Source organism: Camelus ferus, chromosome 5, assembly GCF_009834535.1.
Source record: "Camelus ferus isolate YT-003-E chromosome 5, BCGSAC_Cfer_1.0, whole genome shotgun sequence".
Taxonomy (NCBI): domain Eukaryota; kingdom Metazoa; phylum Chordata; class Mammalia; order Artiodactyla; family Camelidae; genus Camelus; species Camelus ferus.
Genome location: NC_045700.1, coordinates 85,102,304 through 85,161,105, shown reverse-complemented (window position 1 = coordinate 85,161,105; position 58,802 = coordinate 85,102,304). Strand labels below are relative to the sequence as shown.

Below are 58,802 nucleotides of genomic sequence, written 5' to 3'. Positions count from 1 at the left end.
ATCCAATATGGAGTCAGATTTGTTCTTCTCTATTACAATGGGTTCTTCCCTATGACAGTGGGACTTTGTGGAGGTGACCCTGCTCCTTCCACCCCTTCGCCAACAAACCGGTTTCACACAGCAGGTGCTGACTGCACAGAGAGAGATGGAAGAAAGAGTGGGAGGAGGTGAAAACGCCTTCCTTTCCTCCCAGAGAAAGATGGAAAGAGAATGGGGCCACAAGTACACACCCATTTTCTCTTTGGAAACTCCTAAATTTCATCTCCACGTTACAAAACCTAGTCAGAAATTCCTAGAATAACTTAACACCAGCTGCCTTTCTCCTGTCCAGAATGTTTGGGGTTTTCTCTCCCTTTTCCTTTCTCTTCCTTCTCCCTTTTCCTCGTGTGTGTGTGTGTGTGTGTGTGTGTGTGTGTGTCTGATTTTGAACCCCTCTTCATTCTTTACTTTGTTTAAAACACATTGTCTTTGCAGCATCTCCCAAGATTCCTCAAGGGTTTGACCCGCCCCTGCAACTTGTAATGAGCCCCCTGGCTAAGCTCTGAGAGCATCAGAAAGAAGATCTGCTCCTTCTCTGAGGAAATTCTTCCTACTTTCCAATTCATCCTTGGGATTCCGCTCTGGGCCAATGAACCCCACATCACTTAGAAACAAGCTGGTCTCTCCACCCACGGCGCTCTCCTTTCACTCTGCTGCAACCTTTCTCTGAAGTTTTCGAGCATTTCGCACAATACGCAATGGAAGATATTGTCTGTAATCTGTGACAGGAAAACAAAAGGCGCTTATGGCCCTAGGGAGCAGATAATTAGGATTGATGTCATGAAGAACCCGATCCCGCTAAACTGTGTTTCAGATCTATCATTTCAAAAGTTGAGTTACTCCAGAGAATCTATCTGAGCTACTGAAGACACAACAGGGTCTCTGCTTAGCATGAGCTGTGTATTGTATTTGCAAATTCCACTTTCACTGGAGATGTTTTTGAGGTGTTTCTTTTAAGAACAATAGTTCTAAAGAGGTAAAGTAATACTAAATCCAAACTGATGATGGCTGACCGGAGAACCTCCTCTCCAGGAGGTTCACACTTTAGGATTTCCATCTTTACACCAATCCTGTGGAGGCAGGAGCGACAATGATCCCCATAATACAGAGGAGAGAACCAAGGCACAGAGAGGTCAAAAGCCTAATCTGAAATGGAGCAATGACTAAGTGGCTGGACTGGGATTCGAATTCTGGTTGTCAGGCTGGAGTCTGCACCCCTGTTGCTGGTGATTAGGTTCTTGTTGCAGAAAGAATTCAGAGAAGAGACACAGAGGCCCAGAAAGTAAGTGAGGAATTATTAAGGGACGGATAGTACATTCTCAGGGGGAGAGCGGGCAGGCTCGGGTGAGCAGCTGTGCTGAGTTTCTCTGGCAAGTTGATTACACAGGATGTAAACATGAATGGGCGGAATAGTCATGGTGGAGGGAAGGGCTTGGGGTCATTGTCCCTGATTTTCATCCCGGCTCCACCTTCCCGAAGGAAAGGGGGATGTTTGCCCTTATTTAGTCTGTTTCAGGTGTCATGATGTCAGTGCATCATGGGTACTTCTAATCTGCAAGGTTAATTTTATTGAAATGAGGGCATAATGAGCAAAAGGTTACACTCAGACACTGGAGATTCCTGCCTTTTCCCACCTTTCTTTGCCTGCCTCCAGAACACTTGTCACCCCAAAACGTGTGATGTCATATCAGTCCTGAGGTTCCTGCTTTCCTCTGTCTGGTCCAAGGACCCCTGTTGTTCAACAGATGTATGGTTTCCTGCCATTTGGCCCATGCCCCGCCTTTCTCTGCTCATATCTAGCTATCTGCCTGCTCTAACATAACTATGTTACTGTCCTGACCCTCAAAAGGGGGTGCAAGAAGAAGGGAGATCTCCACTTCCACGCAGCACCGCTAGACTCCACACTGTGTGCCCCGATCTGGCTTCCCTGCTGCTCCTCAAGCACAGCCCGGACCTGCCCTTCTGGGCTCCGTCTTGCCCTTTAGATCTCAGATTAAATCTCTTGTTAAGAGGGACCTGACCAGAGGGCGCCAGCCCCTCTGGCTGTGCCAGGACCGGAGTAGATGCAGTTACATATATTTTCAGCAAATGCACAGCAAGAGGTAGGAACACAGATCAGGCTTCTGTTCTCTAGAAGCCAGAGATAAGAGATTGTCCCAGTCACCTGGGGCTGCCATTACAAAATACCATACCTTGGGGGGCTTGAACAGTGCACATTTATTTCCCACAGCTCTGGAGTCTAGGAAACCCGAGCTCAAGCTGCCAGCTTGGCTGGGTTCTGATGTGAGCTCTCATCCAGTCTTGTAGCAGGATACTTTCCTGCTGTGTCCTCACGTGGCAGAGAGAGAGAGAGAGAGAGAGAGAGAGAGAGAGAGAGAGAGAGAGAGAAAACCTTCTCATACCTGATTTTTTAAAAAAACTGAGGTATAACGACATATAACACTGTATTAGTTTCAGGCGTGCAACATAATGATTCCCAATTCGTATGTATTGCAAAATGATCACCACAGTAAGTCTAGTTAACATTTGTCACCATACATGATGATATCATTTTTTCTTGGGACGAGGACTTTTAAGATGTGCTCTCAGCAACTTTCAAACATACAGTCGAGTATTATTAAGCATAGTCACCGCGCTGTGCAAAAACACCCCTCCACTTACACTTTCTCATCTCTTAAGAGGGCACTAACCCCATCCACAAGGACTGCGCCCTCGTGACCTAATTACCTGCTGAAGTTCCCGCCTCCAGCTACCACCACGCTGGGGTTAGGGCTTCCACATTTGAATATAGCATTTGCATCTTGGCATTTTCTCTTGCTTTGCGCCGTGGTCTAAATCACGAAATTAAGCATGGCAGTTTCAGCAGGACTTTGTAGTGGGCTGTGTAAATGCATACCTTGTTTTTCAGCCTACTGTCAATGTGTCACTAGAGGGCACTGTTGTGACACAATCGACTCACTATGGGGCCACCTCCAGGCTTTTCCCCTCTGCTTCAACCCATGAACACAAAGTAGATATTGTTCAATTCTGTCCAGGAAATTTCCCCACAGAGTCTCGGTGGAAGGCAGAGCCCACTGGAAACACCTTCCATCCCCGCGTCCCCCTGACGTGGTCACAAGGCCTAGACTTGACCAATCATATGTCCTCCCCTGGAGTTTTGATGCGGGAAAACTTCTTTAGGGTCGGGGATGCGGGCTGCCCTCCCAGGGCCAAGTGACATCAGTCTTTGGCTTCGGAGACCTCAGCCCACACGGGTGCAGGGGCCTGGTGTCGGTGGTGAGTCATCCTCCTTTTGTTCTTTGGCATTTTCTGAGCCAGTTTTCCAGCCTTCTGATAAATTCATTCTCAACTTGAATCAGCTACAATCAATTCTGTTTTTGCACCAAATAACCGAGATTGATACAGTGTGAAACACTGATAGAGGTTAGGGCCAAGTACAAAATTGGGGCACATTGTTAGGGAATTGCATTTTCAAAGGGGTAAACAAAGATGTTGAAAATCAGTCATTTGAGGGTTCAATATCTCTTTGAAGTTCTTTTGGCTTTGATTCTTTTGACTCTTTTCCTTTTCATTGCTTCTTTCTTCTCCCTCACAGTAGTCAGGAGACCTACCCCCGCCCCTTTAGTCGGCTAAGGAGGCACAGAGCGGGGGCAGGGTCCCTTCTGAGAAGCAGGTCTGCCTCTAGACTCTTGTCCAGGGAAGACAAAAGAACCCTCTGTGCTACACGTGGTCTGGTTTAGTCATCAGGACCGAATTAGTTAGAGCCCTTTCATTGATAAGCAAGAGAGACTGAGAACTAACTTACACAGAAAGAGGAAAGAAGGAAAGCTACTGAGTCATTTCAATAAAAGCCAGCTTCAGGAAACCACCGTCTCAGTATCGCATCCCACCAGTGTAGCCCCCTAGTGGAGAGAGGGAGTCTCTTCTCAGAGTTCCAGAGGAAAATTCCCAGACAGGGCTCTGATTGGCCTGGCCTGGGTCACATGACCCTTCCTGGGCCAATCACTGTGTCTGGATGGTGGGGTTCTCTGATTGGTGAGGCTGTGGCTCTGTGTCTATTTATGTGAATGAGATTTGGTGGGACACCTGGATGGAGTCAGCCACATGAACAACATGTGGGTCCACAGAGGAAAGGGGTTATTTTTATTAATCAGAAGAAGTGAGAAGAGATATTAGTAGGCGACAAAAGCAGATGTCCACTTATGGCCAAAACTGTAGCTGGTAACCAAGGAAGAACACCTCTGCATGGTCCCTGTGAGCATGCCCCTGGATCCTGATCACTTCTTCCTTGCAAAGAGCAGGTCTTTTAACACGTGAGATCTTCCAGCATGGCCACCATCTGCCCCTTTTGTTTTCTTTAAAACCTGTATTAGTTTCCTAAAGCTGTTGGAACAAATGACAGTAAACACCATGATGTAACATAACAAAGTTATTCTCTCAAGCTATTCTTTGGATGCAAAACTCGAATCTCTGCCTCCACCTTCACATCACCTTCTTCTCTACTTTTCTGTCTCTTATGGTGACACTTGATATTGGATTTAGGCTCTCCCCTGCCTCCCCAGTATTTCAGGAAGATGTCATCTCAAGATATTTAACTTGATTACATCAGCAAAGACCCTTTTTCGAAATGAGGTCACATTCACAGGTTCTGGAAGTTAGGATATGGACATGGCGGACGAACATTCAATCCATCCCAGAGCCCTTATAATTATATGGTTTGTAACTTTCTGGTTTAGTTGTTTATTTGTATTGCCTGTCACTCTCCCTTGGCCCACCCTACTCCTTCCCTCTCCCTGCCCCCATCTCTTACACACACACACACACACACACACACACACAACCTCCATCAGAGTTAGGACCTGCCTGTCATCTTTATAACTGTATTCATAAGGCCTAACACAGTGCCTGAACCACAGTAGACACTCAGTGAGTATAAGCTGATTGAAGAAAAGAATGAAAGAGTTAATTTTCTTGGATCGTGTCCCATTAGCACTTCATCAATGTATTTAGTGAGCTCCTAGCCCATTGTATCAGTGTTGGGTGCGTATGTAAATCTGTTCCCTATTTTAATATGTTCTCGCTGAGGCCTGTTTTTCATAATTCTGGGCAATCGCTTCTGCCCTTGAATTCACAGTAATGAAGTTTATGTGCCAACTAATGTGCTACGTGCCTCCCTAGGAATTAATAGTAGATAAAGGCACATAAAATACATATTGCATAGGTTTAGTTTTATTATAATTGCCTGTCCAGCTGAAAATAATTTTGGCTTCCCACTTCTCCCAATATTTGTCTCACCTCAAATTACAGATTAATTTAGCAGTCATGGACCATGTGTGCCCAGAGCCTTTAAGTTTTTTGTTTTTGTTTTTGTTTTTGGTCTAACTCTCCTTTTTCAAATCAGTCACCATCTTCAATTTTTATTTCCTTAACTTGGCCATGAGCAATTGAGGCATGAAAAGGGTGCTTCAGATGGACTCTGAACTGGTTCTAAAAGGTTGAAAAGCAGGAGGCTCAGTCTTGTTTCTGACTTACATATGATTTTTTTAGAAAATTAAAATTAACATGCTCTGCCACCTAAGTCAGCCTGAAACCCCTACTGGGCAGAAATTTTCGTGGAGTGATTTCTATTGAGATGCTTCACAGACACAAAGATGATGAAGTCGTAGTCACGGTGCCCCAAGCTCTCAGCTTGGCATGTGACCACCATGTGTACCTGGAGGGTTTCCAACCCAACAATTCTTTCTTGAGCACCCCCCACCAAGCAGCCCAGGGATAGATACTGAGGAAATATTTGCCTGGTTTGGGACCGGAGAGATTTAAGGGATTTCTTGCAGTTTTCTCCTGAGAGAGAAGTTCTCACATTTTTGAGGAAAGCAGTCAGTGTACCGCAGAGAACCGGGTTTCAGTTCCTTTGCACGTTGCCGGGTTAGGTGAGCACGCTTTGAAGGGCCTTGCAGACACCGCAAAAATGTTCCCCAAGTGGAGTAGCATAAAAGCCTAACAGTCTTGCTGTACGTGGTGCCCCACAAAACATAACACAGGCCTCCTGCGGAAAGAAAAGCAGACTGAGAGCACATCCCGGAGACTCATAATTAGTGAGCCGATCACCTCCTTACACGGCTTCGCGCTGGGTTTTACCGCACTGATGGGGGCCAGAGTTTGCTTTCAGTCACACCCATGAAAGTCTTGGCGAGGCTGAGTAATTTAGTGTGAAATTTGACTTTGGGACAATTTGCAAGTTGCCTATGAAAATGAGGTATTCCAATGAAGCAGCTGAAATTTATAGGAAACTTACCCCCCCTTCTTGTTTCCTGTTTCTTTTTGTTTCCTTTTGAATAGTTTAGGAAAGTGGCAAAGGTCTAGCTGTGCCCTGGGAATCCCTTATGAGGTCTGAAAAATGCCCGCCCCAACTCTTGAATTTAATATATTGGTCATCATTCAGGTAGACCACAGACTGGCCTGGTTCTGTGCTGTATTGTGCTGAAATGAGGAAGATCAATGTTAGGTTTCGTAAGGTCACTTTTGCAGAAAGCCTGCAGAGCTGGATGAAAACGGAAGGGAATGCAGTGAAATAAACCAATATCCTTTTGGCTGTCACTTGCGGTGGTGACCAGGGGGCTGAGGACCCTCGCTCAAGTGGGGTGAGGAGAGGGGCACTCGGGAATAAGCGATGAGGAGAGAGATTTTTAAATGTGTTAAGAAGTGCCAGAACCTCGGAAGTTTTACACAAAGGCAAAGGCTTTTTTGCTTCTTTGAGTCAACAGCTCTGTGGTTTCTGCTTAATTATATCCCTGGGTCACGTCACACAAAGATTCAGTGAGGTCAGCTTCCTCGGGAGGCGTGAGCGACCCGGGGAGCCGGTAGGGACTGTGGGTCCGGTTCTGCCCCGAGAGAGACGGAAGGAAGCAGGGAGTGTCCCTGGTGGGTGATTTTAGTATCAGACAAGAGGCAGCCAGAGAAGGAAGGAATGAACCTACTGGGCCGGAAGCCAAACACAGGAGCACGAGCGGGGGTGGGAATCAGGCCAAGATCTCACTCTCAGTTGCCCACGGCCGGGGCAGCAGGACCTTTTGTTTAATGTGACGAGAGCTGAACCAAGTTCCCCGACGCTCTGTGGATGCGTTGCCATGGGGAGAAGTGAGGGACCCTGAGCATCTTAGATGTGGTGCCTTAGCCGGTGTGGGCTTTGTGGTGCCTTAGCCGGTGTGGGCTCAGAGCCAGAGCCCACTGGCTTCGAGCCTGGAACTAAGGTGAGGCTCTGAAGGCAAGAGAAAGTGATGCTGGTGTGTGTGTGTCAGTCTGCCTGCCTGCCCGCCTGCCAAGAGGACACACAGACAGGTGTTTAGTAGGATATGTTCGAGGCCCTGTTCTAAGACATTTTTGGTGTACAAGTCCTAAGATTTTTCACATATATTAACTCACTTAATCCTCACAACTCTACGAGGGAGGTACCATTACCATCCTCATTCAACAAATGAGGAAACTGAGGCAAACAGAATGTGAGTAGCTTGCACAACTAGTAGGTGGAGCCCAGGCTGTCTGGCCCGATTCCTGACTCCTCATTATCTCAATCTATGTGGCAGAATAATGACCCCCAGAGATACGCAGCTCCCAAACCCCGGAATCTGTGAGTGTTGCATGACGCGGTGAAAGGGACTTTGCGGATGTGATTAAGGTAAGATTTACAGAGGGCACCTTATGGGCAGCCAGGACCCTTGAGAGCATCTTCACGGGCTCAGCAGGGAGAGGGTCAGTGGGTGGAAAGCCATGTCCTACCCAGGCTACTTTGACCTCAGACAGGTGGAAGCAGCAACTGGAAAAAGGCAGGAGAGACACTTGCCACTGGGGTAATCTTCATGAAGGAGTCTTAGTGGGCTGGCCCAGAAACCATATACTAAAAATCTCCAGTGAAGAGGGAGGGGCAAGATGGAGATGGAGGTTTAAGAGGTACAAACTCTCAGGTATAAAACGAGCTACAAGGATGTGCTGCGCAGCATGGGGACTACAGCCAATATATCATAAACGAAAAGTTGTGAATTACTACATTGTATACCCGTAACCTATAATATTGTACAGCATCTGTACTTCAATTTAAAAAAATATGATGTAAAATAAATACATAAATGAAGAAGCCTCTGCAGTACTTTTATGTAAGAAGTACGATGCTTAGTTAATATTCATGTTAAAGAGATCTTTATATTCGTATTATTTTTTATTCATCATAAAAATTAACCTTAGGTAAAAAAATGATGATTCACAGAGGCAGTCAAATTATATAATAGAAGGGTTAAAAAAAATCTCAAAATACTTTTTGCTTATTTTCATTGCTCAGTAAACCGTCTGCCAAGTGAACCTACTAGGTCGTCACTAGGCCAGGTTAGTTGGACACCAAATACAAGTTGTCCAGCTAGATAAGTGAGGTTTCCAAGCGCGGACAACTTCTGCCACTTCATTTCTGTGTCTGAAGTAATTGTGGGTAGTAAAGATTCATAACGTGCTTTATAGGAGCATAAACTCTAGTCAGGTGGCAATGGTCTACTTGAATTAATCAAGAGAGTACTAGTTTTTTTTTTTTTAAAGTGACTTTTAAGTCTTTAACAATCTCCACCTTGACAATGAAAAGGTAAAGGTTCACTGAGCACTTGTTTTGCCCTTGGACTTGTGCCACGTGCTTTGCACACGTGAACTCAGAACCTTCTGAGTTGGTGCTGTGTTGGCTAGGATAGGTAACTGGCCTGAGGGCATTCTGCTGGTAAATTTCTAAATTTGGATTACCAGCCGAGACAGTTTGGCCCCTGAAAATCACAAGGGGACCTAGTACTTTCTGATGGAGGTGACATGGAGCAGTTCAAAGAACACAGCAGCGGCAGAGAATGAACTTGGTGGGAAGGTGGCTGCAGAATGGACTGTTTCTTCTCAGTGGGAAGAAGAATGAAGGATTACGTTTTGAATGAATAAAAAATACCTACATGCAAATTTTCATCAAACTAAAAGAAATACATACTCTTCGTGGTACTCTAGTCTGGCATTTGTTCAAATGGACTCGAGTTCCTTGCCTTATATTAGGATGCACTTCTTAAAGAAAAATGGCATTAAGGCTTGGCTTCAGCCAGTGGGTGGGCTTCTAGTAGGCTGGCATTGCCAGTGTCCCCATCCAGTGAGTAGGCTGGGAGCAGAAAGAGCCAGCCCAGGGACAGAGCACGGCTGGTGGTAAGGGACATGGGTAGGGACTGGCAGTCCCAAACCAGGTCTCAAAGTGTCACAGAGACGTGCAAGTCTGGGAAGTCACCACTGCCGAAGGGTCAGGGTAGGGGGTGGTATGATGGTGGGAGGTCAGGTTCAAGCCAGACCCCCTGTGAGAACAGGAGAGAATAAAGCTGGCTTTGAAGAACCCCTGCTACTTGGGGTAATGTAGTGCAAAGAGCCAATTTTAGACTTCTCATCCGGAAAGCTTCCAAAACCATGCCTTACTGGAGCTCTCCAAGCCGGTATGACCCCAGCCGATGCCAAGGATGCACTCAAGTTTCCATCTTGCTCTGGAAGCCTAGACTATGTGTTGAAGTCATCCTGGAAGGTCTGTACTGAAACCAGGAATCTTTGGACTTCTCTCAGAGCAGCACTCAGTAAATAGTCATACAATTCAATTGCACTGAAAAAAAAGATCTGAACAGGGAAAAGGTGTCACACGTCTGCAGTGTACACTCTCGCCGTTTTAATGAGTATGTACAAATTCTCAGAGCAATGATGGCATCTGTATTACATGAGTAGGGCACTGTTGCCACCTTGTGATCAGAGATAGAAGTGTTTTTATTCTGGGAGTTGTTTGTGTAATACTTCATTTCAATATGAATTAACTTCCCTCATCTGCTTCTGATCAGCTCTTTCTTTCTTCTTGTTTTGTTGTTTTACATATATTTACAAGAATTTGTACTAAAAACAAAACAAAACAAAACAAAACTCTTCATTAAAATGGGGGGAAAACCCCACCCCAAGCCATTAGAAGCAAGGAAGGGGCCAATGTCACTGTGTCTCTTGCTGACCCCTGTTCTCAGTAGAGCTGAATCTGGTAGCTTTGGGACCAAATAGCAAGATACCTGTTAGATTAAATCCTAGGTACTCTAAACTGTTTTAGACATCCCTTTAGGTAAATATTAAAAAGCTCTCCGCGTTTAATTGTCAAAGATGATTGGAGCTGCCTCCAAGTTTCATTTAGCACAATTTTTGTGGGGTGGTGGTGAGAGAATTATTACAAAATCCGGCTAAACCTTATCCAGAGAGAGTATTCCTTACCACTGAAAATTAAAATAAGCAAAATATGACCGGCAGGAAAAACTTCACGTTGATTCTGAACTAATGTAAACCTTTTGTTTTTTAATTCACAAACTGGCTCCCCCACCCCTGGTATGGGAAGATCCTGGATTTTAAATGTCATCTGCCTCCTGAAAATGCAGCTTTTCACCCATTTCTTTCTCATCAGTTGCCTTTGTAATTTGCCCGCTTCTCAAAGGCCACCCGTGGTTTGGCTACGACACTATTGTCATGAGAAGTTGTCCTTACAATACTTCTTCCTGACCTTTCATTATTTCTAACTGGACCCCTCTCATCACTCCCTGACCCCTCCATCCCAGGACCCACCTTTTTTGTTGTTGTCATCTAATACTGAGCAGGAAGTTCTTTGCCGAGCATGATAGGAGTATGTGTTTGCAGGGGGCAAATGCAGGTCTTTTTTGTTTTTATTGGTTTAAAATAAGAATCTAGGCCTTACTCAGATATGTTCAGCAACAGCTCAGATAAGTAAGGAACAAATCAGGGTCCTAAAATATATAAGCTACCTGGTACTGAAAGCCAGGCATTGCCTGATCAAATAAGGATGCCTGAATTGTTAGTTCGAAACACCTCCTGAATAGCAATACGGTTCTAGTCATCCAGGAAAAACAAGAGAGGATTCAATCTGAGACAGGAAGGAAGGGGACAGGGCACAGCCATTCAAGGAATGACAAGCAATTCACACCAAAATGGCAGAAAATGCAACTCCCAACGGACCTTGAGGCCCAAGATGGACTTCCAGTAGACCTTGAGCTTCATTGCACACTCACTGTAACACATTAACATGGTAAATGGCACTCCCACAGGCACCAAGGCGGTTCCGACGCTGACCACAAAAGGTCAAAAAGTGGATGGAGCCCAGTTCCTGGGAATCCCCATCCCTTCCCCAAAGTAGTTGGAATAATTCTCCCACTTGTTAGCATATGAAGTTACTGAGCCCATAAAAATGAACAGCCCCTCACCTGGCGGCCTTTCTCTCGTCTGCTGAAACCGCCTGCGCTCTGTCTGTGAAGTATGTATCTCTCCGAATAAATCTGCTTTTACTTACCTGTGGCTCACTCTTGAGTTCTTTCCAGCTCGAAGCCAAGGACCCACACTCGGTGGGGCATGTCCCAGGGGCTCAGCTGAGACCTGGGACACGGCCATTCTCTCACCCCGACGTGCTCCTGTATCAAGTCAAGAATGACGGTCTGAGACTAAAGTTAAAACCACCTCCCTGTTTCACTGTGGCTCCTTGGCCCCTGCATGGAGCTAGGCCTGGGAAGATGGGACCCCTTAGCTGTGCTGGGGTAATACTCGGGTAACAGATGCATCAGGGTTTCCTGAGAACTTGACATCCACGGTCCTATTCATCCCGCATACCTTTCTGTCAGAGCGAGTTTGATTTCTTGGGGATAAGTACTGAGTTCTGGGCCAGTGCCAAGACATCATGTCTGAAGCCCTTCCTAAACTCACCCCCTCTTAGACCTGATAATTACAGCATTCCTTTTAGCTTCCAGCTCTGCAAAAATGCTAGCAACTGAGTGCTCAAGGGGGCAGGATTCTGGTACCATTAAAAGGCTCCATTACCACCTGGACCTGTGACCTTTCTTACTGACTATTGAACCTTCCTGGAGCTCTGGACTGAGTGCCTGCCTGGTTAGGAGGTGGTGAGCGGACAGATCTCTCCAGGACTATCCAAGGAGGCTCCAGCTGCCCTAAGACGTAGGCATCACTGCTCCCATTTCATACTCTGCACAGGTGCATGTGCTGCTTTGCAAGCTTTTCATGTAGTTCTTATTCTCCTAAAAAAGTTAGAAGCTCTTGCAGGGGCAGGGAACCTATCACCTGCCTTTAGCTGTCAAGGAAGCCCTGGAAATTTGTAGGAACTTGCAGTGTTTCCAGTTGATAGTCAGATAGATAATAAAGAATGAGGGGGAGGAAGAGCAGGAGGAGAAGCGGGCAATCGACAGATATCAACATATCCAAGGGAATCCAAAGGATGACATGAAGACCCAAGGTTCAAAAGCCTGTATTCAAGCAGGACGGTCACACCTAGTGCAGTCCCGGGGGGACGATGGCTTGGTTGGCATCTTGTTATTTTATGCTTGGAGTCTCGGGTTATCCAGCAGGAGACAACAAAGAGTGAGGCAGGTTGTTCACAGGTGAGGGGAAATGTCAAGGAAACTGGCCAGTAGAAGGGAATAGAGGCACTTCTCTCCATCTCCTGTTCTCACCCGGGTTCCCGCCCTCAGGAGCTCCTGCAGCCTGAGGTCTGCCTGCCCCAACAGAACCAGGGAGAAGACACTGTTAGGCAGAGTTGACTCTTGCTGGTGGAAAAGTTCCCAAAGTCATCTTTCTAGAAGTTGTAACTCTTTCAATTTCAAGTTGTGATCATGATGATTTTTTAGATGCATAGAACTGAGCTGATCGTACGCCTAATTACATAGCATACAAACACTATAGTTCTCTGTTTCAACCTCTCTGTTACTACTTTATTTTATTTTATTTTAATTCTATTCTATTCTATTCTCTCTTTGCTCCTGGTCCCCGGCCTTATCCCCCTCCTGCGTCTGGTGTATTTACTATATGTCTTTCCAAATGCCTTTGTAACTTTCTTTGTGTGTGTGTTCATGAGAAGCAGAGAGCATTGCTTTCTGTTTTAGAAAATGTACTTAAGCGGCATTGTGCCCTCAGTCGGTTCTGATCCTTCTTTTCTTTTTTCAATCAACATAGGGTTTGGCGATGTGCTTGTGTTGCTCTATGTACTGCTCGCTCCTTCCTTTCCACCCCCTTCCCTCTGTGCAACAATCTATGCATACATGTGGAGCACATTTTACTGATCTGTCCCCACGCTGTTGGGCAACTTCATGGTCTCTAACTCCTGGAAGCCCCAGCGCTGTACTCTACCCACTAACACTTGGTCTCTTGAGCATCTGTGAGAGAATTTTTTCAGGGAAATAAACTTAGAAATAGAGAGATGTGTCTGAGGAAACAGGTTTCCTGATGTCACAAAATCCTGCCAGATTTTTCTCCTAATGAACACACAAGCTATGGTTCCACCAGCAGTGCATAGGTTTCTTGTTTTTCCACATGATTTGATCAAAATTCTGAATTTTTGACAATCTGATGGGTAAAAATAGTTTCTCAAGGTTTTTTTTTATTTTGCATTTCTCTGATGCTAGCGAGGAGTTAGTTTTCTTTATGAATTGCTTTGCTATCCTCTGTCCACTCTCCTCTTGGGTGTCCTGTGTTTTTCCCCCCTCTCATTTATAGGACTTCATCAATACACTAAATGTGCTATAACTTACCTGATTCTTTTCTAGTCACAATAAAAGTGGACTACAAACAATTTATCTGGGTCTAAATCAACTGACACAGAAGGTTAAATATTTGTTGCCCTGACATGACCAGTCCATTTCAAAGCTGGGGGAGAAGAAAAGGTCACAAAAGGAGCTGCAAACACCAGAGTAAGGATGCTTTTATTTGCAAGCAGGAGAAGCTCAACTCAACTTAATTTAAGCATCAAGGAGGACCATAGTGGCTCAGAGAAATTTAGGAAGGTCAGCCTTCAGGCAGGGCGGGATAGAGGTTTACAGAGGTCACCTTTTCATCTCTTGCTTCCGGCTTCCAAACTGGCCTTGCTGCACAGCAGGCTTCCTCTGTAACAAGGATGGCCCCAGGCTCCCCAAGATAATGGGTGCTTGTGAGCTCCAGGTCAAAGACAGTGTTTTGGTGTCATTGAGGGAGAAGTCTGTACTCAAGATTACTCAGAGTCTAATTGGCATACACAAAATTCATATTTGACTTTAATAAGTCAAAATTTGACTTTACTGAAACTTGTATAACTTTCATAAGTTATAAAGTCCTTTCTGTTAGTCTTCAGTAAGTGACAAATTTAGAAGCCTAATTCTCCCTCAGACTTTAAAAATTAAATTACAGATCTTACAAACCTAGCAAACTTTAACAGTCACTTTTAAGGGGGCTTTTATCATCTAATAAAATTCTCTTAAATGTTGAAACTTTATTTGTAAATTTAATACATTCAGTTTTCTTTGAAGTCCTTCAAAGTCAGTTTAACAAACAAACCTTCCCAAGTACTTAGATAATCTGATAAATCAAATACATTAAAACCGTAAATACGGAGAATCATCAATTCTCTTAAATGTTCTCATGTCATTTACAACCTGAGTTAACTTCTCTTATGCCTTTCACTTTACAAACTCAGGTCTAAATCAGTTACCCAAATGTCCTTTTTCATTGGAGCAACTAGATTAAGCTAAGTACTCAAATTCTTTTAAGCATTACCAGTGCTTAAAATATCCAATGTGCACAGATTAATTTTATTTCCTTATTTAATGAGGTTGCATACAACCTGAAGTCTTGGTCGGGACATCACATGCTGGGGAGGGTGCTTTTCTCAAAGGGGGACAACAGCCCTGTTTAAGGGCCGTTGAGCCAACAGAAACTTTGAGTCCATGCCTGTCAAATGGGGTGGACTTACAGCCCTTCTCAAATGACTGCACACAGAAGTTAATTCTGAAATCAGATTTGAGACTGAAAGTCCCTGTCCAGACACTTTCAATATTGGATTGGATTCAACTATCTATTAATTCTTTGATTTTATTCTAAATTCTTTTCAGAGCCCTATTATCTAGTAGGACCAAAACGCTTATAATTTTGTAAATACACCTGACTGACTTCTGCGTGCCTCCGAAGGACTGGTCAGGCTCTGTGGTCACAAATCCAAATTCATACTAATGACACTCCACAGCAGAAAAAGACTCTTTCCAAGAATAAACCACAGTGCTCACTGAGAGGACTCATCTGGCTCTGTTCATGGTGTCTCTCATTTCTAGAATAATCTCTGTATCCTGGACTCTGGAATATTTGGAATGGCTTATCTTGAGAAAGAGACTTTCTCTTCTTCATGGTGATATTAGGAAAAAACAAATATTTAATATACACATTTATAATTAACTTAACATAACTACATATTAATGTGTGTATGTATATCTTGTAGTTATTATATAGTACATAAAATCATGAGATAAACATAACTATGTATTCCTTTTTTAAAGGAAATATGTTGTATTTTATTAAATATCTTTTGGAAATAATAAAAATGATCACATACTTTTTCTGCAATTTACTAAAGTAGTAAATTATATCATGGTAAATTATATTAATTTCCTAATGTTGAAACTTCCATCACTTCCCTAATGTTGAAATATGAATCCCACCTGGGATCATGTATTACTGCTTTAAAACTTCTGGCTAATATTTTGTTTTATTACAGTTGTATTTATCATTGAAATTTTCCTGTAATTTTCTCTTTCAATTTTTTATTAAAAAATCCTCATAGAATTGGATCCGCACAGTTCAAACCTGTGTTTTTCAAGGGCCAACTGTATTTCTCTCTCTTTCACTCTCTGTTTCCATTTTCTCCATTTCTTCTATGACCATTTGTTTAGGAGCCCTATCTTTTCAACTGTATCTTTTAGCCGATGCATATTTTCTGAGACCATCATTAATTACATTCAAATTCTCAAAAATATTTGCTTAGATTTGAGTAAAGTGCCCCATAAGTTTTCAAATGCCTTTGAGTTAGATTGTCTCCATCCTCATTCTTATTTTATTTTTATGTACTTTCTATCCTTTTTTCTTAATTAGATCAGATTAAGGTTTCTCAGCTTTGGCACTACCGACACTGTGGGCCTGACGACCCTCTGCTGTGGGGCAGTCCCGATATTATAGTGTGTTGAGCAGCGTGCCTGACCTCCCCCCACCAGATACCAGTGGCAACCCCCTTCACCCCAGATGTGACAAACAGAAATACCTCCAGACATCGCCAAATGTCCCTTAGGGGTGAAGGTGGGGCCACATCGCCTATGTGAGGACTCCGGGGTTAGAGAAGAGTTCATCTGGGGTTACACATTTTTCATTTTGTTTTTAAAGACCAAGCTCTTGTGTTGCTGGCAGTTAGGTTCTTGTCTCATCACACAAAGAATTCAGAGGTCAAGAAAGTAAAGTAGGGATTTATTAAGGGATGGATGGTACACTCTCAAGGGGAGAGCAGGCAGACTGATGTGAGCAGCTGCCCTGAGTTTTTTTGGCAGGTTGGTTACACAGGGTGTAAAATGAATGGGAGGAATAGTCATTGGGGAGGTAGGAATTTGGGATCATATTCTCTGATTTTCATCCCAGCTCCACCTTCCAGAGGGGAGGAGGGATTTTTGTCCATATTTAGCCTGGATTGGAAGTGTCATGGCGTCTGTGCGTGATGGGTACTTCTGATTTGCAAGGCTAGTTTTATTGTAATGAGAGCATAATGAGCAAAAGGTTACATTTCTACACTGATGATTCCTGCCTTTTCCTACCTTTCTTTGTCGGCCTCCAGTCCACTTGTCACCCCGAAACATTTGATTTCTTATCAGTCCTGAGGTTCCTGCTTTCCTCTGTCTGCCCAAGGACCCTGTTGTCCCTGTGATTCATGGCTTCCTGCCATTTGATCCACATTCCCCTTTCTCTGCTCATATCTAGCTGTCTGCCTGCTTTAACAGTTGGATGTATTCTCTTCATTCTATTATTTTTAACCTCCTGATTTATTGATTTTTGCTTTTATTGTTATGTCTTTGGGGCCTTCTTTAGATCCACTTTGTTTACATTTGTCTGAATACCTGGGTTGACTGCCTCATGCATTTATTACCACTCTTCCCTGTCCATGGTCACTCTGTGGCGTCAAGTGGGATCCAAGGTGGCTTCTGCCTCCCCCAGCCCAGCGCACGCTCTCAGATCTTTTCGTACCGCACTATGGGTCATCGGCTTGTCCCACGGACATTTCATCATTTTGGAGAAATTTGTGCGTTGCCAACTTTTCCCAAAGCTTCTACTTCTTTCCATGGTTTGGATTTTTAGTATTTTCTATGTGCCTCAAATAACTGAGTTGTTGTTTCTTTTTATCTTCTTTTGTGCATTCGGTTCATTTCAGAGTAGAAAAGATGGTAGAGGCTCCTTTCAACATCACATATTCAAAATCCAATAGACTTAATGTTGGGTCTTCTTTGAGCAAACTATATTGTTTGCTGGTAATTGTCAACTAGTAGGTGCAGTTTGTAGGAACAGAGACGTGCAACGTCACCTGCTTAGACCTATTCTCAGAATTGTCCTCCAAATCTTTACTTTTGACAAACAAAATTGTGCTACCACTTTGTTACTAGCAATGGCAAACAGGCAAATCCCAAATATGATGCATTGATAATTTAAAATAATGCTTTTCTCGCCACAGAAGCACTTTATGGATGATGAGTTCTGGAAACCTGGTGGCCCAGTGTCTCTAGTGATTGGAGGTGACAGCAAAACATGGATGTCAAGGACCATTTCCTGGATGAAAAACACAGAATTGGGAGCCCTCTGCTTCCTCGTGGAACACAGATTTTTATGGACAAAGCCAGTCAGCTGCATTCCCTTGTAAGTTTCTTCTACTCTCTTTCTCTAAATAAAATATATCCTTCCTGTTTTTAAGCTATAATCTCATGCTTAAAATTTAAACTTGGAATAATATATATCCTGTCATTCTCAAAATTCTCTCCTATTAGGCTGAGAGGACCTGATACGAATGAAATTTAAACTCTGAAAATCACCACTCGGAGGCAGTAGTGACCATTCTATTGAAAACAGTGTGTCATTGTTAAGTGTAATGTCAAGTTCTGGCTTACGGTGGCAAAACAGGGGCAGAGGAAGGAGACCTGGTTGTTCTTCAATATTTTATTCTTCCTACCTAGTATTGTTGTGTATTGTGTAGTGGAAAAGTGTGATTTTTAAAAATTTATAATAAATATCATGACATGAAACCCATCAAACAGAAGGAATTTTTATAAAGTTTTTTAAATATCAAAAATTGGGTACCAAGCCTTTCCTTCTCATTTTGAATTCCTTCTTACCACCCCGAGAATGTGACTCATGTCAGCAAAACGGTATCTTTATTATATGAGTCACAATTCCTGGTGCCTTTTAACTGTGAATAATTTTAGGTTTATAGAGTAGATCTCTTTTGCGCTTCAGAAAAATATGATTTTGGAATTCTAAGTCACTGATTTTTTTTTTTTTTAACGATGTGGAGACAAGCTAGTCATTTCCCGAACTCTACCTTTCTTAATCAGGAGCTGTGATTTGTGTGTGGGTGCTGTGGGAATATTGACATTTTATAAAAATTTTCAAGACTAGGTTTTCTGGATGGACCTGAAACACTTTGCAAAAATGGAAGTACTTGTATTGACCCAATTCACAGCTTGTATTAAAGAGGGCAGAACCAATCATTGACTCTTAATTTAACACATCCAAGGGATCCAATCAATTGTTTTTGGGGGTGGAGTTGCTCTTTATTTGCTGGACACAACTTATAAGCCTTCAATGTTTGCAGCTTTCCTTCCTTTCCAATTTGCTACCAAAAATCCTTTATTTGCCAGGTCTCTTCTAACTCTACCCACTAATCACCTAGGAAGAAAGCACCGTGTTAGCTGGGAAAGAGATTAGATTGAGCTACATAAACAACATTTTTGGACGTGGGTTCTGACTTTTATCCTCTTTAATGTGCTTTGAGGCGCACCTGCTAAGAATAGGCTTCTCTTTTAATTACTGTGAGTTTTAATTACTGTGAGTTGTTCAACTGTGCTTCTTTAAATATGACTTCATAGAATGAACCCTGAGCAGCAAGACACCTCCCTCATCACTTATTCATCACTCTGTCTAGAATGGGAACTGGAGGCTGACAATGATTAGGAAACCATCATTTATTTTTGACGTAATATTTTTCAAACAATTTTGAAACAAGCAAACTTTTTAGCACATGTTACTCTACCCTAGATTACTCTTTGTCATGCTGTTATGGTAAATGATTACTGTATAATACAGAGATTCTTACTATATTATTTCTTGTATAACATTTGTGAATCATGTAATATGATCCTTTGATTTTTAGTGATGTGTTAAACATTTTTTTTCCTGTTTTGGGGGGAAAGTATAGAAGATTATAAAGAGAGAAATGTTAGCTCATAATCTGGGATATTGTGATTTATAATAAGAAATATATATTTGGCCTTCACCCTCGTTTTTGGCACAGTTCCCCTAAAACCCTTGGAATCTCCTCAGTGAAGAGAGCAAGAAAGGTGTCCTTTGTTATGTTATTAAGGCGACTCCTGGATGCACCTAAGGAAGGGGGCTGGTTGCTGGGAGAACCAACCCTGTGATTAGAGGGTTGGAATTTTCAACCCCACCTTCCTGACTTCCAGGAAAGGGTGAGGGGCTGGAGAATTAATCAGTCACCAATGACTAATGATTTCATTAATATGACTATATAATGAAGCCTCCATAAAAAGCCAAAAAGACGGGTTTGGAGAGCTTCGGGATTGGTGAACACGTGGAGATTTGGGGTGAGTTGCACTCCTGGAAAGGATATGAAGCCCCCTGCCCTCACCCCAGACCCTGCCCTGTGCCTGTCTTCCATCTGGCTAGTCCTGAGTTATACTCTTTTGCAGTAAAACCGGTAATCTAGTAAGCAGCATGTTTGTCTGAGTTCTGTGAGCCCTTCTAGCAAATTAATGAAACTGGAGGAGGGGATGTGGGAATCTCTAGTTTACAGTCAATTGGTCAGAAGTACAGGTGACAACCTGGGCTTGCAACTGGCATCTGAAATAAAATCCCGTCTTGTGGATCCGAGCCCTTAACTGATGAAATCTGAAGTTATCTCTGGGCAGATAGTGTCAGAATTGAATTGAACTGTAGGACAGCCAGCTGGTGTTGAACCGTTGCTTGCTGGTGAGTGGAAAATAGCTCTGTTCCATGCACATGATGGAATTTGAGTGCTGAAGTTAACTGACTTTTGAGAGATAATAGTTGCTAAAGTCTTGATTTATATTTGTTTATTCTTTTGCTATAGCTAAATACTGTTCATATATATATATATACACACACACACAGAAACCTCAATTCCAATAGAGTTGAGAAACCAGAAGGGGGCGCTCTTATGCCTGGCGAGAGCTCAGCCAATGAAAGACAGTCACAACCCGTCCATTGAAAGACCCTAGACTCTCCGTTTACTGTTGCCTCCCCCTCTCCCAACTTCCTTTTCAATTCTGTGAAAGAATTCTCTCTGTTTTTGCTATGGACTTGCACATGGCTCACCATGGTTGCAGACCCTGAACTGTGATTCTTTGCTCATCTCAAACAAACTCATTTTTGCTGGAAAATTACTAGCAGTCTGTTTATTTTTGGTCAACAGTATATAGGTTTTTTTTTTCTTTTCCTCCAAACAGAGTCAAACTGTATTTTAGGTTTTATATAGTAATTTTCCTTCAATAGCATTGCTGGTGCTGGAAATGTAGCCTTAATTCTATGAGCTAGCTGAACTTTTTTTTCCTAAGAGAAGGGGAGAATAGATACTTGGGTCCACCCATCACTCCCTGTTACAGCCTCCTAGTCGTGAAATAACTGAGTCAAAAGCTCTTTTACCTTCTGTAAGGCCCTTGATTTAGGGGGTCAGTATGCTCCCCAGAAGCATTTTTCTACTTTACCCTCTCCAGACACTCTGTAAGAGTGTCTGCTTCATCTAGCTCTAACATTCAGTATTATCACTGAAGCAAATATTTAACAGTTTGAGAGGAGAAAAAATCATCACTGTATTTGCATTTTCACGTCCATTGTTAGGACTAAATTTTTTTCATATGTTTATTGGCTGTATTTCTTCTTTGTGAATGATCTCTCTACGTCTTTAGCCCCCCCCCCTTTTTTTTGTATCTGCATTCAGCCACTTGAGGCGTTATGCTGCTTGAATTAGCATGTCTAGCAAGGGAGGGAGGATGGATTTGTTTTCTTCTGATGATGAGGATGAAAAACAATTTTAATACACACAGCAGATTTCCTTAAGCCTGTAGAAAACCCTGTTGAGAAACAGCTCAATGATAATTGCTCTTTGGCTCCTTTATAATTTAAGAAATTCAAGCTCACATTGGCTTTATCTGGATGTCACACGCAAACCAGAAAGACTAGAAAATGCCCTCCACACAATTAGCCATGGGTTCTCTAATTTCTTGGAAAACAGCAAAGCACGGCCAGCTTATCCCTTTCAATTAAGAGCTACCCTTGGAGTCAGACTGATAAGCCAGTTGCCCTGGCGCTGTGGGCACAGCGTGGGAGGAAAGACCGTCTCAGGATGGGCAAATAGCTAGCGTTCACTTCCAGTGCCCAGGATGTGAAGGGCGTAACTCAAAATGAGACTTGAGGGATGCTAGCTCCTCCTGCTTTCTGCCGCCTGCATTTCTGTGTCACTCTTCGTCAGAATGTCCTTTTGCTCATCTTCATTAAAATGTTTACAGTGGAAAGGCGAGGGGGTGGATCTCAATATGCTCTCAACATTTGTATTTTGGCCTTCGGAGTCAAGTGGGTACTAAGTAGCATGGCTGCTCTAACTGTTGTCACAAGCACAGTGTGTTTGTGCTTTAGCTGTAGAGACGTAACAGCCCCTACTCCCTTAGCAGTGGGCACACAGACCTTGGCTGACCTTGCCAAGTTTTATCCTGGCCGAGAAAATGGGGCTCACCGACAGGACGTGGGTTGCGTTTGGTGGTTCTTACTAACAATCTCTTGTAGTGAGAAGAAACTATCTGGATCTGCTGCTGCAGCAGTGAACCAACCCAAGCAAAACTGGACTTCTATGGTGGTAAACATTTAATATAGAAAAACACTTTTTAAGGGGGCTAATCACTTGATACATTGGTCGATCACCCCCAGGGACGTCCACCTTGAGCTGTGTCCACCCCTGGCCCCACCATGTGATACAGCCCCATGAGAAATACCCGGGCCACACACAGTTGCTAGTTATTCATCAATTTCTAAAGGGAACTGATGGGATTGGCTTTAAAATGGATGATCTCAACTGCAATTTGAATAGTAAAGGAAATCATGATCTAGAATTTTCAAAGAAATGAAAGAAAAGCTCATACTTCTGATAGGTATATCTTCTGAATTTCAGAGTTGCCTTTTAATTCTTCTCTCTTCTATAACCTGCAATACTTAACTATTTTCTGGTGAATTATATATAATGATTGTCTTGGGATTTTTGGCTGTATGTGACAAAACATGTTCACATTAAACTGGAAAAGGCAAAAAACTTCTAACCTATGGGTAGGTACTTCTGAAACAAGTAATCTCAGATTGTACTTTAGGTAGAATTTGCTATAATGTTTAAATCTTTCAATGGTGAACAAGTGTTAAATAGCACAATGGTCCCAGTTTCTGTAATCTTGCTTTATGCTAATTCTTGTCTAAGTTTATAAAGCCCCCAAACTGAATCTTTATTTTTTTGCCTCTTTTAGACAGCAGAGCCATATTTCAGTTGATTGATAGATCAAGACTTGCAGAATATGACTGTCCTTCCCTGCTCTAATACTGACTTTTTGTCCTGACAAAATCATTTAATTTTTCAATTTCTAGATCTCTGTAATAAAAAGGAGGTCACAGAGAACTTAAAAGAATTACACTGTTCTGGTATTCTGGTTTTTGAATTACCAAAATTAAATCATATTAAACGACCTTGTGTAATTTTCTTCCTAGCCTAAAACATCTTGAAGTCATTCAAATTCTCTGGCTGCATATCATGGTAAATACCCCCAAAACGGTGAGACAAGTTTCCAAGGTCATGGTGGAGATGCCAAAAAACCCCGAAGACAATGATAAACTGACAAATGATTTCAAGTAAGTGAAGGTGTATGCATGGGCATGTGGAAGGGTCTTCTGACATGTCAGCCTGAAAACTTGACGTGAACCTGAATTTTCCACCATCACTAATGCTTCCTTAAGTTAAGGCCCCCTACTCTGAGACAACTTACTGAGGTTTAGCACTACCAAGTAATTCTGATGGTTCATCACCATCATGCTAGGTCCCACCCTTAACCGACACTTTTCAGTTGGGTGGGAGCAGGGCTCAGAAAGAGATGCTGGATTCCACTGCAGGAAGCTCAAGGAGGCAGTGGGAGTACATATAATCCAGGTATCTGAAGGTCCTCCAGAGAAGGGGCAGGCACCAAGGCGGGAGGGGATGACCTTGGACACCAGCCCGCACAGTATCCCTCTTCGCTATGGGGTGTTAAGACTTCAGGCGTCTGAACCTACCCATGATGGAGCTGAGCACAAATGTCTTTTAAACTTGAAATAATTTTTCCTCTTGAACATGAAAGTCTTATGTATGGTTGGTTGCTTTGAGTTTGGCTTTAAAAGGGAGGAAAAGAGGTTCTTATCAGAAAATAGGGGCATTTTTATTAAGAAAACATGGAAGAAAAAAATAAGATATAATTAAAGGATGGAAAGTAATGGCTTTCATCGTTTCCTTGAAGCGTGGTCCCAAATCTGTCCTGGAGGGTTAGCTCTTCCAGGTTACGTGTAGTTGTACACTTTCACGGGTTGTAGGATCAAGAAACAAAGGGAGGGCTTAAGAAGCTGTTTCTTATTTCAAATGCTAAAGAGAGGTCGAGGGGCACTTCAGGAGCTGTCCGAGCATCTACTTTGGAAAATGAGAATTTTGCTAGCTGTGAAGGGACCTGAGACATAGACTAGAAAGTTTATATTAAGACTTCGTCAACCACTACTCACAGTTTTGTCCCTCCTTTGGTTTTTTGATAATCAGCAATAAAATTCACCAGTGTGGTGGGAGAGGTGGGGAAAAGGAATCAGGGGAGGCCTTTTCTAAAATATTGCTCTCAGGGCAAATATCACCTGACAGTTACCAAAGGTCCCATCGAAGGTTCTGTATCTTGGCAGAAAAGTGAGTTGCTGTCTTTGGGGAGAGGCTCATGAAGTAACCTGGCTGCTGTGATCAGCTGGATCAGTGCGTCAGAGGTAGCAGGTACACATTAGCAGTGGCTTAAAGACTCACAAAAATCGAGGTAAAGGAAGTTTACAACAGGAAAAACCAAACCAAACCCAGTGCATTAGAAGATCATTGTCAAAGTACCTCACAGTTGTCCTAACCCCACTCTGACACCTAACACGACAGACTCGTGATGGGCAGCCTTTTCCATTAATCAGATGATGTTGCTTCTTATTCTGCTTTGAAATGTTGCAATATTTGTAAAACACTGTCATGACCAATGGAAACCCCCTAAGTGAAAGCAGTTTTTAACTTACATTGGAAAACCATAATTTCTAGGCACTTTTTCGGGGGGAATTCCTTGACACTTGAAATTTTGGGAACCGCGGTCCTATGAAGCCTTGTAGAGGCTCATTCTAATGAGATGCAGAGCATGAGCGATGCTCTGTTTCATGCCGTGAAAGAACTTCTAGTCCCATCACCTGGGAATGCGTTGATGTAAATCTAGCACGCCTAATGGGAAATTAGCTGAAAGCACCCAGCCGGCCCGTGGAGAGTCCGCAACAACAGAGACGCACACCGGGAGTCAGAGCTGCTGGGGATGGAGGCCTCCCGCAGAAGCCGCACCAAGCCTTTCAGGGCTGGGGGCACTTTCCCGACTTTTGCAGGTTGATCCTCAAAAGTTACAACAACCCATCGGCCACCCTGTCCCTCCTGGCCTTGCAGGTGGCTCGGGCCCCATGGAATTCTAGAAGTTGGTCCTGGCAGGGGTGAGAGAACATTTTGTCAGGAAACTGAAGCCCAGGGCTGTTTGATGATAAGGTTTCACTACAGCTAATTGGGGTGAAGAATGTATTCTGAGTCCAAGGGACAGTTGATTTCACTATGTGAACAAATCAAACACGGTATCAAAGCTATCGCTATGACAGGTTCGCCGTGACCCGCACTGTGTTTAGTACGGCAAATCCATGGTGGATTTAGAAACCCATAATAATAAAAGCAGATTTTAAAAGGCACTTCTGCTTTCTTGGAGTCAATTATATTCTGGGAAATCTGGAATCTGTAGTGTGAAGGAGATCTGAACCCTGAGTCAGATTCCAGAGCGGGTCAGGGGACACGGCAGCATCACATGGCTCAGGCTTTGATGCTTTGGTCCCAGAAGCCCAGAGAGTTCTGGTCTGTCCTGCTGTTCTCCTCTTGGAGCTGGGGTCACAGCCCGACCACTGGGCCAGGGGGATCTGCTGACCCTGCAGGGTTATGAGTCTCCGTTCCTGGGCAGGGAAGCAGACGGAGCCGTGGCAGCTGTGTCCCTAGCCTGAGCAGTCACATCGGGCGAGGCTCAATGCTGCAGCCGATGGTGACTTCCCTGCAAGTCTCGGCTCAAGCAGCCCGCATTGCCTGGACCAGCCTGGAGCAAACCGGCCAAGTCTCCCAGGAGGTCCCTACTGCGGACTGGTGAACTTGAAGATAAACAAGGATGTGAAGCAGATGGAGGCAGGTTTTGAGAAGCGTATTTATTAATGGGTTAATATCAGCACTTCTAATCCCTGACGTGCTGTGAGTTAATTCTACAGACTGAAAATGTGTCACGAATGATGTCTAAGTCTCAGATTCCTTGATCCTAGAGCCAGTGTTTCACTTGGCTTTGGGATAAAAGGAGTGGAGAGCCACAGAGGAGCGGGGAGCCTCTGTGGATGCATACGAAAAGAAACCTAATTTGAAAACCAATTCGAGACACAGGGTTATTATAAGTGTCACATCACCATGGCTTATCTGCGGAGAAGTTGGCCCCTCAAAGGCTTATCCTGAGGAGAGGGTAACCGCACCATCGCTGATCCAGAGGGAAATCACTTCTAGGAAACAGATCCATACAAGCAAAGCTGTTCAAGGAAATGTCACAGACTTAAGGATAAGATTTGATTTAAAGATCCGTGGCCTTTAGTTCTGACTTTTTTTGTTTGTTTCATTTTGGTAAAAGCTATTTTTTTCCCCAATACTCAGAGGTTTGCTAGAAATATTTCTGTCATTATTTTATTTTTCATTCAAAGCTTTAAGACTCTCAAATTCTGATGTCTGAAATCCATGTCTTGAAGGTAGCCTGACATAGGTGTTGTCTTCCAAAGAAACATTTAGAAATGATTGAAATAACTGATTTAATGTGCTTAATAAGCAGCGGAAGCAATGTTCTATTATTAAAAAATATGTTTTTCCATCAAGCTGCTGGGGAAAGAAATTGTGCCTGCAATGATTATCCAACTACCAGACTCTGGTTTTCTGGATGATTCCAGACAAATGACTTCAGTTTCTTGAAATATGTTGTATATCCACAAAGTACTTGCAATATCAATTTGGAGGTTTACTTTTGGGCAGAAGTGTTCTTCTTTTCTTCTCTGAAAATTTACTGGGCAGAACAAAGGGATTCTCAAAGAGTTGTCCTTGAGATTTAAAAATGATCTGAAAAAAATTAGAATGTTGTCGTTGGTTCAACGTCTCTGTATTACTCTCAATATTGTTACCCCTGGATACTTATCTAGTGCTTTCGACATACATGGTCTTGTTTAATCTCCTTACTTACTCTGTGAGTTATTTACTTACTTACTCCGTGAGTTATTTACTTACTTACTCCGTGAGTTATTTACTTACTTACTCCGTGAGTTATTTACTTATTTCCTCTGTGAATGGGCATTGTATTAGTTTGCTAGGGTGCTGTAACAAAATGGCACAGAATGGGCACCTTAACAAGAGGAATTTATTTTCTCACAGTTCTGGAGGGGGGCAGTCCTGGATCAAGGGGCAGGCACGGTTGCCTTCCTTGGAGGGCCACGGTGGAAAGTTCTAGTGCAGAGGGTTGGCCTTCTGTGCAGGAGTGTCCCCTGTGTCTCTTCGTCTTATAAGGACACCAGTCAGACTGGATTAGGATCCTACTCTGAGGGCCTCATTTTAACAATCACTTTAACGAGATTATCTCCAAATATGATAACAATCTGAGGTACTGGGAGCTGAGACCTCAACAACTGAATTTGGCAAAAACACAGTTCATCCCATAACAGACATTATATCTTTATTTTATAGAGGCAGTTGAGGAAACTAAGGTCCAGGGAATTCAGTTGCCTGGTTCTTTTGCTACACCACTTTTATCTAACTATCTAGGAAACAGAGAAATATTTGTGACAAATAAACATAGTGTTAGATTCAGTCTCCTTTAAATCATATAGAATCTATCTAAAGCCAGTACCAGAATTTAGCCACAACCCTAACGTTCATATTTATTTTTATAGTTTTGAAAATTATTTAGGATAGAAGAATCTGAGACTTTACATCATCAAAGATAGCTTATCTTCAAACTACAGAGTTAATTAAAGATATTTGGTATTAAATATTCACACTTGGTATTAAAAATTCTAAAATTCTAATATTAAGTTAACTTACTAATAAATACATTTTCCACAAGCCTATGTTAATTTCCAGTTGCTGCTGTAATAAACTGCCACAAGCATCATGACTTGAAACAACACAAATATATTATCTAACAGTTCTGGAGGTGAGAGGGCCAAAATCAGCCTGCCTCAAGATGTCTGCAGAGCTGCATTTTTTTTGCAGAGTTTCCAGGGGAAAATCTGTTTTCTTGCCTTTTCCAGCTTCCACAAGCTGGCCCCCTTCCATCTCCAAATCCAGCAATGTCAGGCTATGGGTACTGCTACCTCTCTGGTTCCCTGTTTTCTGCCTCCCCCTTCTACCTATAAGGACTCTTGTAATTACATTGAGCCCACCTGCATAGTCCAGGATGCCTCCTCATCTCAAAGTGAACTGATTATAAACAATTCCATCTGCAAACTTAATTCTCCTTTGCCAGGTAACCCAGCATATTACATTGCCTGGCGATTAAGACATGGGCATCTTTGGAGGCCCGTTATCCTGTTACCATGGAGCTTTTCAGTTGATTTCATCTTTCCTGTTCATATTCTTTTATGTCTGCATTTCACTTTGGTGATCTCCTTGGAGCGTTAGCCTTCAGCTGGTTTCCAATCTGGCTATGTTAATGGGCCTATGGGAATATTGCTTTTATAGAAAAGTAATATTTAATTAAATTTTTACATGGCCATGCTGCCATTTTTCTAGAAATTAAGCATATATTAGGATGGAAATGCCAAATAAAGACATGGTTTTTTTATGACATGAAAAAAGTCCATGACTTATTTTCAAATGGGAAAAAGAGATTGCAGGGCAGTTAAACACAGAACTGAGAAAAGTGAAATTATTTATTACATCTGGCTTATAAGCAGGGATCTTGCCTCATCACCTCTGTAAGATTTGTTAAATGCCTACCTCCTGCTGACCCTGAATATTAATCTTCTTTTATTATTATAAAACAGATATTCTCTTATAGTTATGTAGAAGTCAGCAGAGCAAGCTGAAATAGCTCAGTTGGGAGAGCGTTAGACTGAAGATCTAAAGGTCCCTGGTTCAATCCCGGGTTTCAGCAGTGGTTTTTGTTTACACTAAGTGTAGTTTCCTGGCATAGTTTCCTGGCAGTCTTAACCAAAATATAAGCTTTCAGGGAAATATTTGGTTCTTCTGCTTTGAGTAGATCAAGGACTTTTCAGGGAGGTGTGGTGTCAGTTGTCCTGGTGGGCCTTTTTATGTAAACCCACCAGCATCTTAGAACTTCCTGACTGTAAGAACAACAGCTAAATTATCTTGACTACTCGCTATGTGTCAAGCTATCCTCTAAGATCTCTGTGCATTAACTTATTTTAAATGACCATTAAAATTTTGGATAACTACTTGTTAAATAAATGAAGGGCTTTGTGCCAGAGGCCTGGTGTGTGGTAGGAACACAGTGATTTTTGCTTTGACTGTCATTATTATTTCTATTGGTTACGGACTTTGCAAGCTAGAGCTATGTGATGAGAGTGGTTTCTAAGCAGCTTTCACTCCTTAATGTAATAAAGCAGCGTTAAAGGTCACCATCATTTCCCTCTGCCCTCTGTATTAATAATTCCTTGTTTTACGTGGTAAATGTAAAAGGCTATTTTCCCCACCATGCTTTAAATTTCTGCAAATGTAAATTTAAATTTTAAATTTAGCTTCTATTCCAAAGATTCTTACCTGGACTTCATAGGCAGCAGGACATCTTTGAAGTCTCTGAAACGGAATGGAAATTTGAATGGTCATGTGCACGTCTCCCTGGGGAGAATGTCAAGTGGCATCATCAAATTCTAGGTTTGTGACCTAGAAAAGGCTTAGAAAAGTTAGATGTGATGGATCTCCTCGCCACAAATGTTTACTGATAGTTCGTGATCCAACCTTTGCATTTTTCCGAGATGCTGAGTGGTAAGACTTTTTTTGATGGTTGTGTCTTGCCCCATGCTCAATGCTGTATCTCCCATGAGGTGGATTTCAGGAGGGAGCCCAAGATGTCAACACACTTTCCTCCTGTCTTAGGGTGGCTCCTGGGGACATATTTTCCATAGGAAAGCAGATTTGGTCATTTCGGAGGCCCCCTGCTACTCGGGGCAGCTTCTCCATGACCTATCCTCCATCACTTTGTTTACTCTGAAGAGGTGGCTCCCACTTCTTCTGATTGTCTCTTTTTGGGGGAGATTAATGATGAAGTCCCATATTACCTTTATTATTTACTCATTTCCTCTAGCTGCCATTCTTGTTAATAGGACTTGTAAATAGCTTGAATGTCCAGAAGCGATACTGAGCAATGGCGGCCTGGTCTTCCATCTTTACATGGTTCCATACCTGTCACCTAAATGATATCTACATGCCGTGTCTGTGCTTTGGCCAAGAGATAGCATTTTCAGTTCATGCCAGGCATTCATCAGTCTCTAGGTATAAAACTCTGGGACAAATTCCACCATGGAAGAATTTTTTCCATAACCACCAAGATATTCTCTGACACCAGCTGGGTGTCCTACAGTTCAGCTCAATTCTGACACCATGTGCCTGGAGATAGCACCAGATTCCACAGGTTAAGGGCTCAGTCCTGCAACATTCCCCCTGTTCCCCTTCAGATGCCAAACTCAGGTTGTCCACTTTGCTTCTGACTCACTAGCTATAGATTGGAGGTGCCGATGACTCCCTCCTTGGGTTTGATTAATTTGCTAATTCGGCTCACAGAACTCAGGGAAACAGTCTAGTTATTGGGTCATCAGTTTGTTATAAAAGGATGTAACTCAGGATCAGCCAGGTGGACGAGATGCTCAGGGCAAGGTATAGGGAGGGCTCGCAGACTCCATGCCCCTTCTGAGTGCACCACTTTCCCTAGTTCTCTATACTCCACCAATCTGGAAGCTCTCCAAATCCTGTCTTTTTACGTTTTGATGGAGGCCTAATTACATAGGCAAGATTAGGTAACTCTTGGCCATTGGTGATTGATTCAACCTCCAGCCCCTCCCCACTTTATACCCCAGAGGTCAGGGGGTGGGACTGAAAGTTTCTACCCTCTAACCCCATGGTTGGTTCTCTTGACAATCAGCCCCCACCCTTGGGTTCAGTCCAAAAGTTACCTCATTAACATAACAATTTGTTGCTCTCATCACTTAGGAAATTCCAAAGATCTTAGCAGCTCTGTGTCAGAAATGGGGATAGAGGCCAAAGATAAAGTCTTATTATAAATCACATCACAAGGTATTCACATGAAGTACAAATGCAGCCGGTTACCCTGTTTTGATCCCTCTTTTTCCCTGAGAATTTTCCCACACTTCCAGATAAGCTGTTTCCAGCAGAATGAATTGTTTCAGATAATGAGTTCCTGCCATGAGGCTGGAGCTGGGAAGAGTTCCCCAGAAGTCTGAGAGCTAAAGGAGTCAGCCAGGTGCACAGAGAAGCATCAAGGGTCCTGCCTACAGTCCACTTCCAAACACCAAGTCTGCTGGAATAGAGGCAGGATTTGAATCAGAATGATGGGTCCAGGTGTTACAGTGCAAGCCAGGTGGGAGTCTTACAGAAGCGGACTGGGGACAAGTCTTAAGAGGCCACAGGGTCATGATGGTATAAAGGGCTATGGGCAAGATGGACAGCACTTTTCATTCTTCCCATTAATCTCTGCATCATTATTACACAGGATTTGGGCTCTCCAATATTTGTACACATGTACACACACACACGTGCGCACACACACACACACAGAGAAATGTGGTGTCTAAAGGGAATTTGGATTTTTTTAACCAATATAATTGGAAAGAGAAGTATCTTTTAAATTTTTCATGATTGTTATTATTATAAAAAAGCGCAAACTACTGAACATTAAAAGTTTTGAAGAAATATTGCTTAAAAAGTTAAGTTAGATCTAATCCCAACCTTAGAGATAATCATTGTTAACCATCTGGTGTCTATCCTTTTTCTAGATTTTTTTCTCCTATGCCTCACTAATATAAAATGAATATATATACACAAAAGTGCACTTATAGTTTATATAGGAATTAGACCAGACCATAATATTGTTCCATAATTTTCAAACTGCAGGAATGAGTGCCTAAAATAATAATAGAAGTTTATTTTCTTTGGTTTCTTTTCATATTTCTTTTCATGCATAGTAAAATATTAAAGGAGGCTAAGACATGAAAACTAAAGACCTAATTATAGCATAATCTGAATTTTTAAAAATCGCATTTCTACAAAATCTTAAGTGAGGGTACAAATGTTATGATTAGTAGCAAAGATGATAATAGTAAGAGGTAACATTTATTGAATTTTTATTCTGTCAAACCCCATTTTGAGCAATTTACAGGAATTAGTTCATTTAACCAGTGAGGAGGAAATCTAAAAAGCAAGGAGCAAATAGGCAGTTATAACAACTTGAGATGAATGCAGAAGGAACCTTGTGTGATGAGTAGGAAGTTAACAATGTTACCAGGTCCTAGACAGAGCCAGTGACATCTGGTAGTATGCAGAGCACCTAGCAGGGAATGGGGGTATAGCTCAGTGGTAGAGCGTGTGCTTAGCATGCACAAGGTCCTGGGTTCAATCCCCAGTACCTCCATTAAAAAAGTACTAAAATTTTTTAAACATTTAAAAAAAAAAAGAATGCAGAGAATTTAGGGAAGATGCTGTCATTATCTTTTTAAGAGCAGGTGTTATAAATTGTCTGTACAAATATAATCTGTTCAATAACAAATATATAACTAAATAAGTGGTGGTAGCTTGTATGTCTATCATTTAATTCACATTGATCATAAAAATGCCAATTTTGTTATTTTAATTTCTCATCCTTAATATAGTATTTAATTCACAATGACACAGAAACCCTTTACAATCATCATCATCATCATAATAATTTATATGAAATCACTTAAAAACTTCAGTGGTGCATAAAGCTGGAATTATATTTATAAATCACAATCTTTGAAAATTTAAAATGCTGTCTAAAAGTGATAACTTGGCCAATATAAACCTGTTAGAAACAGTATAAACTCTTTAAAGTTTAGTATCTCTTCCAGCATTGGAGCATCTTGTTTCTACATCTGGGATCTGTAATTTCAGCGGAATGGAAATGAAAATTGCGTTCATGTTTTTCTTCCCCTCAGAGTCTGTAAAACTCTGCAAATTAACTCAGAAAGAGATTTTGCCTGTTTCCTGGAAAGTCTGGTGGGAAATTTTATGGAAGTGTTCAGAATAATAGAGACAACAGAGCTCTTGCGGTAAGCAAAATTAAGTAAGTTAGTGAAGGGCTGAGAAAAAGAAAAGGGGATATTCTCGTACTCAGAGCTGTCAGAAATTAGGAGTAGATTAGAGAAATCAGTCTGAAGACTTTACTTTTCCAGGGAGTGGGGCTTCTCCTTAGAAATAAAACTCATAAACACTCCTCTCCAGTCTTGAGAACCACTCATTGGTTAGTGTGGAATTAGCACGAGTTCCATGATGTGCACATCTTTTACCACATTATTTTAAAATTCTACATTTTCACATTTTACTCATCTTCTACATCAGAATATTTAAAAACTATTTTGAAATATAAAATAATAACTACTGTATGCCAAAATACAGCTATTTCTTGTAATCTTTGACTTAAAACCCTTTAGAAAGTGGTCCTGATTGAATGTGACACCACAAATTTAGTCTACATTTTTAAAACCCCACAATCCTCTCTTATTTGGTATTTTATTTTATTTATTTTTTAATTGAGGTATAGTTGATGTATAATATTATAGAATTTTCAGGTGTACGACATAGTGGTTAATAATTTTTAAAGGTTCTGTTTCATTCATAGTTATTATAAAAATGGCTGTATTCCCTCTGTCATACAATATACCCTCATAGCTTATTTATTGTATGTGTAGTAGTTTGTACCTGTGAACTCCCTACCTCTCTCCTGCCCCCCCCCCCCCACTGGTCACCACTAGTTCGTTCTCCGTATCTGTGAGTCTGCTTCTTTTTTTATATTCTTTAGTTTGTTTTATTTTTTAAATTCCACATGCAAGGGATATCATACAGCATTTGCCTTTCTCTGTCTGACTTATTTCACTTAGCAATACCCTGCAAATCTCATTCCATTATTTTAAATAATTTCCGTGTTTGGGTTCCTTTCAGAAGAATGTTCATGGGAGTACTTTGGTACAGCTGATGGAAAAGAATTGTCATATAAACCATTTCTGGTGCTGTGGACCTAACTCTGTCAACAGCTTTACTCCAAAAATACAATTTCAAAACATTTAAAATACATGAACCATCATACGTCTATTTTCATTCCCAATGAAACACACCTGGGTAAGTTTGTGTCACTGATGAAGGTCACTGTTATCCCCTTTTTCCTTTTGGAAGTAGCCTTGATATTTTTCCTTCAGGCTAATTAAGGGTAGATTTGGCAAATGCTGTATAAATTGCATATTCCCCACTTAGTTTACATGTTTGGCCCCAGTTTTCACATCACTTTGAATAACTGAGTTGAGAGAACATGCATTTTGATGTTTATGGACACATAAGATACACATTTACTACCAATGCCTCCCCTGTCATTTATACAGTGAAGGATTCTTAGCTTCTTTTATCCACATATCACTAATTTTATACCCATTAATCCTACCTTCTGAGGAAAAGGAAGGGCGTTTCCTACTTATCTTTCAGTCATTACATCTCCCATTCCACCTGCAGGACTTTGCTGTAAAGATGGCAGTCATTCAGGGACTTAATGGTTTGGCTTCCAATGATCTGGAAAAACACTGAGAGATTACTTTCCGGTGCTGATAAAATTGTTCCACCAGACCAAGAGCACACACTGAGATCTTCTACCTTTATTGAACTTGTAAAAAAGTAAATTTGCCCAGAAATGAACATTTAAGCCCCCTGAATAGTTCCAGGTGGTTAGTAAACAACATTGATAATAGCTTCCAGAAGCCAAGGGTTTTCTTGCCCCAGCTCTATACTAAGTCATCTCTGTTCTTTCTCTTCTATAATCCTCACAACATTCCCACATTAGGCCCATTTTACACAAAGGAGTTTTAGTGCTTGACCAAAGTCACATGAACAATGGACCAAGTCAACCTTTGAACTTGTCTGACCTTCAAACCCTGGCTTACATGAACTTCCATGTTCTTACCACTACTGATCAGTTCCACAAGTCATCAGAATCAATCGAAGACTCTATGTTAGTCCAATAATGTCATCCTTTCTTAAGTTAAATGTTCACACCATCATGGGGACAACATCTGTTTCCTAAGTACTGATTATGGTCCAGACACTTGGCTGGACAGTTCCATGTACTTCCACCTATTTGTAATGACAGCTCTGCAAGTGAGCATTGTTCTCTCCAGGACTCCAGGTAAGGCATTGACACCCAGGTTGGTAATCGTCTTTGGTCACACAGCAAACTCAGGACAGGGCCAGGATTCAGCCCATCCCTGCTACTGATGCACAGTGAAGTTTTCCTGGAGCTGATGGTGCTGTTTGATGACAGTCAATGTTCTAACTCACATTCACACTTTGCCCTTGACCGACCAACCAGATTCTTTCTTTCAGCACATGTTGACTTGACTTTCTAACACACCACACCCAATAAATCTGGGCAGAGCTTTACAGGAAATATTTTGAAGGGCTAGACTTTTGAGTCTTTTAATTTTGTTTTTCATGGCCAAGTAGATTTTTGTATTTCTATTTTTTAAGGAGCTCTACCTTTTGCTTCAGTACAGGGAATCTCAGAAGAGTCTTGCACATATGTGGATCAGTAAGTGCAAATTTTAAACTTTTGGGCCTGCCATTTAAAAAAAATAAAAGTTAATCTTTCCTATAAGAATACACTAAAATTAAATACAGAGGTTTAACTTGCCTTAAGGGGTGGAAATTAGTTTGAAAATCTTGTGGTTTTCTTTATCTTGACCTGAATGTATATTTCTACTGTGAAAATTGACATTTGTGCCTGGAGACTCTCAGAGAACCAAAGGAAAAACACTTACTCCTGGACATCTAATATAGTGCCATTCACACGTTCTGCACTCAGCACATACGTTGGTGCAGACTTCTTCCCCCTCAATCAAACACATCAAATCCACACCTTGTAATAACAAGGCTTCAGCCTTACTTTGTCACCCAACTCCCTGAAGAGGCCTCAGTGTGGAAACAATATGACGGGTTGACCTGACTGAAGTTGGGTTTGGCAGCTGAACCCTCCTGGATGTAGGGAAGCTGAGCTTCGGGCTTCAGGACTTTCCAGGCCATCAGAGCCTAGATGCACTGCTGAGTTGAAAAGACACTACCCAACTTCCCAGATAAGGGGCAATTTTGGAGCCAGGTCACTTCCTCAGATCCCTCTTTTGGATTGTCCTCAGACGCCACCAGACATGCACTTTCTTGTGGTCTCTGCAACCTCCCATGTTTACCTCACTTCCTGTCTCCTCCAGAGTCTCCTGAATTACTCAACTCCATGTGGATCTCCCATCCGCAAACTGCTGTCAGCCATTAATTTCCATGTATTTGTTGTTTTATGTCCCATCATTTTATCTCGACTGACTTCCCCTGGGACGTGCATGCTGCCCAACACTCCTGTTATGCACCGCAGCCCTGAGGAGCCAGCAAATGGCACCATGGACCCTTTCACGATGGTCTTCCTTCACTTGGCATAATGCGTTTGCGCTTCATCCATGTGGTTGTGTGTACCAGTAGTTTATTCCTTTTTACTGCTAAGTGTGCATATTCCTTTGTGGACTATTGGATTCCGGGTTTTACAGGGAGTGTGGGGATCTGAGGTCACTATTACCACCCTGTGTGTGACAGTGACCGATGCCTCCCTCGGCTCACCCTGCCCGTGACAGGCATGCAGCCCTGCATGTCTAATGTCTGACAAGTACCGCCTTCCATACCGGGACCTCGGCTACGAGAAATATGTGGAGGCACCGGCTGACCGAGGTGCAGGAGGAGGTGACGTGTTGCCTGGTGACATTTGGGATTTATATTTGGGGGCTGAGACGTGTGAGCAGAGGCCACCACGTGGAGCATTAATCCCTCCCTGGGTGCCCGTGCAATGGGAATACTCTTTTTTTTTATCCTGCATTACTGTAATTTGATGACACATCCCTATCAAATGTACAGAAATAAACACAAAAAGATAAATATGAAGAAGGACGTTGACAGGAAAATAAGAGATACTTTAGTGTTTACAGTATACTTGCCACACATCGAAGTTTCCAAATACCTTGCCTAGGTCCGAGCCGGGAAATGTCTCAAGACCATATCCCAAGGAGGTAGGTACTTGGAAAATCCCAGATCTATTTCCAAGACTGTCTTTAATCATTTGGAGCCACAGTTTCCCAGAGTCCCACCCCTTCTCTGCTCTGCCTCCTGCTCTCAGCGGGGTGTTTAGAATGACCCCTTTCCCTGTCTCTGTGTCTCTGCCCTGGGTCCTACATTTATTCTAACCCAGCAGCGGTAGCGATCCCCAGTGAACAAAGCAGATCTCTCATTCCTCTGCTCAAACCATGCGCTGAAGGCCATTTCCCTTGGAGGACAAGCCATTGTCCTTACAGTGGCCCTCAGGGTCCCACCCAGACTGACCTCACTCCACTCACTCTGGGGCAGGACACTGACTCTGTGATGTTCCAGGACATTATTCCCTCACCTCCTTCAAATCTTTGCTTAAGCCACCTCTTCAATGATGTCCACTCTGTCCACCACATCTAAAATTTTAACTTTTCCTTACTCCCATTCCAGGAGTTCTAGCCACTTTTACTGTATTTTTTCCCTACTTGCTGAGAACTGTAAACTTTCTTTTTTTGGAGGGGGGCAAGTAATTAGGTTTATTTATTTATTAATTTCTTAATGGAGGTACTGGGGATTGAACCCAGGACTGAGCTATACCCTCCCTTCTGAGAGCGCTAAACTCTTACGATGATGCATAGATTTTTTTGGGGGGGGGGAGCTCATGGTTCATTTTTATTTTTATTTACTTTTTATTGAAGTACAGTCAATTACAGTGTATCAATCTCTGGTGAACAGCACAGTGTCCCAGTCATACATATACATACATATATTTGTTCTCATTTTTTTCCATTAAAGGTTATTACAAGATATTGAATACAGTTCCGTGTGCTACACAAAAGAAACTTTTTAAAAAATCTATTTTTATATAGAGTGGCTGACATTTGTAAATCTCAAACTCCCAAATTTATCCTTCCCACCCCCTTTCCCTGGTAACCATAAGATTGTTTACTAAGTCTGAGTCTGTTTCTGTTTCTGTTTTGTAGATGAGTTCATAGTGTCTTTTTTTTTTTTTTTTTAAGATTCCACATATGAGTGATATCATATGGTATTTTTTTTTCTCTTTCTGGTTTACTTCACTTAGAATAATAATCTCTAGGTCCATCCATGTTGCTGCAAATGACATTATTTTATTCTTTTTTTGTTTTGTTTTGCTTATGTTTTCTTCTAGGAGATTTATCATGTCTTGTCTTATATTTAAGTCTTTAAGCCATTTTGAGTTTATTTTTGTGTATGGAGTGAGAGAGAGTTCTAACTTCATTGATTTACATGCTGGTATCCAGTTTTCCCAACACCAGTTGCTTAAAAGACTGTCTTTTCTCCATTGGATATTCTTGCCTCCTGTGTCGAAGATTAATTGACCATAGGTCTGTAGATTTATTTCTGGGCTCTCTATTCTGTTCCATTGATCCATATGTCTGTTTTTATGATGCATAGATTCTTGATATAGCTTCAAGACTAAGATGAATCGCATTTCTAAGCTGTTATCCATAATTCAGATTCTTTGGTTCACTTTAAAGCCAGCACTGTGATAGATGCTGGGATGAGGGCTTCACTAGCAACGTGGGCAGGGAGGTATAGAGGCGGCTCTGAAAATGAAGCAGGTGACAATAACGGAAAGGTCAGGGAACAATTCTGAAGAAGCAGCTTCTGCATTCTGGCCGAAGGATGAGTGAAAGTTTGCAAATCAGACAAGGAGAGGGTATTGTTTCATGTAAATAAAATAGAAGTGGAAAAGCCCTCGAGCCATGGAACCACACTGGGACTAGACCACAGAAGTGAAAAATTGTTTGAGAGACGAGGGCAGGTGGGGGTGGTGTCACAGAGGCAGGACACAAGGTTGGACAGGTGGGCGGGGCCAGATCATAAAGAGCCTTTATATCCTACTAAAGAGTCTGGGCTTGATCCTACAAGGTCACTAATGCAACTTAATTTAGGGGGTCTGCTAACTTGTTCAACATTAGGGACATATCTTAGCATGACCGTGGTATCTTTGATTACGAGATGTTTTATTTTCTCTACTTAGTCTAAATCTGAGGTCTTTTATGCACATAGGAAGTTGAGGGTCTAGAGAACACAGTTGCCCTGCATGCTTTTAACTAAACATTCTTGTGTAAATCTGTGCACAGGTCAAATGAAAAGCTACTTTGCTGCATCACACTCTTCAGGTTTGTGACAAGGAACTCATAATTTAGCATATTTAAGAGATTTCTCCACCAGAAATAACCACACTGAGATTATTGGGTTTTCAATAATCCGTTTCTTAAAGTGCAGAGGTTCCTTTAGCCATTTCAATAAATCAAGATTCTCAGGAGAAAACAAAGCAAAAAAAAAAAAAAAAATCAATCTCTAGAATCTTTCTCCTTATACCTCCTCATTCCTGCTCCCCAGGATCCAAAATTTAATCTCCTTCCTCCTCCCACCTTTTCTGGTAGTTTTTTCCCTTAGCAACCTCCAGATAGCTTTGGACCTGAGTTGAGCGTGTTTCAATGACTCAGGCTGTTCAGGCCACAGGTGAGTTCTCCTGTGGCCCAATTATGACACAAAGCAAAATTATCCTTCCCAATGATTCTGTTGATCCCTGGAACACTCTGGGAGTCATGGAAGATGTCAGTGCAGGTGTGCCTGCGGTTTATATAGACAGTAACACAGTCACGAATATCCAAAGTGAGAATAGAATAAACCATTTTGTTAACTATTGGGTTTAAAGGCTTTCCTACAAGTGTAGTGATCAAGTGACCAGAGGTCACATTTTTTTCAGGTCTCTTATCACTTATTAAAATGAGCTGTTTTGTCTAGATGGGTTTGACTGCCAGGTAAATGACGTGCCCAGGGATCACTTATCAATGATGTGTCCACTGAGTCCTTAGTGCAAAAAATTTAAGGGGGATGCAAGAATTCACTGACCAAAAGTTCACTTTTACTTGTTGGAAACTATGAAAGGGCACTTTAAAATAATCTAAGCAATCCATTTTAGTATTTGATGAGATGTTCAAGTTTTATCCCCTTGCAAAATCAAAATCTGCTGCTTATTATGTTAATGTGGTATTTGCAAAGCTAATACCATGATTTCAAGCCCAAAGACTCCCCAGACCCTTGCAAATCAATCAAAGAGAAGTCAGGCATTCAATCTGCACAGGGGAGAGGCCCATATATCTACAAGTCACTGTCAAGCCAAGACAGATAAGACACGAGGCCTGATGAACCGGGTTCTCATCCTGGCTTCATCAACAATTAAACTATCTGAGCTTCAGTTTTTCTTTTTAATTTATAAAATAAAGGAATAAACATACCTTATTTAATTAAAATAAAATATCTTAAAATTCTATCTATAAATCATCCTTTTACTCTTCCCAGTCACTGAGAACTTTCTGATTGTAACTTTCAAGGAATAAACTCACAGCCTGGGAACTTGAATTACATCACACTCCTGAGTTAAAAAATGAGATTAATTAAAAACATTAATCTCTAAATTGACAAGCTTACGCATTTTCCTATAGCTTTCATTTATTTGTACCACTGGGTGATTAATAACAAACAATAAGCATTTTTAATAAGTATCAGAGAGTTAAATGAGAATTTCTAGGAATTGGCCTGGGCACAGGTATTTTTAAAAGCTCCCCAGATACATTCATGGCAGTCAGGGTTAAGAACACTTACCGTATAGGTATTCTGGTCTTTCCTCTTCACGTTCTAGGCGAGGTCCACTGTGCAGGTAGGTATCCAGACCAAAATAATGATTCAGCCGAACTAACGCATGCACGAGAGAGCAGTCTCTAAGTATCTGCAAGTGGATGGCTAAAATGAGAGATCTTTGAGAAAGAAAACTCAACTGCATGGGCGATCTGCCCTCCATTTTCTCACCAAAACACAAAACCACTGCAAGGATGAAGTTAGAGAAAATGGAAAGACAGTGGTTATAGATTTAGATTGTGTGTGTGTGTGTATGTGTTTTATATTTTAAGAGAGTTCATCAGGTTCTTTTTTTGTGATGTTTAGAAGCATTAACCACCCCAATACATAAGAAATTTATACGAGAGAATCAGGTGCACAGCCTAACTATGTCGTATTTCTTGGTTGCCATAGAAACAGACAGAATATAGACTGGATTTCCTAGGACAATGTCAATTTCATGTAATGTTTATTATTTTTAATAAAGTCCATTCATGAAATGTACATGCGTGTTTTGATTAAATCATTTTGTTAGCCATCTCTGTGTGTGTGTGTATTTGGTTAGGAAAACAATTTGGCCCCAGGTGCTCCCTTATACATTCCTTGTACCAGGACATTTTGCCACAGACATCCTGTGACCACATCAGCTAATCAGGAAAGAATTCTTGAAACATACTAGAATCCCTGGGAAACACTGGGTCACTATCTCCTTGGGGTTTGGAGAATGGTACATGTCTCTTATATACTGACAATGATACCACTGGGGACATTTCATTAAAATTCTGTCCAGACCTGTTTATTTTCAGTTCTTCTGAAAATACACTCAATTAATCAAGATGCTATGAATTTTTCTATTTTTAGAAAAGTTACATTTTTATAGCACATCTTCTTTTACAGAGAGCAATACTGTTTGTTAAACCACACTTATTCAAAATTCAAGATTTAAGAGAAATCTTTTAAAAACATACATGTAAACACATTATTGGATTATTTTGCAGCACTCCTTAAAGATGGATTTTGTCCACTCACATTTGTCAAGTTGTATCCTAAAAATAAGTCATCTTTACTTGACCTTCCGAGCTGAGGCAGCTGTTCGGTGGCTTGCCATTGCTCCCAGGAGGGAGGCGGGCTTGGGTGTCTGGTTTACAGACTCCGCCTGGGGTCATCATCATGGGCCTCTTTCCCCTCGTTCCATACCAGTTCTTCTCGATTTCCGCCTTCCAGCCACACTGTCTTTTTCAGTCCCTCGTGCCTTCCAAACTTTTCCGGCCTCAGAACTTGTGTCTTTGCTATTATTATTGCCTGGATGGTTTCCCGCTGGCCTTTGTGACCCCTCTGAGATCTTAACTCAAACACGTCTTGCTCAGGGAAGCCTTACATGACCAACCTTACTAGATACAATCCCCACTCAGATAATCCAGAATCCTTAAGTCCACCTACAACCTTATTCTCTTTTACCAGATAATCTAATACACTAATAGGTTCCGGAGATTACGATGTGGTATCTTTAGGGACATTATTTTGCTTGCCTAACACGGGTTCCTGGTGTGTGTGGGGTCCTGCCCACAGAGGTAACTTAAGCAAGAAAGGGTCTTATCCACGCCTAGAGATACATCATCCCCATTTCTACTTCTCAGTCTTTCACTTTATTGCCAGGCTGGGTAACAGGACTACTTACACGCCTCTCTAATTTATTATGTGCCAATATGTGTTCTAGGGAAAAAAATCTTAGACAGACAGTGAAAGAGAAAGATGTAATTTTACATGAGCCAGTTGATGTTTTTGGAACTCAATTTTACTATTTCTGAAATGTAAGGATGGAATGAAATATTCTATAAGGTGTGTTGAGGTCTAGATCTTAGGAAGATTCAAACAGTGTAAAAATAAGATTTTTATAAGATTTATGATTTAGTCATCTTGAGAGTTTTAAATTTCATTGTTTTTGACAACTGGAAACTTAAAAAATGTTAACTGTCTCCATGACTTTCGATTTTTGCCTCGCTCTTGTTGCAGACTGATTCATAGAGAGGTTTGGTAAATTAAGTGAGCATACTTGGAATCTAATTTTTTTTAATGCTTATATAAGCTTCTAATCTTTGTAAGACTTTGGAAAACCCATGAAACACAAGATACTGAGTTTTTTAGTATCTCTAAGATCTTTTTTTTTTTTTTTTCAGCCTGAAATCAGCTGGTTCTTTGACAAATACAGAGTCTTGGCTCAGCTCACAGACCCTCCCTCGACTAAGCCTTAGATTAAAGGGACTGACTTTACCACAGCTAGGCTCCCAAGGGTGGCACCGATTTTGCACCTCTTAAAGTATTCATCAGATTCTCAAGGTTAAGTGTCTTCTGCCCACCACTAGATTTCAAAAAACCTGAAGATTTTATTCCTTGATGTTTCTCTTACAGAACCTTTGAACATTAAGAGGTGCTTGACAAGATTTATTGAATGAACATATTTATTCTAAATAGTATTTTAGGGAAAGCTGGAGGTAACCAAGAGTCACTTAATCTCAACTCACGGTAGTAAATAGAGGTCACAGCTAATGTTCAACAGCTGATCAGTGCTCTCCAGTGGACAAAGTGAATGATAATACCATTAGGGGTTGGTCCAGCCTATAATTTAGTAAATTAAATAGTTCACCACTTTAAGGTCAAAGAGAGGAAGCCCTTATAGGTTAAATGTCCCGGGGAATTTCTTCTGCGCACACATCACTGTTAAACCACTGTTAAGCGTTTTCCCACCTGGAGGCTTTGTTCCTTCTCTGGAATACTCCTCCCCCAAATCTTTCAGACTGGCTTCAGGTCAGATGCCAATTTGCATTCAGATCGAGTATCACTTTTTGAGACACGCTCACTGCCCCACGTAGAGCAGTTCCAGTATGTGGCACGTGATAATCGCTTTTTAATGTTTTGTTTAATTAATGCACACAGCCAAGCATGGGACAAAGAAGTCTTCCACACCCTGGATGCCAAAGGCAAGCTGAGAACCATTTTTACAATGGTGTGGGTGCTGGAGCTCCCTCTGATCTCCTCACCATGCTCTCTCCTTCTGCTCTCTCTCCATTCAAGTGAAAACGTGGAGCTCCTGGTTCAGAAATCAGGAAAACAGCATTTCTTTTTCCCTGATGGTCCTTCTCGATCAGTCACTGTGTTTTTTTGTTCTCTATTTAACGTGACCCTTCTGTACTAGGATACTCACGGAGTGAGTGCGTATCTCCCGAGAGCCTAGAGTGAGTGCCCAATCCCATCACGCTGGTACCCAAGCTCAGGACCCCGCAGAGCGAGGGAATAGGGAAGAAGGACCCAGCACCTGGCCCCTGGAGGAACCAGGAGGCGGGATGAGCCTGAGTGGAGGCTAGGCCCTGTGGATGCTCTCAGGGACTTCAACCAAAGATAAGTTTACTAAGCATTTTATTCAGGTACTGCAGCAGTAGTGTTCCAGTGTATGAATTTGTTTATCCATCCTTTCGTTGCTTCCAGTTTTCTGCTGTTGCCAATAAAGCCGCTATGAATATTCATGGAACAGTCTGTGTATAGATATATGCTTTCATTTGTCTTGGGAAAGTACCCAAGAAGTGGGCTAGCTGGATCACATGGTAAGTATATGTTTTACTTTTTAAGAAATTGCCAAACCGTTCTCCAACATGGTTGAACCATTTTATCTTCTCACTAGCGGTGAGTGAGTGTTCCAGGGTTGCTCCACATCTTTGCCAACGCTTGATATGGTCAGTCTATTTTGAAAGTAGTGGTGTTTCTAATGTGCATGGAGTAGTATCTCATTGTGGTTCTAATTTGCATATCCCTAATGACTGGGGCTACTAAGCGTCTTTTAATGTGTCCTTTCACCATCCATACATCTTCTTTAGTAAGTATCTGTTCAAATCTTCTGCCCATTTGCTTCATTGGGTTTTTCTTCTTATTAAAGTTTATTAGAGTTCTAAGAAATCTTTGCCTAACCCTAGGTCATAAAGATTTTCTCCTATGTTTCTTCTAGAAGTTTTATTATTTTTTTTTTTTTAGGATTTTTTTTCACATCAAACATTCTTTTTTTTATTTATCTATCTAATTATCTATCCATCTATCTATCTATCTACCTATCTATTTATTTATTTATTTAATTGAAGTACAGTCAGTTACAATGTGTCAATTTCTGGTGTACAGCACAGTGTCCCAGTCATGCATATACATACATATATTTGTTTTCATATTTTTCCATTAGAGGTTATTATAAGATATTGAACACAGTTCCCTGTGTTATATAAAAGAAACTTTTTTAAAAATCTATTTTTGTATATTGTGGCTAACATTTGTAAGTGTTCTACTCCTAAATTTATCCCCTCCCACCCCTCTTCTAGAAGTTTTATGACATTAGGTTTTGCATTTATGTCCATGATCCATTTTGAATTTAGTTTTGCAGGTAATGCAAGACATGGATTGAAGTTCTACACGGGAAACAAAGAGCCCTGGAAATAGTAACTATGTGAGTAAAAGGACTTTTATTATCTTAATTTCTTATTTAAAAGCATAGACAATAACAGTGTAGTATGGTGTTTAAAATATAAGTAGAACTAAATTTATGACAACCATAGCATGAAGACTGGGAGGGGAGACATGAAAGTTTTTTTAAAGTCCTTATTCGATACATGAAAGTCACTTCCAGGTAGACTGTGATAAATTAAAGCAGACACTCTGAACCCTAGAGAAACCATTAAATACCGGTACAGAGAGTTATAGGTAGTTTGCCAGCAAGAGGTTCAAAAGCAGACTGAAAAGAGGAAAAAGAGAACAAAGAACAGATGGAACAAATGGAAAAGAAACAAGATGTAGCTTTAAATGCAATCACACCAGCCATCACATTAAGTATAAGCAACAATGTCTTTTATCCCCTGATCTTGAATATTCATCACTAACATGTGGGATGGAAGGATGTGGGGATGCGGGTAGAGATGGTCTGTTGGAGTTGGTAGAAGTTTTCTTTTGATTCTTTAAATTTTCTCAGTAAAGTTGGATGTGAGATCATTAGCTGAGAAAGTGTTAATTTGCTCACTCCCTTGAAGCTGAGCATCACCGTGAATTCACTTTTATTTTCTTAATTTGGTCCTGAACAGGTGAGGCATAGAAAAGAAATCCCAGGCAAATAGTAAACTGATTCTAATTAAACAGAAAAATAGAGTGCTAACATTTGTTTTTGATTGCCTTAAATCTAAAGGGAAAAAAAAATTTATCACAGCTAGGAATCTGCACCCAGTGCAATTCCATCCTCCGTGCAGAATACTTACTTGGAGTTAATATTAAGGGGGTAGATCCACTGAGACTTGCAGCTGCAAAGACAATGACATCACAAAAGCTATGCCCCCGGCAGCTTTGAGGCTTGTGTGTGTCTGTCCGTGTCCAGTGTATCATTTCCCACTAACCCGTCAACAAATACTTGAATTCTAACCATGCAAAGCAACAAGGCTGAAAAGGCTCACAGACACCTTGGAAGCATCCCCCAGTGTAAAAACATAAATATTTTCCTGTAGTTGTCCCTTGACAAGTCCTAATACCGCACTCTTAAGGAATGGAGAGCAGCCTGGAATCAGATCTCTGAGGAAGGGTGTACAATTAGTGAGCAAACCACCGCCTCACTGATGCTTGTCAGTTATGATGAGTCAGATTTGGTTTTCAGTTACACCGGAGAAGACCTTGGTGCATTTGGAGCAGAAGTAATTTAACCCATAATTTAGCTATATGAATATTTGCAGTTTGCAAATGAAAAGGAGACATTCCAATGTGGGAGATGAAGTTTGCTTCTGAAGACACAATTTCTTTGAATTAGGATCCCATCATTTAGGAAAGAAACATAAGTAGGGATGTCTCTTGACTTTATTAATCTTAAAAATTCTCCATCTACCACTTTTTGATCTACACAGAAAGGGCACAATTCAGTTAGCCTAAAACCTGCATAATTCTAGTCCTCTGTGCCCTAAAATTAAGACCATAAACATCTTAGATTTTAGGTAATGACTGTGTCTGCGTGTCTCTGTGTCTGTGTGTTTGTGTGTATGCATGTTTTTTTAGGGAGCACCAGCAAGACATATTTAATAAATGAATGTTTGCTTCTCAACTGCCATGTGTGGCTGTGATAATAAATTCGCTGCTACCTGTGAAGCCAAGGGGCCCAGGCATCACGGAGAGTTGGATAAGGCATTAAGAAATATGTGCAACCTCTCAGTTTCTACCCATTAAAGTGAGCCAGCTTCTGCTAAATTACAGTCTGAGAAGGTCCAGCAAGGTCAACCGTCCCGGGGTGAATGACTGAGAAGCTGGCCGTGGGGCCATTTGGTTCGTTTCTCCCCCACGGGAAAGATGTAGCAGCTAGTTTCTGGCCCAGCAATTTTCTTAGGTGGATGAGGGATGCACAGAGGGAAGAGGAGCGATCCTTTCTCTGGAAGAACAGTTGCGGAGGAAAGAAGCACCTAGCCAGACCTGCCCTTGAAGTGGCCCATGACCGCGGTTAGCTGTCTCTCCCACATGTGGGGAAAGTAGTTAACCTACGTTCCTTGAATTCAGTGGAAAGCATCGCTTGACATCTTGGACGGCTAGACCTGGTTCCTTAGGGCTGCGCAAATTTCCAGTGGTGTGACAGTAATAGCTAATATTTGTGCCCGGCTGTGTTCTGGGCCTTACATGTTTTCACGTGTTTAGTCTTCACACACAGCAACCCTAGGAGGCAGGTTACAACTCCCATTTTACCGATGGGGCGCTGAGGCCCAGAGAGGTTAAATAGTTTGCATGAGATCACCCAGCTGCTAAGGGTCAAAGCCAGGATTTGCTCATAGGGCACACAAGACAGGTGATGCTCGTGTCAGGAATATAGCTGACGATTGTGTAGCCTGCATTTTACACATGTGGGACTCCATTTAAGGCGTTACAGAAATTTTTTCACTCTATTTTCAATTTGGCTGGTGTTTTAATGAGTCATATTATCTTGACTCAATGGTTTTTATTAATAAGACTAACAAAAATATTTTCTTAAAATAAACTTAAATAGGCCTTATTTATTAGAGTATGATATATGGTCATTATAATTTCAAGAATAATTTCATGTGAACAGTAACAGTATTGCAAATCTTATTGGCCTCATTTCTTTGTCTCTCATTTAGCTATTTTTAATTAGAGTCATCCCACAAGGAATTTTCATAGCATAATTTTCACACCCTTAAAATATAGAAGAATAAGTACTACCCATAGTTCATTCTTCTATCTTTGGCTTTCTTCCTCCGTGTAAATTTATTCATGGTGAGGAGGATTAGAAAAAAAAAAAAGCAGATATAAATGTAATATCACACCCCAGTAAACAAGGACTACTCTCTCCCTTTAAGCACCAGCTTGGAAGCTCATTAAAGTCACGTCATACAGATGACTTTGAATTTTACCTAATTAATAGCAAACATAAATTATTCACAAGATTCTGTCTTGTGTTATTAATCATGAAGCACATACCTTGTACAACTTATTTTTTATACTACTGTGGATAAGACCTTCTGAAATATCATTGCTAAGTTGTGTGTTGCATGAGCTTGGATTATCATTAATATTTGTAAACTGACTTTTGCATCCAGCAAGTTTGCTAAATTCTCTTATCAATAGCTTTGGGTTTTCTATGCACACAGTCCTACCATCTGTTACTTATGCCAGTCTCTCCTTTTCTAATTTCTGTTCCCCATGAGTGGATATAAGGATTCCCCTCGGTACTTTTTCAGGTTCTAAAAAGGCAGCCGTGTTCCTGCACCTGTGGGAGCTTCCACTCTAGATGGTGAAACAAGAGAGAAACATGCAAGAAAAGTATCAGATGGGGCTGAACAGAAACCCTGGGAGAGCGCTGTGGTAGAGGATGGCTACCACAGGGGAGACTTGCCAGAGGAGGTGACCTTTGAGCAGCAGTCTGTGGAGCAGAAGGAACAGCCTATGCAAAGGGTCTAAATATTGGGAATAAATTCTGAGTGCTCCATGGACAGAAGAGAGTCCTGTGACTTGATTGTGATTGGCAAGGAGCCAGTGGGATATAATGAGGTTCAAGGGTTGGCCAATCAGGGTGAGGAACTGGCTTTTACTCACAACTTTGCTGGATGACTGACTGGATTGTTTTTGCAAAGAAAATAGAATCTGATTTATAATAAACAACTGAATAGGTAAATAAACAAGATATTTTCAGACCATGACATGAACTCTTTAACAAGTAAATAAGCAAGATACAGAGGATGACACAAATCTTTTAACAAGTAAAATATGTAAATGAACACGATGCTTCTGGAATATCACCCACAGCCGTCAGTTAATAGAATACTCCCGTTATATCTTGAGTGGGTCTTTCTCAACCTCTTCCCTGCCCCCCACCCCATACTTAGTTTCCTTTCTCAGATCTCTGCTTTGTTGATAGATGTCACTTCCCAACACAGGGTGCCATCCTTCTGCCCTTTCTATAGGATGACATTCTGTGCAAGGTACACATTTTTAAGGACTTTAGCCATGAATCTCACTCATCAATTCTTTAGAACACCTGTGAGATTTTTATTTGTTTATTTTACTGTGGAAAAACTCTGATTTCTCTTGCTGTACCAGCTACATTGCATTCAGCTAATAAAAACAGGTGAGGAAGAGGGGAGGATGGGCGGGGGGGGAAGGTTGAGTATTCCAGGAGAGTGAAGAGCTTAGTTTGGAGGCGTGCATTCAGAGAAGGGGAAAGGCAGGGAGCTGGATGGGCAAGGAAAGTAGTCTGGAACGAGGCTGGAGAAGCACGCAGGTGCCAGAGCATGAAGGACCTCGCAGGTCATGGAAAGGGTATAGATTTTGTTCCAGGAGAAAATGAATTTGTAGAGAGGGTAGGTATATGAAAGATAATCTTATTTATGGAGAGGAAAATGAAACAGTGTATTTAATCAAAGGAAGAATATGTAGCCCCAAATTTTCATCTAGAAAAAAAAAAGATACTTTTTTCCTATTCTGGTATTGATTCAGTTGGTCTCCAATTAATTATCTTACTTTAGATCCATTATTTAAAGGAAAGTGGTGTTAAGGCTTGGACTCAGCTGAGGTTTGCTATTCTGTCATCCCAGTTTAGAACATGCTGGAAAAAAAAAGTTGTGAGTGAGCTCAGGGAGAAACTGGAGGCCATTAAGACTTAGAGCAGTGATCCGGAAGGATGCCATGGGTGGAAAGGGGCTGGTGACCGCAAGCCAAAATTCTAAGCAGGCACAATCTCCTGCAGGTGAGGGAAGGGTCTCTGAAGTTCACAACTCAGTGCTGCCGGGAGACGGCGGGCTGACTGAGCCTCAGCCAGAAACAGAGAGACGGAGCAGCAGCCAGCCCCTTAGGACAGCATTGTCCAACCTAAATATAACACAAGGCACATGTACAACTATATTTTTTCCAATAGTCACATTCAAAAATAGAAAGAAGAAAGAAAGGCCATTAAATTTCATAATGCATTTCATTTAACGCATTATAGCTGAAATAGGATCATCTCAACATACAACTGATATGATGTATTTTACATTCTTTTTTTTCCTACCAAATCCAAAGCATTTATAGCACGTTTCATTTCACACCAGCCACATTTCAGGTGCTTGATAGTCACCACGCAGCCTGAGGAAGTAGGGGCTGGGTTTAAGCAGCCGGTTGGGGTCCAAGGGCAGACTTCTCTCTGCAGAAGCCACACTGTGGTTTGCAATAAAGGGAGCTTGTCAGGGGGAAAAAACGGCTAGTTCTCGACTATGTTCATTAGAAAAAGCTCCAGGTCATGCCTCTTGTGGAGCTCTAAGCCACTTAGCTGTTCACCATCCCCGGTGGAACACTTTGTGTAGATTTGAGCTTGTTCTAGATGCCGTGGTCCTGTGTTGGTTAAGTCAAGGGCAAATATATTAAGCCAAGCATCCCTGAGTCTCCCTAGACTTCCAGTCAAAATTTATTCACTAATTTGATTACATCGAAAAATGTAAGCTTCAACAAGAAAAGGATGTCATATATGTATAATAATTTATGCCCATGATAATAAGCACTCTCAATCCATTTTTGTACTATTTAACCTTTGCAAATTCCCTTTGAACTGATCTGTTTTATGGGAGAGCCGCACCGCCATGAGTCGGGGAAAGGTTGTTAGTAACACCTGCCAAAGTGCACGTTATCCTCTCTATTTAGCTTTCTTTTGTCTTCATTTTTCTGTTTTAGTTCTTTACGGGAGTTTAAAAGCCTTTAGATTAAGAACTCAAGGACTTTATTTCCTGAAGGGGTCAAAGAATAAGACAATAAATCTTGAATGTGAGCCAGACATTAAGAGAAAAGAGAGTTCGTGGTGTGCCTGATCACCCCACCCCTCTCAACAGGCTGCCTCTAATCTGATATCTTTAGGACAAACAGCCAAGCCCTCAAGTTATTATAATAAATCTCATTTTGAGATTCATTTATAAATCAACCTTTCAAATTTCCTTGTGGGAAATCACCAGAATTCTATTTGTAGCTTCCTTCTTTCTCTTGAGCAAGGAAACCAGAGAACTCAACGTAGCAATTCTTTTGTGAGAGAGATTTATGCCAAAGTTCAGCTATTCCTTGGTGATGCTCCTATGAAGTCAACCATCAGAAGTGAATCAAACATGTAAACACCTTTCACAGGAATAATATCACATTAATCCTAAAAGTGACAGCTGTCTCTGCTGGGAGGGCTTGATATCTGGATGTATATTTTAGGAAGTATAGACTCAGTGTCAAGAGAACATGTCCAAAACTTCTAGTAGAAGCACTATTCTTCCATTTAATTAAAATAGTAGCTAACATTTATATAAGGCTTACCGTGTGCCAAGGACTGTTCTAAACCCTTTTTAATATATTAAGTCATTTAATTTTCAAACAACTCTATGAGATAATGTGAAAGAACAGGAAATATATATATAAAATGTTGGTCTCTGACCCCAGTTGCTCTCATAGAGCTCCCCAAACCCTTGTAACCTCCTAAGTGATAAGAACACTAGGAGTATCTCTTGTTCTAATGAGGCAACTCTGGGTGAGTTCCTATATTGCTTCTGGATGGAGACCGTTCACCAGAAAGACCAACCCATGAATAGAAGCTTGACATTTTCAGCCTCCTTCCTTCCCACTCCTCTAGAGAGGGGAGAGGGGCTGGAAATGGAGTTAATAATTGATGACACCCACGTGAGGAAGCCCTCACAGCTGGAAAACATGCCCCTGTAGCGGGAGGGGGATGCATCCCCAATTCTAGGGGGACAGAAGCTCCCGTGAGCAGAACCCTCCCAGACCTCGCCCTGTGTATCTCTTCATCTCATTGTTCATCTGCATCCTTTGTCATACCCTGTCATAAACTGGCAAGTGCTAGTGTCTTCCTGAGTCTGTGAGCTGCTTTAGCAAAAAATTGAATCCAAGGAGGAGGAGGTAATGGGATCCTCCTATTTGTAGCCAAGCCAGACAGAAGTTGTGGGGAACCTGGGGACCTCCCACCTGTGATTGGTGTCTGAGGTGGGCGGGAGCAGTCTCATGGGCCTGAGCCCTTCACCCATGGGATCTGACACTACCTCCAGGCAGACGGTGTCAAAACTGAGTTAAATTGTAGCTTACCCAGTGGGTGTCACAGAATTGTTTGGTGTGGGGGAAAAAAAAAAACCCATGCATTTGGTGAACCAGAAGGCTCAGAATTATAGTGAGTGTGATTATAATGCGAGAGTAAAGGAGAAACAGGAGGAAAGACTGTGTTTTTCCAACGTAGGTAGATATTATGATTATTTTCATTCTACTGATGAATAAACTGAGGCCTAAAGAGATTAAATGACTTTCCCAAGGTCATTCAGTTGCCCAGCCAGGTTTCCAGCCCAGGCAAGTGTGGCAGCCGGGCCAGTGGTGTTAATCAGTCTTGGGCTCCAGGCACTTGAAAAAATACTTCCAACTAAGCACTCAAGACCCTACCTTCCACTCTCCACATCCATAGGAACGCTGGTGCCATTCAAAACCCTCCAATTCCACGCTGACATGGAACCTGGAGAGCATGTTGAGCTAACAGCCCTCCAAGACTAGAAACCCTGTGATGGCTCCTTTTCTCTCCAGGAGGCCAGTGGGATTTGGGGATCTCAGAATATGTTTGTGGTGGGTAGTGACATTGATTAGAAGTTGGTGATGGTGGTGGTGATGGAAACTGGGATGAGAGGACAATAGCAACCCCAGCTTTGCCATGAGAGTATTAGAGGGACCATGAGGGTGAATCAGAGACCAGAGATTTCTACATACAAGTGTAGCATCAACTGGAATCTGGGCTAATAAAGCCCTCATTTGTGTCCTTTTGTCCTGTGTCTGTGGTCTTGGAGTCCTAAAAGAAGACCACCGAAGCGAGGAAACAGATGAGGGAATTGTTCAGCAGAGGGCGAGACGGGAGTTTCTCAGCATCCCCGGTTCTCACTCAGGCTTCCACCCTTGAGGGCTTCTGCAGCCCTGGGGACCACAAGCCCAGCGTCTTCACCCTAGCAGAGTCAGTACAAGCCACTTATAAGCATCTTTCCCCCTTTTAGCCCCTGTTTAACTTTTCTACTGGGCTGTCTTCATTCTACCAGGTGGGGGAAGGGTGTTGGTGACTAGGTTTCTTGCTAAGAGATGCTGTCAGGTAACCCCAGGGATTCGGGGTCAAAGACCCATGCCTGGGGGTCTGCTGCCATGAGTCAACCATGGCCCATGCTTCTCTGTGGTCCCTGCCACTGCTGTTCTCTTCTGGTGCCACTGAAATTCTTTGTAGACAGATTCAATTAGTCCTACCATCCTCAGGGAAGCACCTTACTGATGGTTGATTCCAGCCAATGCTTGACCCTTTTAGCAATAAGGGGCATGTCTGGTCACAAGTAATAATGACCAGGACAGGCGGTGACAGGTGGGGGATGACATGAGCCTGAGGTCTCATGCTTTGGAGATCTACGGGATGCAGAAAGAACGGGGGATGTTTTCTGCATGTCCAAGGTTTGTGCTAGGCATTTTATATCATATTGAGCTTCTAACAACTGAAAAAAATTTTATTTTGGTTATGGAACATTTAAGGTATAGAGATAACCATGTGTGTACCTCTTGGACTTAACTATTAGATCCTTTTTGTCATACTTGTTAACATCTCTTCTGTGGTCTTTCCAGTATCTGTACTTTAAGTCCTTGAGGGTGTTGCCTGGGGACATCTGATTAAAGCCCAAATGCTATTACTTAAAAATCAAGTAATTACACCCATTTCAGAGCAGCTTTTTTCACAATATCCAAAGAAAGGATGTGTCCGTTGATGCATGAATGGGTAAACAAAACATGGTACATACACACAATGGAATGCGGTTCAGCCTTAGAAAGGGAGGAAATTCTGACACATACTACAGCAAGTTTCATCTGAAACTTGAGGCAGTTATGCTGGGTGAAACAAGCCAGTCACAAAAGGACAAATATTGCATGATTCCACTTACAGGAGCATAGTCAGATATGTAGAGAGAGAAAGTCGATGCTATTTGCGGGGGATGGGAGGAGGAGGAAATGGGGCGTGGTTGTTTAATGAGTGCAGAGTTTCAGTTTTGCAAAATATTCTAGGGATGGTGTATAGCAATAGTCGCACAACAATGTGAATATACTTAACGCCTCTGAATTGTGCACTTGAAAATGGTTAAGGTAAAATTTGTTATTTTGCCACAATTAAAAAAAATCAGATAAGCAAGCAAACTAAAACCCGGAGGTCGTTACTATAAAAACTAATTCTGATGTCTTTCTCGATTTATTTTTAATTCATGTTTCTTGTTCTTTTTTTTTTTTAATTGAAGTGGAGTCAGTTTACAATGTTGCATCAACTTCTGGTGTGCAGCATAATGCTTCAGTCATACATATCCATCATGTTTCTTGTTCTTCTTCATTCTCATATTTGTGTAATGAATCTAAAAAAGCTTATCATTAAAGGTAATTTCATCCATAATCGCACAGGCATCCGTAAAGCTCACGAGTTTTAAATTTTTCTGTGGGTTGTTTTTTTCAGGGGTGCATTTCTATTTTTTGCTTAACATTGAAATATGATACTTTGCATTCTGTTTCCAAAACTAGTCCTCCATGTATTAATTTACAACTTTTCCTTATGCTCTATAATCTTCATTTTTAGGGGCCAGAGGACATTTTATTGAGCTAGTATGCCCTCCTTTGTTGACCTACTTATCTTGGGAGGAACATTTTTCATTGTTTCTTGTTTTGTTTGCTTTTGTAATTCCAAATCATGACCGTCAGCATCTCGAATGTGTTTTAATTAAATACAAAACAGAATGGGTTTTATAACCTAAAGATTACTCATTCCTGACCTCATCTGAACAGAACTGAGATGGTCAGCCTCCTCAGCTTACGACAGATCATCAGTTTGAGTGTGGCTATTTAAATTTTAGAAATTTTATTTCTTCCTTCATTTATGACACCTAGTCTCCTTTTTCTTTCTCTTCTCATGTGGTTAACGTACACATTATTTCATTGTATTTACGTGTATGCATAGGCCTCAAATGCACAGTGTTCCATGTTTTGAAAAGCTTAACTTGCTTTGTGATTTTGTCTCCTTTAACCTCTTTTGGTTCCTTACTTTGTCACTCAACACAGTATTTTTGAGATCTACCTATGCAGCTAAACACGAAGCCTGTTAAGCCCTTCTAACCACTGCATAGAATTCGATTTTATTCACAGTTCATATTTGGATGGACTACCTGTGTGTCCAGCTCTTTGCTGCTGAAAGCTCTGCCTTGCCCAGCTCACCAGCTGACACCTCTCTTTGCACTTGTGGGACAGTTTTTGTTGGCAGATGGTGGGGGGCTTGCTTGCAAGCCTCTCAGGGCACCTGCAGCCTCAATTTCAAGAATACTGGAGGTTATTCTCCAACAGTTGTGCACACAGGTGCTCCCACCGGCCATGTCCCAAGGCTCTTATTCTCCAGCATCCTCTCCAGGGCCTAGTGTTCTCCAGTATCTAATTATTGACAACCCGAAGAGTATAAAATTGCGTCTGGTTTTGTTTTGATGTGCTTTCCCCCGATAATTAGTGAGGTGAGACATCACTATGGTTAGTTCTTATGTGAATTATCTATTAATATCCTTTGCCCTTTAAAAAAATTTAGGTTTCCTATCTCTTTCTTGCTGACCTATAGGAATTTCTTACATATTCTAGAAGTACTGAATCTGGCTTAATTCCTTTCTAGTCTTCCTAGAAATGGGCTAATTAAACTGTGATCAGTCTATACTCAGATATGTTGACACAGAGGTTAGGTATAGTATCTTGATCACCAATTTGCTTTGATGGCTCTAGGTCGATTCTTCGTTACTCTCAAGGCTTGATCTGACTCGGCAGTCACAATTCAAAGGTCCTACTAACAATGTCTGAGATGAGGAAAGCCTCTTTCTTAGTAGCTCCAGCAAAAACCAAGGGCCAATGGGAGGAAGTTATAACTCAGTGGTAGAGCATGTGCTTAGCATGTATGAGGTCCTGGGTTAAATCCCCAGTATCCCCATTAAAAAAAAAAATCTAGGGCCAAGATCTCATTGGCTTATGCTGTACTTCAGACCTTTCCTGACCAGGGAACAGAACATTCTAATTGACCAGGTCTTGAAAGTAATTGCTATTTGGCATGTCATTAAGTGGCAAAAAGACACTTCGTCCTTTCATAGAATGCAATTCTGTAGCAATACATAATAAATAAGTACATATATATCATTGATATATATATATTCTCATTCTGATAATAAGAAATTTCCCATTGATCCCCCATCCCATTAAATAAATACGTACTGAATTGGATCAAAAGCCTTTTGGCATCTATAAAGATGGTAATTTGATTTCTATACCCACCTTGATTTATTAACATGCCAAAATACATTGTTTTATTTCCTAAGGGTAAATTCCTATAAATAGGGTACCTGGTATCTGCAGGCCTTTGAAAAGACAGCACATTCTTAGGTTTCAGTATTTAAGGGTTTGGTGCATGTTAATTAGATGTGCAGTGCTATTGGGTGGTTTAGGGCTTCTCTTTGTTTGTCTGCTTGCCCACTGTTTCATGATCTGGAAGAGGGGTTTTAGTCTCCTTTTGCTGATGTGCTTTTATTTCCCTTCACGTTGCCCAGAGACTTTTCTCTGTGCATTTTTGATTCAATGTTATTTGGTGCACAGGTAGGCATAACTGTAAGACCTGCTTGAAGACTGTTATCACTCATCCCTATAAAGCACTTTTCTTGGCTCATTGAAGGTGTTTGTGCCTGAATTCCACCTTGCCCGATGTTACGACCACGACTCCTTCTGTTTCTCCTTGTCTGCATTTATGTGGATGACCTTTGTCCCTTCTTGGCTTTTCCATCTTTCTGAGTTGAGTTCCGATTTACATACATCATTCTGTTGGACTCTGCTTAGAATCCCATCCAAGAGCTTTACTGTTCATAGCAGATGTTAATCTTGTTACAATTTTGATATGACCAATGCATTTATCTTAGTTATAGCGTGTCATTTGTTTCTTTTTTAACACTTCCTTTGTTTTAGTGTATTTCACTGGGTGAAACGCTGTGTGTTGGGGTGGGGGCACGCTCACGTGCACACATCTAGAAATTTGGAATTTTTTCTTTTGGTTTTTCTAGGGAATATTTTAACTATAATTTTGTGAACTATATTTAATCTTTTAAATCTTCTGTTGTGGCTAACTTTCCATTATGATAAAATTAGTTTATTCCACTTTTCCCATTCTTTTCCTTCTTCCTTCTACCACCAGATTTTTTAAAAAGTTTTTATTATGAAAAAGTTGTTCCCCATGTACACATCACCCAGGTCCAGAAATAATTAAATCTCAAATTAAATCTCATTTCACGTATACCCAACTCATGTCTCCTCTCCTGTGTTAACTTAGAGCAAATTCAATTCATCACATCTTTTTTTCCTTCAAGAATTTTAGTATGTATTTCTAAAAGACAAGAACCTAAAATATTTAAATAAATATTATTGTTATGCCTAAAATAACAATTTAGGCAGGAGCAGGTGCTGTGGCCAGACTGGAAGTGACCACACCTGAGGGGGGAATTAAATAGTGGTTGTGAGATAGCCGTTCAGTCAGGGTTAAGTTTTTCGTTTCCTATCATATATGATATAACATTTTTGTTTAAATCTAGTTTCAAATAAGGTCCACATATTTCAATAGGTTGCTATATGTCTTAAGTCACTTAATCTATAGGCTCTCAGCTCCTTCATCTGTCTCTCTTTCTGTTCTTCTCTTTTGATTTTTGAAGACCCTGGGTTATTTGTCCTGTAGAGTTTTCCACAGTTTGGATTTTGCCAGTTGCTTCCTAGTGTCATAGTTCAACATGTTTCTCTGCTATCTACAGTTCTATAAATAAAAATATTGGTAGTTGCATCTAGAAGACTAATCATATTCAGATTCTTATTTGGGGTGGGTATTGGTGGTGGCAAGACGACTTGACAGACGGTGGCATGTGTGGGCTTCCATAAAGAGATATGTAATATCTGAATGTCTCTTTCTAGGATGTTAGAAGTTGTTGATGCCCAATGCTTAGATCTATTAACTTACTGGGGCTTGAAAAATAATATTCTAATTTTCTTCTTCTTCATTTACCAGTTGGAATACTTCTATAATCATTTATTATTTGGTTACATGGTGGCATAGTTTGTATCATAAAGACAGGATAAATGCTTGACTCGTTCCCTTTATTGAATAGATCTTAAAGGGACACTGGGAACAATTGCTTTAGAATATTACATAATCACTCATTTGAATTAAAAGTGCAGTAGTTTGACTTTATAGATTTTATGGGCTAAGTCCTAAGGATACATACACAGGGTCACCCACTTATCAGAAACCACAAACAAATTACAGGGCTTGGGGAGTAAATGAACTAAGAGAACGTTTTCTTCTTACAGAGCTACTTCACTCATGGTAACGTCTATAGACATGGAACCTGGCATTTCTAATGATTTAAGGGGAGCTAGCTGCCAGCATGGATTCATGTTACTGACTGATACCTGGGTTACATTTGCCAGAAGGCTGGATGCCCTCTGCTTGCTTCCGGAACATGGATTTTTTGGACACAGCCAACCAATGGAGTGAGTTAGGAGCTTTCTTTTTGTGACTGTTCTTGTTGCTCTTGTCATTCTCTCTCTCTCTTCTTTCCTATGCAATTTAAACTCTTAATGTGCTCATCTTTTAGGAAGCTGA

General features: G+C 41.4%; 2 non-coding genes across 2 annotated transcripts; both read left to right on the top strand.

Annotated features, from left to right (window-relative positions):
• Nucleotides 1-28,615: 28,615 nt before the first annotated feature.
• TRNAF-GAA lies at nucleotides 28,616-28,688 on the top strand. The gene has a single exon. It is a non-coding gene; the product is annotated as a tRNA-Phe (tRNA).
• Nucleotides 28,689-32,126: 3,438 nt separating this feature from the next.
• On the top strand, nucleotides 32,127-32,198 carry TRNAA-AGC. Its single transcript has one exon. It is a non-coding gene; the product is annotated as a tRNA-Ala (tRNA).
• Nucleotides 32,199-58,802: the final 26,604 nt, after the last annotated feature.